The 72,089-nt window shown below is 35.4% G+C and overlaps 1 long non-coding RNA gene across 1 annotated transcript; it reads left to right on the top strand.

Annotated features, from left to right (window-relative positions):
* The first annotated feature begins 51,108 nt into the window (after positions 1 to 51,108).
* LOC141711281 (uncharacterized) lies at positions 51,109 to 71,390 on the top strand. The gene is made up of 3 exons (XR_012571286.1): positions 51,109 to 51,253; positions 61,149 to 61,206; positions 71,347 to 71,390. It is a non-coding gene; the product is annotated as an uncharacterized LOC141711281 (long non-coding RNA).
* Positions 71,391 to 72,089: the final 699 nt, after the last annotated feature.

Genomic DNA, 72,089 nt, shown 5'->3' with positions numbered 1-72,089 from the left:
CACAAAGTACCTTCGCCCGCGGTACCTTTGGTAGCCCATCAAGCACACGTAGTACCAGAGTCTACCCCTCCATTGTCCTTCAACAGAATTCTATGAATCTCGGGAACTTGAACCACATCGAAGTTCCCCAAGCGTTTTGCTTGTTGATAGAGATAGTTTATCTTTTTAAAATATAAGTGTATATATATGTATATACGTACTTCCGAGAATTTCGGAGGAAGTACTAGGGATGTGTGTTGACCGTTGTCAACAGATAATTAATAAGGGGAAAAATTTCTTCTTGAAACTATATTCAATATAATAATAAGTGGGGATAATATTCACCGACGATCTGAAATTATTCGAATGATACTTCTAAATCAAAAGGTATATCAGGATCTATGATCTTTAAATCAATAACAATCCTTAAATACATAATCATTAATTAAATAGTAGTCTATAAATAATTAAATGATAATTGATATTAATCATACCTCGAATGAGTTATTCTTTTAAAAGATTTATTTAAATAGTATTCCTCAACTAGTTTGTGTTTACATAATTAATAATCTATAATGATTAATCGGGTTTGAAATAAATAAACTTTGAAGTATACTACTCCTATAATAAAGGAATACGTATATAATATTTAATATTTGAATCAATAAAATATAGTTGAGGGAATATGCTCATTGGGAAATCGTTTTAAAAGTTCGAGGTGTTTTAATGTTTCGTAAGTGGACAATGAGTCCCTTTAAAACGTACCACTATGGATGTATAACCGTCCTATAATATCTCCGGAATGATTCCCGGGTTTTATCTTAATCCCCGACCGACCCTCGGTCTTATACAATACATCACGCTTAAAGCGAAATAATCATTTCACGATATATACTTATCGTACAACATCGCTATATTATGCGAAAATTCAACAACTACGTATCATCACAAACATGGTATTTATGTGATGATAGTAAAACAATCGTTTCACAACACAACAGTAAAATAGGAGTTGGGTTTGTAAACTTGCCTGGGTATCTCGAGGTGGAGGATTCTCTAGGTTCCGCTCGGAAATCTATAACCATAAACACATTTCATTTCGTTAGGTTCCGTCCTAATTCACGGTAACTCGCACTCATGCGCTACTCATTATACACCCTCTCAACTCATACTACCCTTAACATTTCTTTTAATTCATAAAAACTTTATGGTCACTTCATTTTCCTAAGTATCTTGAGTTCATTCTCATTATCGTTGTCGGCTCCGCTTAAGGATTCTTAGGGTTTCTACTCGCGCGGTCTCGGCTCCGATATTTTTATAAAATTGATAAATCATTATTTTCACTTAAATTTTTATGACAGTTAAGAAACTCCACATGTAACTCTCTGTAAATATTTCATGATTTATGAATACTTTTAAGTCTATCCTTTATATTTTCAAAGTTTGTGATTCGTAGCAGTTTTTTGTCGCGTAAAACACTTTTACTAAAACGATCATAACTTTTGATCCGTAAATCGGAATTAAGCGATTCAAGCGCCTAAACGATCCTTATAACATTTTATATCTTAAAAAAATGTTATTCCTCAAGAATCTAAAGTTTACAACTTCGAGACTTTCTGCAGAAATTTAAAGTTACGGTTTGTTGGTTTTAACGAAGTTACGTTTACGATCGGGGTTTCGTTTACGCCTTAACTATCAACACAACCACCAACAATCATCATATCATCATCAACACACAAACTCCTCTCAAGAACATCATGTTCTTGAGGCAACAACAACCAACCTTAAATCTACTCAACTTAATCATCAAGATTTCATCAATAACACTTAGTAAGCTAGGTTTACTAACACCCACTAAATGAATCTTAAACATGAACCTTAAATAAAGTAAGGCCAAAGATTTTTACCTTTATTGAAAGCTTGAGATGTGTTCTTGAGGATGGTGGAGGCTTGGAAGTGCTTGGTATGATTTTTGGAACCTAAAACCACCATTAAAATCAAGAAACCAAAGAGAGGTTACTATTCACACTATTCACTAGTGAGTTTCTTGAATTTATTCCACCCATCAAACCTTGATAAAAAGAGATGAAATATTTTTCTTACCTTAGTTTAGTTTCTAGGAGGCTTGGGAAATAATTGTGTGATTTTACAAGAACTAGAGCTTGGAGTTTTGAATTGCAATTCCCTTTTTTCTTCAAAATAGCCAAATAGAGCTAAATGGGGGTGGGGGGTTATTTATAGCACTTGGTTGCTTCTCTTGGATGATTTCTAGGTTGCTTCTTGGAAGGTGACTTGATATCTTTGCAAGTTGATCTTTATTCTTCCTAGGATAGCTTAGGTTTATTCCTTGTCCCCAAATCCATGGACAAATCTTTGTAGCTTGCTGGCTTAAAGCTAAACTACAAGGTTAGGTCCTTAGCACACTATTTGCTAGCTAGCTTGGTCATCCTAGGGTTAGCTCGCTATTTGATGAAGTAACCATGGTTACTTCCTTACCATGGTTTAGTTAGTGCGTTACGTTTAATTAATCGTTTACGCGTTCGCTCGGTTACTTAAACGTTCTCTGTAATACTTATTCGTAAATGGTTCGCAATGTAATTCTTTTCGTTTCTAGTCCTTATATTTTTATTTATCCTAATTGAATATAAATCCGTAGGATTTTAATCTCGTAATTATATTGTGATTCCCGTAGTCCTTGATAGGTCGTAATTACGGTCATTTTTCAAAGTTCGTATTCTTCGAAAACTAATAGCGTTTACATACACTTATTTGGTACGTATAGTTGTAATATCGATTCCGAAACTCATTTTCTTAGGCACTATATAGTGTGGGCTCAAAAGTTTTTCCCGTCTGTCACGGTTACTATTCATTAAACGTTTTACAGGGTCTCAAAAATTTGAGTTATTACAGTCTTCCCCTCTAACAAGGATTCCGTCCCGGAATCAACTAGAAAATAAGTGGGGATATCTATTCCTCATGGTGTCTTCAAGTTCCCAAGTTGATTCCTCAACATTTTGATTTCTCCACAAGATCCTAACTAGCTTCACTGTTTTATTCCTCAGCACTTGTTCTTTCTGGTCCATTATCCTAACTGGTTGTTCGATGTAGGTCAGGTCTGGTTGTAAATCTACCTGCTCGTACTCTATTACATGACGGGCATCGGCATGGTACTTTCTCAACATGGATACGTGAAACACGTTGTGTACTTGTTGCAAATTAGGAGGCAAGGAGAACTCGTAAGCTAGAGATCCTATCCTCCCCAAAATTTCTAAGGGTCCTATGAATCTGGGACTCAGCTTCCCTTTCTTCCAAACCTCATCACTCCTTTCCACGGAGATACCTTCAACAACACTGAATCTCCCACTTTATATTCCCTATCCTTCCTGGTCTGATTGGCGTACTTCTTTTGTCTGTCCTGGGCTGCTACCAGTCTCTTCCTGATGAGTTTTACCATTTCTCTGGTCTGCTAGACTAACTCTGGTCCTAATAGCTTGTGTTCTCCAACTTCATCCCAACACAGGGGAGAGCGACATCTTCTCCCGTAAAGAGCTTCATACGGGGGCATTCCTATGCTAGCGTGATAGCTATTGTTGTAAGAAAATTCTATCAGGGGTAAGTGATCATCCCAATTTCCTTTGAAGTCGATGGCACATACTCGCAGCATATCTTCTAGGGTCTGTATAGTCCTTTCGCTTTGTCCATCCGTCTGGGGGTGGTAAGCGGTACTCATGTTTAGTCTGGTGCCTACACATTCCTGGAAGCTTCTCCAAAATTGGGAATTAAACCTAGGGTCTCTATCTGACACTATGGCTACAGGAACGCCGTGTCTTATTATAATTTCCTTCAAGTAAATATCTACCAACTTGTCTACGGTGTACCTTTCGTTGATTGGTAGGAAGTGTGCGGACTTGGTCAGTCTATCAATGATAACCCATATAGCATCGTGATTAGTCTTTGTCCTAGGTAAGCCTGTCACAAAATCCATGGCTATGTGTTCCCATTTCCATTCCGGAATTTCTAGGGGTCGTAACAGTCCACTAGGTCGCTGGTGTTCCGCCTTCACTCTTTGGCATGTCAAGCACTTGCTAACCCACTCCGCTACTTCTCTCTTCATGTTAGGCCACCAATAATATTCCTTAAGGTCACGGTACATTTCCGTACTTCCTGGGTGGATTGAATATCTAGAGTTGTGCCCTTCATGCAACAGCTCATCCTTTAATTCTTGCACATTCGGAATCCAAATCCGGGACGCATACCTCATGATCCCTTCCTCATCCTTCTCGCATCTCACTTCTTCACCGGTCAATGTCCCTTTTTCCTCACTCATCTTCTTTTCCTGACATACTCGTATCTTTGCAGTTAGTTCTGGTACTAGCTTAATCTCAAATAATCCTTCTGTTCCCTTACCGGTCATTCTTACATCAATTTCCATCTTCTCAAATTCCTTAACTAATTCCTCCGATGTCATTATCATTTTGAGTCTTTCCTTCCTACTAAGGGCGTCATCCACCACATTGGCTTTACCCGGGTGATACAAAATATCACAGTTGTAGTCTTTTATCAACTCTAACCATCTCCTCTGTCTCATGTTTAGTTCCTTCTGAGTAAAAATATATTTGAAGCTTTTATGGTCAGTGTAGATCTCATATTTCTCACCGTATAGGTAGTGTCTCCAAATTTTTAGGGCAAATACTATGGCTGCTAATTCTAGGTCATGCGTAGGGTATCGGCTCTCATATTCCTTCAATTGTCGAGAGGCATACGCTATAACCTTGCCGTGCTGCATTAGTACACATCATAATCCTTTAAGTGATGCGTCGCTGTATATCATAAACTATCCTTTTCCATCGGGAAGAGCGAGCACTGGTGCTGACACCAGCCTCTTTTTCAGTTCTTGAAAACTCTCCTCACACTTTTCCGTCCATACGAACTTTTTTGCCTTCCGGGTAAGTCTAGTCAGTGGACCGGCTATCTTAGCGAAGTCTTGCACGAATCTTCGGTAATATCCTGCTAAACCCACGAAACTCCTAACCTCTGTTTGGGTTGCTGTGAAAGGAATATGTCCTAAGTCCAATCATGTATAAGGATTTAGGAATAACTTTTATGTAATCTGTTTTGATTTCATTCATATTAATAAAAGACTTGTTTTGTTTTTATTACGGGCTTTATCTATTTAAGTGTTTAAATAAGATATACCATAGTTTAGAGTAAAGCTTTTTATGGATTATGATGAGATCATAATAGTGAGACCTAAAAAGATGATAACTCTAAACTTAAATAGTTCCTGGTCATAGGATTACTAACTGGTAATTAATAATCCGCAAAGATCGGTACATATTATGCTTGTTTCATTATGAAGGATGTCTATTCTCATAGACATTTGTGTGGTGACACTATAGCTAGTATGTAGGTGCTTATTATAGAATAAGTTCACTGAACATGACTCGCACAGCTGAACAACTGATGGAGTTCACTCACGTGTCAGCAGTTGTTCGCATAGTGATAGTTGTACAAGTATCCTTAGACTTGAGGTCATCATAGTCATCTTGTGTACACTGAACTATGCTTTGGTTTAGTTCTTAGTCTCCAAGGACAATTATTAGGGCTCTTCTGGGTATAGGAATTTGTACACGAAGATAGTGTATGATCAGTAAAGGATCTACCCCTTCCAGTGAAGGAAGCGAATGTTCAAGGCTGATCCACTTATGCTAGTTCAGGAATCTCTGGCCAGAGTGAATGAAATTAGAAAGGAGTTTCTAATTTGCATAGAACTACGCATAGTAAATGGTAAGCAAGTGATTGAATTAGATAGGCTTGACATGAGATCCATGCCTTGTATTTAATCGGAACATTGTAGGGTAGAAGGAGTTTATTGTACGGTAACTATTCACTGAATAGGTTCTTGATATTCTAAGCAGTGAATTCATATTATCCGGATAGTCGCGATATGCTGAGAAGTATCCCTCACGATGTAGAATAAATGTGATTAATTAATTAATCATATTTAATAAATTAGAGAATTTATATAAATAATGATAAAATAATTTTATTATTATTTATTTCTACTACCGGCTTAATATTGAACCTACAGGGTCACACCATAAAAAGAGAATGATTTAATGGTGGAGGAATTAATTAATAATGGCTAAATAATTATTTATTTGTGAAATAAATAATTAATTGGCAAATTTAATAATTGATTAAATGAGATTTAATTGATTATAAATTAATTAAGAAAAGTTCTTAATATTATTAATTAAAGGATTTAATTTTTGGATATTAAATCAAGAGAGAGAATTATTTCTAAAGTGTTTAGAAAAAGGATTAATGTTTAAAAGGTGTTTTAATTATTAATGAGAATAATAAATGGGATAATAATAATAATATTTATGGGAAAATTTCGGCTGAAAATTTTTCCTATAAATACACTATTATAGACCCTAATTTTATTCCAACCTCGAAACCCGAAAACCCAAAAGGTTTGGAAAACTCAATTCTCTCCACCTCCTTCCTCCTCCTTAACATCGTTTTCTTGGTGGATACCGGTGGAGTGCTTCACACTTGAGGAGCAACTGCTATGAATCTCTGATCGTTGTCTCCGAATTATTTTAAAAGGTTAGATTCGATCCCTCGAATTTTATTCACGATTTATATGCTTTTATTTGGATTTTATATGTGTAAAAGTGTTTTACCATGCCCCGATGCGATTAAAATCCAACATTGGTATCAGAGTATAGGTTGTATGCATATAGATCTGCTGGTAAAAATTTCAGAATTTTATATGCTTGTATGAATTAATTATGATTTTTACAAGTTATATCATGGTTTAATTTTGTCTGATGAGAAATCATTTCTCAGAATAATTTTGAATGTTGATCTGGGTTCTACAAGTGTTGTAGATCGTCTGGGTATTTTTTTTTCATAATTTTATGATGTATAGATTTTTTATTATGAATTTTTGAAGTTCTTGTAATTAAAATTCGTAATTAAATAAATCTTAAATAATTCACGGAATGCGTTACACCCTTTAATGACTTAAAGGGGTGTAACGCATCACCGGAATGCGTTACAGGGCTTGTAACGCGTTCCTGTAATGCGTTACAGCCCGTCTGTTGATTTTAAAATTGATTTTCTGGGAGTTTCGTAACTCCGTTTTAGGCGTGCAATATACCGTTGGATTCGTCTTTTCGAGACGGATCTAATGGAGTGATCAATTTTAGTTTATATAAAAGTTTTGAACTGTTTATATTTCCATGAAGTGTTTTAAAGTTGTTTTTGACTGTTTTAATTGCTTTTAAATGCTTCATGTGATACATAGAGATGTATAATGCTTAGACTAATGTGCTGGATGATTTAACATGCCTACCTTGATGTTTATTCATGTTGATATATGTGATATATGCTTAGTTTATCATGCGATGATAGATTTAGGTGAACTTAAATGAACATAAGGCGTTTGTTAGACAACCTAGTATAGTGAAATTATTTCATAACCTTAAGAATAATATTATGAATACAATCATGAGATTCTTGTGTTTGTGAAACACGTAATTGAATATGAATTTTCGATATGAGAGAAAGGATGATTCTGTCAACAACAGATTTCTATCTGTAAGAAAGGGTTATTAAGTGACGCCTCTTGACAATGCTCCACCCGATCTGGGAATCATCTGATTATTGATTATTGATTTGAAATATTTAATTTAAAAGGAAGAATCTCTTTATAATATGATTATGATTGTAACGTAATATAATCCCTCTAAAATTAAATAATATCAAGTAGTAATTGGCCAATGATACAACGGGCTTGTGTCGGTCATAGCCTTCCAACATGATAGAAAAGTAGTTCTTATTTTTGAATCATTATCGGTTCGTGCTACAGCCGAGGGCTTTGATTTCGAAATAAGAAATACTTGTCTATTACATAGAGATGTGTACTTTGAATAAGAATCTAAAGGTCGGTACGTGCTACAGCCGTGGGCCTTTGGGGACTGATTCAACTTTACGGAATGTGGGGTTAGACTTGACTTAGAATATTGAGTTTGTCGTGCTACAGCTGAGACTCAATTATTCAAGAGGCTAAAGTTTGATTAAGGAATAACATGAGATGTAATTGATAAGAGTTGTCTGCCTATTGAACATTACATGGCGGTTCGTGCTATAGCCGGGGTCGTGTAATGGAATGTAAGATCCCTATTCCCACTAGCATTATGAATGCTTAATTTTTCACGTAGGGGGTTGAATAAATTAGATAAACTAGTGGGAGCCACTTATGAATAAAGACCCGATTCATATAGTGTTTTAAAATGAAATCGAATATTTGCTAAGTGTTGTTATGTGTTTATCATTTACAGATTTACAATATACATTATGTCTTCTGCACTATCACTCAGGAGCATACTAGATGCTCACAAATTGACTGGTCCTAATTATGCTGACTGGCTTCGAAACTTGAGAATTGTTCTCAGGATTGAGAAGCTGGAATACGTGATTGACTCACCTAAGCCTAATGAACCTGCTAGTGATGCACATAATGATGAACATGTTGTGTATCGTAAGTGGATAGATGATGCAAATGTTGCTCAATGCATCATGCTAGCTTCCATGAACATTGAGCTACAGAAGCAACATGAGCATATGGATGCTCACAGTATCCTCATGCATCTACAAGAGTTGTATGATGTGGCGGGGAGGACAGCTCGATATGAGATATCGAAGGAGTTGTTCGGTTGTAGGATATCTGAGGGATCATCTGTGAATGACCATGTACTTAAGAAGATCAATTTGATTGAACGTCTTGGACAACTTGGTTTTGCCATGGATGGGGAGCTGAGCCAAGACTTGGTCTTGCAATCGCTTCCGAGTTCGTTCTCGCAGTTTGTTGTGAACTTTCACATGAATAAGTTGGATGTCAGCCTGCCTGAACTCCACAACATGTTGAAGACTGCGGAATCAAATTTTCCCCCTAAGAAGAGTTCTGTTCTTCTAATTGGTGAAGGTTCCAATCCTAAGAAAAGGAAGAGGAACTCTTCCAAGAAGAAGAAAGTAGGTGAGAAAAAGCCGGTTCCACCAAAAGCTGAAGACCCCAAGAGCAAAGTTGTTTGCTTTCACTGAAACAAGGTGGGGCACTGGAAGAGGAACTGCAAGGTTTCCTTGCAGAATTGAAGAAGAAGAAGGGTAGTGAGACTACCGCTTCTGATTCAGGTATGTTCATGATAGAAGTGAATATATCATTAAATCAAATTTCTACTTGGGTATTAGATACCGCCTGTGGTTCTCATATCTGCAATTGTTGCAGGGACCAAGGAGAAGTAGGACTCTTGAAGAAGCGGAGGTGATTCTACTGATGGGAAATGGAGCAAGAGTTGCTGCTGAAGATGTAGAATCATTTCATTTACATATGCCTACGGGCAAGACAATTGTTTGAAATAATTATTATTTTGTTCCCTCGATTGTGAGGAATATTATTCCCATGTTAGATTTGGCTGGATTTTCATTTATTATTGAGAATAATGAATGTTCTATTCTTAGAGATAATATTCTTTATGGACGTGGTACTTTAAATAATGGTCTGTATAAATGTGACATAATTTACTTCAGATTGAAAAAACTAATAAAAGAAAAGGGATGATGAAAATCTCACTTTATAGTGGCATTGCAGTCTCCATTTAGTAGACATGGAGAGAGGACTGCAAATTTGCTAGGAATGGTACACACAGATGTATGTGGACCAATGTCTAAGCAAGCCATGGGTGGATTTTCATACTTCATTACTTTCATAGATGATAGATCTAGATTCGGATATGTGTTTGATGAAACACAAGTCTGAGGCCTTTGAAAAGTTCAAAGAGTATAAGTATGAAGTGGATAAACAAACCAAACATAGTATTATAATTCTTGGATTAGATCGAGGTGGTGAATACTTTAATGGAGTATTTCTAGATTATCTCAAAGTAAATGGTATAGTCTCTCAGTGGACGCCTCCAGATTGATATCTGAAAGGAGAAATCGAACTTTGTTAGACATAGTTCGGTCCATGATGAGCTATGCAAATCTTCCAGTATTTCTATGGGGTTATGCATTGGAAACCTCAGCATATTTACTGAATATGGTGCCTTCCAAAATCTGTTCCTCAAACTTCGTATGAGATATGGAAAGAAAGGAAACCAAGTCTTAAACACGTTAAGATTTGGGGATGTCCAGCTTATGTCAAGTAAGTTGACCCAAATAAGCTGGAATATCGATCCGTAAAATATAGTTTTGTGGGATATCCTAAAGAGACTTTAGGGTATTATTTTTACACCGATCATCGGGTGTTTGTATCCAGACATGCTACCTTCTTGGAAAAGGAGTTTATCCTTGAAGGAAACTGTGGGAGCAAAATTGAACTTGATGAAGTTCAAGAAGCACAAACTACTACGGATCAAGTGGAAACACCTGTTCTGACTGAACAACCTTTTGTGGAACAGCCCATTCATAGATCAGGGAGAGTGTCTCACCAACCTGAGAGGTATTATGGCCTTGTCATTGAGAATGACAATGAGTTGTCGATCATTGATGATGACGACCCTGTGACCTATAATGAGGCTATGAGTAGTGTTGACTCAGGGAAATGGCATAGTGCCATGAAATCCAGAATGGAATCTATGTATACGGTATACAAATGATAGATTATAGCAGATGGCCAGGTGGAGACCTTTAAGGCCAGGCTTTTGGGAAAAGGATTCAAACAAAGGCAATGGATTGACTTTGATGAAACCTTTTACCTGTAGCCCTGTTAAAATCAGTTCGGATTTTGCTTGCGATTGCTGCTTACTACGACTATGTGATCTAGCATATAGCCAGATGGTTTTCTTTCCAAGGGAAATGAAAACCTAGTGTGTAAGCTACTGCGAACCATATGTGGTTTAAAGCAAGCTTCTCGAAGATGGAACATTCGTTTTGATGAGACAATCAAAGAGTTTGATTTTATCAAAAACGCAGATGAACCATGCGTCTACAAAAGGGTTAGTGGGAGCGCGGTAACATTTCTTGTATTATATTGAATTAGAGTTGACACACATAACAACATAGCAGACCCACTCACAAAGCTACTTAATGAAAGTCACTTTGATCGTCATAAAGACAAGATGGGTATTAGATACCAGAGTGATTGGCTTTAGTACAAGTGGGAGATTGAAAGGAATATGTCCTAAGTCCAATCATGTATAAGGATTTACGAATAACTTTTATGTAATCTGTTTTGATTTCATTGATATTAATAAAAGACTTGTTTTGTTTTTATTATGGGCTTTATCTATTTAAGTGTTTAAATAAGATATACCATAGTTTAAAGTAAAGCTTTTTATGGATTATGATGAGATCATAATAGTGAGACCTAAAAAGATGATAACTCTAAACTTAAATAGTTCCTGGTCATAGGATTACTAACTGGTAATTAATAATCCGCAAAGATCGGTACATACTATGCTTGCTTCATTATGAAGGATGTCTGTTCTCATAGACATTTGTGTGGTGACACTATAGCTAGTATATAGGTGCTTATTATAGAATAAGTTCACTAAACATGACTCGCACAGCTGAACAACTGATGGAGTTCACTCACGTATCAGCAGTTGTTCGCATAGTGATAGTTGTACAAGTATCCTTAGACTTGAGGTCATCATAGTCATCTTGTGTACACTGAACTATGCTTTGGTTTAGTTCTTAGTCTCCAGGGACAATTATTAGGGCTCTTCTGGGTATAGGAATTTGTACACGAAGATAGTGTATGATCAATAAAGGATCTACCCCTTCCAGTGAAGGAAGCGAATGTTCAAGGCTGATCCACTTATGCTAGTTCAGGAATCTCTGGCCAGAGTGAATGAAATTAGAAAGGAGTTTCTAATTTGCATAGAACTACGCATAGTAAATGGTAAGCAAGTGATTGAATTAGATAGGCTTGACACGAGATCCATGCCTTGTATTTAATCGGAACATTGTAGGGTAGAAGGAGTTTATTGTACGGTAACTATTCACTGAATAGGTTCTTGATATTCTAAGCAGTGAATTCATATTATCCGGATAGTCGCGATATGCTGAGAAGTATCCCTCACGATGTAGAATAAATGTGATTAATTAATTAATCATATTTAATAAATTAGAGAATTTATATAAATAATGATAAAATAGTTTTATTATTATTTATTTCTACTACCGGCTTAATATTGAACCTACAGGGTCACACCATAAAAAGAGAATGATTTAATGGTGGATGAATTAATTAATAATGGCTAAATAATTATTCATTTGTGAAATAAATAATTAATTCGCAAATTTAATAATTGATTAAATGAGATTTAATTGATTATAAATTAATTAAGAAAAGTTCTTAATATTATTAATTAAAGGATTTAATTTTTGGAAATTAAATCAAGAGAGAGAATTATTTCTAAAGTGTTTAGAAAAAGGATTAATGATTAAAAGGTGTTTTAATTATTAATGAGAATAATAAATGGGATAATAATAATAATAATATTTATGGGAAAATTTCAGCTGAAAATTTTGCCTATAAATACACTATTATAGACCCTAATTTTATTCCAACCTCGAAACCCGAAAACCCAAAAAGTTTGGAAAACCCAATTCTCTCCACCTCCTTCCTCCTCCTTAATATCGTTTTCTTGGTGGATACCCGTGGAATGCTTCACACTTGAGGAACAACTGCTATGGATCTCTGATCGTTGTCTCCGAATTATTTTAAAAGGTTAGATTCGTTCCCTCAAATTTTTATTCACGATTTATATGCTTTTATTTAGATTTTATATGTGTAAAAGTATTTTACCATGCCCCGCTGCGATTAAAATCCAACATGCTGGTCTTTCCCAATTGGATACCGCCTCTATCTTGGCAGGGTCAACTAAAACTCCTTTGCTACTCACCACATGTCCTAAAAATTGAACTTCTCTCAACCAAAATTCGCACTTCGAAAATTTGGCCTACAACAATTTCTCATTCCTTGAGATTTTTAAGACTATCCTCAAATGTTCTGCATGTTCTTGCTCTGTCTTTGAGTAGATCAGAATATCATCTATAAAAACTATCACACATATGTCCAGGTACTTTTTGAACACTCTGTTCATCAAATCCATAAAGGCTGCGGGTGCATTGGTTAATCCAAACGACATGACTAAGAACTCATAGTGTCCATACCTAGTGCGAAAAGCAGTCTTTGGTATATCCTCCGGTTTGATTTTCAACTGGTGGTATCCTGTTCTTAAATCTATTTTGGAAAAATGTACAGCTTCTTTGAGTTGGTCAAATAGGTCGTCAATTCTGGGAAGAGGGTACCTATTCTTTATAGTCAGCTTATTCAGCTCTCGATAGTCTATACATAATCTCATGCTGCCGTCCTTTTTCTTTACGAATAGTACTGGTGCTCCCCATGGTGACACACTGGGCCTTATCATTCCGTTATCTAATAATTCTTGTAGTTGAGAAGCTAGTTCTTTCATCTCAACTGGGGCTAACCTATATGGGGCCTTGGATACTGGTGCCGTCCCTGGTGCTAACTCTATAGCGAACTCTATTTCTCTGTCAGGTGGCAATCCTGGTAAGTTTTCTGGAAATACATCCTCGAATTCGTTTACTATGGGTATGTTCTGTATATTGGGGAGCCTCCTTCTGGGTATCTATCACATAAGCCAAATAGGCCTCGTTACCTTTCCTCAACAATCTTTTTGCGTGAAGCATGGTCAAAAATTTCTGGTTTTGTCGTTGACCTTTAAACACTACATCTTTATCATTCTGCACTCTTATCTTAACTTTTTTCTGTTCACAATCTATTTGCGCTCCGTTACTGGATAACCAATCCATTCCTAAGATCACATCAAATTCTCCTAGCGCGAATGGTAGTAAGTCGACCTCGAAGATCTTCTCTTCTAATTTCAGCTTGCACTTAGGATATATTTGATTTACAAGGATTATTTCTTTGTTTGCTATTTCCACTCGTAATACCTCACGTAAGGGTATGGCATTAAGTTTTAACTTGCTAGCAAAATCTTGAGATATAAAAGACTTGGTTGCTCCAGAATCAAATAGGACATTTGCATGTTCGGAATTTAACAAAAGGGTACCTGCTATCACTTCAGTGTTTCGAACAACATCCTGAACAGTCATGTTGAAGGTCCTAGCGGCTAGAGGTCGGTTAGATGCAGCTCTACTCATTCCTGAGGCTGGGGGCTTCAACGTTGGGCAATCCCACTTCATGTGTCCTACCTTCCCACATTGGAAACACGTTACTTTGGGCCGGGTGCAACTGTTAGCAAGGTGCCCGATTTGGTCACACATGTAACATCTCAGAGGGGCTCTTGTCTGGTTACACACTCCAAGGTGCCTCTTCTTACAGGTTTGACATTCCGGTATTGGGGCATGTGGTTGGCTATGAAATGTTGCCCTAGATTGTCCGCCGCCCTGGCCAACGCTCTCACTTGGGGCCTTTCTGAATCCGGGGCCCCTTGCAGGTTGGGACACCGCTCCCCTGACGAACCTACTTGGAAGGCTCCTGCTTCCGGTTCCTATTCTTTGGCTTCCTATCTTCCTCTTCCTATTCTCCTTTTCTTTCACAGTCTGCTCACTACCAGCTTCAACAATCGAGGCTTTCTGTACTAAGGTGGTATAGTCTGTCAGCTCTAACACTGCTACTCGGTTCTGTATCCATTATTTCAGACCAAGCTGGAACCTTCGCGCTTTCTTTTCTTCGGTATTCACAAACTCAGGCACAAATCTAGACAACTCAGTAAATTTGGCCTCATATTCTGCCACGGTCATCTTATCCTGTTTTAACTCCAGAAACCTAATCTCCATCTGGGTTTCCATAAACCTAGGGAAGTACTTGTCTAAGAACAGTCGGGTAAATCTATCCCATGGGATCACAGCATCAGTTTCTAGATTTCGTTTGGACTCCCACCAATAGTTAGCTTCTCCTTTCAGCATGTAAGAAACGAAAATGGTCTTATGGCGTTCCTCAACTCCTAGTATCTCGAAGGACTTTTGTATCTCTTTGAGCCAGGACCGTGCTTCAACGGGGTCAGCAGATCCTAGAAACTCTGGGGGTTTGAGGGACTTGAAGGCTCTAAAGACAGTAGCTGGAGTCTGTTGGGCAGCAGGGGGCTTTGGTGGAATAGGCTGTTGGTTCAGATTTGCTCTCAGCAGTTCCATAAATTCATTTACGGGGTTCCCTCCCTGATGGGTATCCTCAGCCTCTTCTTCTACATATTCTTCCTCATCATATTCATTATAGTCTATGTCTTCTTCACTTTCCTCATTTACTACTGGGTCACCTCGTTGTTGGTTAACAGACTCTGCGGGCTGTGCCCTGGTTCCTCTTCTACTGGGTGGCATTATTCTGATAAGGAAAATTGGTCACATGATTATAACAGTTAGGCTATTTTATTCATATATAAGCATGTCATTTATTACTTAACAGGTTTTATAAAGTGCATTAATATAGACATCAGTTCTTTAATAACTGCTTAGATATATATTCATAAGATCTCCCAGTTATATCCTGGGGATAGAACAACTAGCCGAGTTCATACATGCCTGGTTACAATCTATCACTGCTAGTTCTAAATACTGAAATGAAAATACATAAGCCGTGTACCCCGAAAGGCTAGAAACACTATCTACTACTAGCAATCCTATCAAAATTGGTGACAAGTCACTCAGCCTTCTTCAAGGTCTACATCTAGTCACTGATCTCTCAGTCACTATCACTGCGAGTGAGGTCACGCACCCTCCTCATCGCTCCTGCAATCATCATCTCTGCATCGACTACCGGGATGTATCCTCCCACTGATGTCATCCTCATCTGAAACCTGGTACGGAGCTCGATCCCATCGATCTCTCTACGGGCTATGGCTGGGGAAGCAGCTCTGAAATCTCCGGGGTATCCTAGTCAGGGTGGCTCTCTCAGCTGTTAGTGCCTGGCGTAACTCAGCAATGTGGGCAGATGCCGCTGTGATCTCAGCGTTAAGCTGACTCACTACCTAGTCGTGTACGGCTACATGCATGGTCGCCGGTGGTGGTAGAGGTGAGTCTGGGTCGCTAGAGGATATGTCATGGACCTCATGGAACTGTGCGCGTATCGCCTCCTCATCATCGTCATCAATATAGGACATAGGGCTCTGGATCCCTGGGGGTGGTGTAGAAGAGCGAATAGCCTGGTGTGGGTACATCTCTACATCTCTCCATACTACGCCATTACCTACGGGGATATGAAGCTCAGTCTCCTCCTCTAGGACATCCTCAGTAGGGTCATCGTCTGAATCATCAATGGGTGGGCTCTCTGGCTCGGGTAATAGGGTTATGCTCAGGAATCATGACATCATCAACAGGGTCAACCTCCCTCCTAGGCTCCACTGGTACCTGACACAATAGGCAAGGTGTTACTAACTTAGAGTTGGAATTCCCTTGAGGGTAAAACAGTCAAGACTACCCGTGTAGCCCGACGACGAACTCGACTTGAGCTCTAATTGATCGTTTTATTATTCTTAGGTCTACATATTTTATATCCTATCGTTTCCAAGATTTGATAACCTAAGGCTCTGATACCATTTATGTGGCGCCCAAAACCCGGGGTCAGGAGTCTCGGAAGCCACGCTATCTAAACTTACACAACTCACACTACGATATGTAAATACTCACGCTTCACGACCCCACACTTAAAACACACACACTACAGGTTATTATCTTGGAAACAAACCATCATTACTAGAGAAATTTTATTACAACCCAAATGTAATTAGTCTTACCGGGGGTGACCTTTAAGTAAGGTTAATCCGTCGGCCGAATATACGTTTCTTATTTCTTATTTTACATAAACCATACTTAGCCGAACTATAAACAACTGAAAACTAATCCAGCTTATTCCGACTACCTGAGGTACTGCACCAAATAATCTACGGAATAGCTGGCCATTTTCTACCCGTTTCCTGGCTGTGGTTCTCATGGCAGGCATCTTGATTCACTGTTGTGTTGTGTCAATTTAAGAAAACAAGTGTGAGCTAAGATGCTCAGCATAATATTGTACAGTATGAAAATGACTGTATAATAACATCATATATTATATATATGTTTTATTTAAAAGTAGATTTCTTGGTGTCCCACACCTTCTTATGAAAACAATTCTTTTAAGGGGGTTTTATAACCTGCGAATACCTTAATAGTAATCCCAGCACCTAGACTTGGGTTACGGTATTGCATATCAATTCCAATTGGAAGATTTTGGACATCTCACAGGAGCCACCGCATACGATGATCAGTCGTCCTACGAAAAGTAACCTTCTTTACTAGTAAAAGGACGAATACCGTCATCTCTCGGGTATCACCCTGGCCGCATTCGGGCTACGTGTCCCATTTTCGGGCATACACATACTTCACAAGTTCCTGAGTACACAAAGTACCTTCGCCTGCGGTACCTTTGGTAGCCCATCTAGCACACATAGTACCAGAGTCTACCCCTCCATTGTCCTTCAACAGAATTCTATCAATCTCGGGAACTTGAACCACATCGAAGTTCCCCAAGCGTTTTGCTTGTTGATAGAGATAGTTTATCTTTTTAAAATATAAGTGTATATATATGTGTATACGTACTTCCGAGAATTTCGGAGGAAGTACTAGGGATGTGTGTTGACCGTTGTTAACAGATAATTAATAAGGGGAAAAATTTCTTCTTGAAACTATATTTAATATAATAATAAGTCGGGATAATATTCACCGACGATCTGAAATTATTCGAATGATACTTCTAAATCAAAAGGTATATCAGGATCTATGATCTTTAAATCAATAACAATCTTTAAATAAATAATCATTAATTAAATAGTAGTCTATAAATAATTAAATGATAATTGATATTAATCATACCTCGAATGAGTTATTGTTTCAAAAGATTAATTTAAATAGTATTCCTCAACTAGTTTGTGTTTACATAATTAATAATCTATAATGATTAATCGGGTTTGAAATAAATAAACGTTGAAGTATACTACTCCTATAATAAAGGAATACGTATATAATATTTAATATCTGAATCAATAAAATATATTTGAGGGAATATGCTCATTGGGAAATCATTTTAAAAGTTCTAGGTGTTTTAATGTTTCGTAAGTGGACGATGAGTCCCTTTAAAATGTACCACTATGGACGTATAACCGTCCTATAATATCTCCGGAACGATTCCCGGGTTTTATCTTAATCCTCGACCGACCCTCGGTCTTATACAATACATCACGCTTAAAGCGAAATAATCATTTCACGATATATACTTATCGTACAACATCGCTATATTATGCGAAAATTCAACAACTACGTATCATGGCAAACATGGTATTTATGCGATGATAGTAAAACAATCCTTTCACAACACAACAGTAAAATGGAGTTGGGTTTGTAAACTTGCCTAGGTATCTCGAGGTGGAGGATGCTCTAGATTCCGCTCGGAAATCTATAACCATAAACTCATTTCATTTCGTTAGGTTTCTTCCTAATTCACGGTAACTCGCACTCATGCGCTACTCATTATACACCCTCTCAACTCATACTACCCTTAACATTTCTTTTAAGTCATAAACACTTCATGGTCACTTCATTTTCCTAAGTATCTTGAGTTCATTCTCATTATCGTTGTCGGCTCCGCTTAAGGATTCTTTACGGTTTCTACTCGCGCGGTCTCGGCTCCGACATTTTTATAAAATTGAGAAATCTTTATTTTCACTTGAAATTTTAATGACAGTTAGGAAACTCCACATGTTAATCTCTGTAAAAATTTCATGATTTATGAATACTTTAGGTCTATCCTTTATATTTTCAAAGTTCGTGATTCGTAGTAGTTTTTTTTCGCGTAAAACACTTTTACTAAAACGATCATAACTTTTGATCCGTAAATCGGAATTAAGCGATTCAAGTGCCTAAAAGATCCTTATAACATTGTATATCTTAAACAAAGGTTATTTCTCAAGAATATACAGATTACAACTTCGAGACTTTCTGCAGAAACTTAAAGTTACGGTTTGTTGGTTTTAACGAAGTTACGTTTACGATCGGGGTTTCGTTTACGCCTTAACTATTAACACAACCACCAACAATCATCATATCATCATCAACACACAAACTCCTCTCAAGAAAATCATGTTCTTGAGGCAACAACTGAAAGAGATATGTTCTAAGTCCAATCAAGTATGAGGATTTAGGAATAACTTTTATGTAATCTGTTTTGATTTCATTGATATTAATAAAAGACTTGTTTTGTTTTTATTACGGGCTCTATCTATTTAAGTGTTTAAATAAGATATACCATAGTTTAGAGTAAAGCTTTTTATGGATTATGATGAGATCATAATAGTGAGACCTAAAAGATGATAACTCTAAACTTAAATAGTTCCCGGTCATAGGATTACTAACTGGTAATTAATAATCCGCAAAGATCGGTACATACTATGCTTGCTTCATTATGAAGGATGTCTGTTCTCATAGATATTTGTGTGGTGACACTATAGCTAGTATGTAGGTGCTTATTATAGAATAAGTTCACTGAACATGACTCGCACAGCTGAACAACTGATGGAGTTCACTCACGTGTCAGTAGTTGTTCACATAGTGATAGTTGTACAAGTATCCTTAGACTTGAGGTCATCATAGTCATCTTGTGTACACTGAACTATGCTTTGGTTTAGTTCTTAGTCTCCAGGGACAATTATTAGGGCTCTACTGGGTATAGGAATTTGTACACGAAGATAGCGTATGATCAATAAAGGATCTACCCCTTCCAGTGAAGGAAGAAAATGTTCAAAGCTGATCCACTTATGCTAGTTCAGGAATCTCTGGCTAGAGTGAATGAAATTAGAAAGGAGTTTCTAATTTACATAGAACTGAGCATAGTGAATGGGAAAGCAAATGATTAAATTAGATAGGCTTGACACAAGATCCATGCCTTGTATTTAATCAGGACATTGGAGGGTAGAAGGAATTGATTTTACTGTAACTATTCACTGACAGGTTCTTGGTATTCTAAGCAGTGAATTCATATTATCCGGATAGTCGCGATATGTTGAGAAGCATCACTCACGATGTAGAATAAATATAATTAATCAGTTAATTATATTTAGTGAATTTTAATATTCATATAAATAATTAATAAAAGTTTATTATTATTTATTTCTACTACCGGCATAATATTGAACATACAGGGTCACACCATAAAAGAATATTTTCTTTGATGAAATAATGAGAGAGAATTATTTTTCTAAATAGTTAAGAAAAAGAAATAATGATTAAAATAGTTTTAATTATTATTAAAGCATTTTATAAAGATAAAATGTAGGGGTTAATATATATAAAGATATATTATAAAACCTTAGGAGAGTCCTATAAATAGAATGAGATGGATGGCTCATGACACACAATTTTTGCTTTTGTGAAAACCCTAGCCTCCATCTTCTTCCTCTCTCTCTCCCCCCAAAACTCCATTTTTATAAAAGCTTAGTTTTATAAAAAGGTTCATCGAAGAGGATCGTTCTTGGTGGATACCGGTAGAGTGCTTCATACACTGAGGAGCAACTGCTAGCACTCCAATTTTATAAAGCTTCGATTCACGAGGTATGGTTTCGATTCCTCAGTTTTTCCCTTTTATACGTTTTTCTATATGTGTGGTATATGGTTTTTACGGAATAAATGTTATTTCGCGCTTCAGCTCATCCGTAAATTCCTTCATTGGCATTAGAGTCAGGTTCTGCATATAGAGATTCATATAAAAAATTTCAGATTTTTTAATGCATGTATGGATTTGTTATGATTTTTGCAAGTTTATTTGGATTTAATTATGAATTAATTCGAAATAATTTTTGCATGAGATTTTGACTACTGATCTGGGTTTTAAAAGTGTTGTAGATCATCTAGGTATTTTTTTCATAATTTTGTGATGTGTAGATTATTTGTTATGAATTTTTTAAAAATTATTTTAATTAAAATTCATGAAATAATTATGCATGTGAATAATTATGAAGAAAAACAAAAAAAACAAAAAAAAACAAAAAAAAAACCTGCTGTTGTCAACGGTCGGCCAGGTGCGGGCGCGTGAGACGCACGCGCGGGGTGTGTTGCGCATTCCGTGAATGCGTTACACACTGTTGCACATTTACGGAATGCGTTACACGCGTAAATGGCTCAACAGTGTTGTAACGCATTACGACATGCGTTATAGCCCGTACGTCCACATTAAATTTGATTTTTTGGGAGTTTCGTAACTCCGTTTTGGGGGTGCAATATATCGTTGGATTCATTTTTCCGAGACGGATCTAATGGATTGGTCAAATATTTTTTATATAAAAGTTTTGAACTGTTTATATTCCCGAAAGTGTTTTAAAGCATGTTTTAATTGTTTTAATTGCTTTTAAATGCTATAATAAATTTATACATCATTATATCAATGTGTGATATGATATTACTTGCATGATTACTTGTTTATTTATTTTTATATATGAGATATATGCCTGTGTTTACCATACGGTGATAGATTTAGGTGAACTTAAATCAATATAAGGCGTGCTCTAGAAAATCTAGAATAGGAATCATTTCTTGCCTTAACAATAATATTATGAATACAATCATGAGATTCTTGTGTTTATGAAACACGTAATTAAATATGAATTTTCAATTTTGAGAGAAAGGATGATTCTGTCAACAACAGATTTCTATCTGTAAGAAAGGGTTATTAAGTGACGCCTCTTGACAATGCTCCACCCGATCTGGGAATCATCTGATTATTGATTATTGATTTGAAATATTTAATTTAAAAGGAAGAATCTCTTTATAATATGATTATGATTGTAACGTAATATAATCCCTCTAAAATTAAATAATATCAAGTAGTAATTGGCCAATGATACAACGGGCTTGTGTCGGTCATAGCCTTCCAACATGATAGAAAAGTAGTTCTTATTTTTGAATCATTGTCGGTTCTTGCTACAGCCGAGGGCTTTGATTTCGAAATAAGAAATACTTGTCTATTACATAGAGATGTGTACTTTGAATAAGAATCTAAAGGTAGGTACGTGCTACAGCCGTGGGCCGTTGGAGACTGATTCATTTGTACGGAATGTTGGGTTAGACTTGACTTAGAATATTAAGTTTGTCATGCCACAGCCGTGACTCAAGTATTCAAGAGGCTAAAGTTTGATTAGGGAATAACATAAGATGTAATTGACAAGAGTTGTCTGCCTATTGAACATTACATGGCGGTTCGTGCCACAGCCGAGGTTGTGTGATGAAATGTAGGATCCCTATTCCCACTAGCATTATGAATGCTTATTTTTCACGTAGGGGGTTGAATAAATTAGATAAACTAGTGGGAGCCACTTATGAATAAAGACCCGATTCATATAGTGTTTTGAAATGAAATTGAATATTTGCTAAGTGTTGTTATGTGTTTATCATTTACAGATTTACTATATTCGTTATGTCTTCTACACTATCACTCCGGAGTATACTAGATACTCACAAGTTGACTGGTCCTAATTTTGCTGACTGGCTTCGAAACTTGAGAATTATTCTCAGGGTGGAGAAGCTGGAATATGTGCTTGACTCACCTAAGCCTACTGAACCTGCTAACGATTCACATAATGATGAACATGTTGTGTATCATAAGTGGATAGATGATGCAAATATTGCTCAATGCATCATGCTAGCTTCCATGAACATTGAGCTACAGAAGCAGCATGAGCATATGGATGCTCACACTATCCTTATGCATCTACAAGAGTTGTATGATGTGGCAGGGAGGACAGCTCGATATGAGATATCGAAGGAGCTGTTCGGTTGTACGATGTCTGAGGGATCATCCGTGAATGACCATGTACTTAAGATGATCAATTTGATTGAACGTCTTGGACAACTTGGTTTTGCCATGGATGGGGAGCTGAGCCAAGACTTGGTCTTGCAATCACTTCCGGGTTCGTTTTCGCAGTTTGTTGTGAACTTTCACATGAATAAGTTGGATGTCAGCCTGGCTGAACTCCACAACATGTTGAAGACTGCGGAATCGAATTTCCCCCCTAATAAGGGCTCTGTTCTTCTAATTGGTGAAGGTTCCAATCCTAAGAAAAGGAAGAGGAACCCTTCCAAAAAGAAGAAAGTAGGTGAAGAAAAGTCGGTTCCACCAAAAGCTGAAGACCCCAAGAGCAAAGTTGTTTGCTTTCACTGTAACAAGGTGGGGAACTGGAAGAGGAACTACAAGGTTTACCTTGCAGAGTTGAAGAAGAAGAAGTGGAGTGAGACTACCGCTTCTGATTCAGGTATGTTCATGATAAAAATGAATATGTCATTAAGTCAAATTTCTACTTGGGTATTAGATACCGCCTGTGGTTCTTACATCTGTAATTCGTTGCAGGGACTAAGGAGAATAGGACTCTTGAGGAAGAGGAGGTGATTCTACTGATGGGAAATGGAGCAAGAGTTGCTGCTAAAGATGTAGGATCATTTCATTTACATATGCCTACAGGAAATACTATTGTTTGAAATAATTGTTATTTTGTTTCCTCGATTGTAAAGAATATTGTTTCTATTCCTATGTTAGATTTGGATGGTTTTTCATTTTTTATTAAGAATAATGAATGTTCTATCCTTAGAGATAATATTCTTTATTGACGTGGTATTTTAAATAATGGTCTGTATGTATGTGACATAATTTACTTCAGATTGAACAAACTAATAAAAGGAAAGGGATGATGAAAATCTCAATTTCTTTTGGCACTACATACTTGGTCATATTAGTGAAAATAGACTGCGCACATTGTATAAGGAAGGGTTACTTGACCCCTTTTGATTTTGAATCATATCCTACATGCGAGTCTTGTCTATTGGGTAAAATGACCAAATCTCCATTTAATGGACATGGAGAGAGGGCTGCAGATTTGCTAGGATTGGTACACACAGATGTATGTGGACTAATGTCTACGCAAGCCATGGGTGGATTTTCATACTTCATTACTTTCATAGATGATTGATCTAGATTCGGATATGTATTTGATGAAACACAAGTCTGATGCCTTTGAAAAGTTCAAAGAGTATAAGTATGAAGTGGAGAAACAAACCAAAAATGGTATTATAACTCCTCAATCAGATCGAGGTGGTAAATACTTGAATGGAGAGTTTCTGTATTATCTCAAAGAAAAGGGTATAGTCTCCCAGTGGACTCCTCCAGATTGGTATCTGAAAGGAGAAATCGAACTTTGTTAGACATGGTTCGGTCCATGATGAGCTATGCGAATCTTCCAGTATTCTTATGGGGTTATGCATTGGAAACCTCAGCATATTTACTGAATAAGGTGCCTTCCAAATCTGTTCCTCAAACTCCATATGAGATATGGAAAGAAAGGAAACTGAGTCTTAAACACGTTAACATTTGGGGATGTCCAGCTTATGTCAAGAAAGTTGACCTAGATAAGCTGGAATCTCGATCCGTAAAATGTAGTTTTGTGGGATATCCTAAAGAGACTTTAGGGTATTACTTTTACACCGATCATCGGGTGTTTGTCTCCAGACATGCTACCTTCTTGGAAAAGGAGTTTATCCTTGAAGGAAACAGTGGGAGAAAAATTGAACTTGATTAAGTTCAAGAAGCACAAACTACTACGGTTCAAGTGGAAACACCTGTTCAGACTGAACAACCTTCTGTGGAACAGCCCATTCGTAGGTCAGGGAGAGTGTCTCGCCAACCTGAGAGGTATTATGGCCTTGTCATTGAGAATGACAATGAGTTGTCAATCATTGATGATGACGACCCTATGACCTATAATGAGGCTATGAGTAGTGTTGACTCAGAGAAATGGCAAAGTGCCATGAAATCCGAAATGGAATCTATGTATACGGTATACAAAAGAAAGATTAGAGCAGATGGCCAGGTGGAGACCTTTAAAGCCAGGCTTGTGGGAAAAGGATTCAAACAAAGGCAATGGATTGACTTTAATGAAACCTTTTACCTGTAGCCCTGTTAAAATCAATTCGGATTTTGCTTGCGATTGCTGCTTACTACGACTATGAGATCTGGAAAATGGCCAGATGGTTTTCTTTCCAAGGGAAATGAAAACCTAGTGTGTAAGCTGCTGCGAACCATATGTGGTTTAAAGCAAGCTTCTCATAGATGGAACATCCGTTTTGATGAGACAATCAAAGAGTTTGGTTTTATCAAAAACGTAGATGAACCATGTGTCTACAAAAGGGTTAGTGGGAGCGCGGTAACATTTCTTGTATTATATTGAAAGAGAGTTGACACACATAACAACATAGCAGACCCACTCACAAAGCCACTTTCTGAAAGTCACTTTGATCGTCATAAAGACAAGATGGGTATTAGATACCAGAGTGATTGGCTTTAGTACAAGTGGGAGATTGAAAGAGATATGTCCTAAGTCCAATCAAGTATGAGGATTTAGGAATAACTTTTATGTAATCTGTTTTGATTTCATTGATATTAATAAAAGACTTGTTTTGTTTTTATTACGGGCTCTATCTATTTAAGTGTTTAAATAAGATATATCATAGTTTAGAGTAAAGCTTTTTATGGATTATGATGAGATCATAATAGTGAGACCTAAAAGATGATAACTCTAAACTTAAATAGTTCCTGGTCATAGGATTACTAACTGGTAATTAATAATCCGCAAAGATCGTTACATACTATGCTTGCTTCATTATGAAGGATGTCTGTTCTCATAGATATTTGTGTGGTGAAACTATAGCTAGTATGTAGGTGCTTATTATAGAATAAGTTCACTGAACATGACTCGCACAGCTGAACAACTGATGGAGTTCACTCACGTGTCAGCAATTGTTCACATAGTGATAGTTGTATAAGTATCCTTAGACTTGAGGTCATCATAGTCATCTTGTGTACACTGAACTATGCTTTGGTTTAGTTCTTAGTCTCCAGGGACAATTATTAGGGCTCTACTGGGTATAGGAATTTGTACACGAAGATAGTGTATGATCAATAAAGGATCTACCCCTTCCAGTGAAGGAAGAAAATGTTCAAAGCTGATCCACTTATGCTAGTTCAGGAATCTCTGGCCAGAGTGAATGAAATTAGAAAGGAGTTTCTAATTTACATAGAACTGAGCATAGTGAATGGGAAAGCAAATGATTAAATTAGATAGGCTTGACATAAGATTCATGTCTTGTATTTAATCAGGACATTGGAGGGTAGAAGGAATTGATTGTACGGTAACTATTCACTAAAAGGTTCTTGGTATTCTAAGCAGTGAATACATATTATCCGGATAGTCGTGATATGTTGAGAAGCATCACTCACGATGTAGAATAAATATAATTAATCAGTTAATTATATTTAGTGAATTTTAATATTCATATAAATAATTAATAAAAGTTTATTATTATTTAGTTCTACTACCGGCATAATATTGAACCTACAGGGTCACACCATTAAAGAATATTTTCTTTGATGAAATAATGAGAGAGAGAATTATTTTTCTAAATAGTTAAGAAAAAAAAATAAGGATTAAAATAGTTTTAATTATTATTAAAGCATTTTATGAAGATAAAATGTGGGGGCTAATATATATAAAGATATATTATAAAACCCTAGGAGAGTCCTATAAATAGAATGAGATGGATGACTTATGACACACAATTTTTGGTTTTGTGAAAACCCTAGCCTCCATCTTCTTCCTCTCTCTCTCTCCCCCCAAAACTCCATTTTTATAAAAGCTAAGTTTTATAAAAAGGTTCATCGAAGAGGATCGTTCTTGGTGGATACCGGTAGAGTGCTTCACACACTGAGGAGCAACTACTAGCACTCCAATTTTATAAAGCTTCGATTCACGAGGTATGGTTTCGATTCCTCAGTTTTTCCCTTTTATACAATTTTCTATATGTGTGGTATATGGTTTTTACGGAATGAATGTTATTTCGCGCTTCCGCTCATCCGTAAATTCCTTCAACAACAACTAACCTTAAATCTATTCAACTTAATCATCAAGATTTCATCAACAACACTTAGTAAGCTAGGTTTACTAACACCCACTAAATGGATCTTAAACATGAACCTTAAATAAAGTTAGGCCAGAGATTTTTACCTTTATTGAAAGCTTGAGATGTGTTCTTGAGGATGGTGGAGGCTTGGAAGTGCTTGGTATGATTTTTGGAACCTAAAACCACCATTAAAATCAAGAAACCAAAGAGAGGTTACTATTCACACTATTCACTAGTGAGTGTCTTGAATTTATTCCACCCATCAAACCTTGATAAAAAGAGATGAAAGATTTTTCTTACCTTAGTTTAGTTGCTAGGAGGCTTGGGAAATAATTGTGTGATTTTACAAGAACTAGAGCTTGGAGTTTTGAATTGCAATTCCCTTTTTTCTTCAAAATAGCCGAATGGAGCTAAATGAGGGGGGGTATTTATAGCACTTGGTTGCTTCTCTTGGATGATTTCTAGGTTGCTTCTTGGAAGGTGACTTGATATCTTTGCAAGTTGATCTTTATTCTTCCTAGGATAGCTTAGGTTTATTCCTTGTCTCCAAATTCATGGACAAATCTTTGTAGCTTGCTAGCTTACAAGCTAAACTACAAGGTTAGCTCCTAAGCACACAATTTGCTAGCTAGCTTGGTCATCCTAGGGTTAGCTCACTATTTGATGAAGTAACCATGGTTACTAACCATGGTTTAGTTAGTGCGTTACGTTTAATTAATCGTTTACGCGTTCGCTCGGTTACTTAAATGTTCTCCGCAATACTTATTCGTAAATGGTTCGCAATGTAATTCTTTTCATTTCTAGTCCTTATATTTTTATTTATCCTAATTGAATATAAATCCGTAGGATTTTAATCTCGTAATTATATTGTGATTCTCGTAGTCCTTGATAGGTCGTAATTACGGTCATTTTTCAAAGTTCGTTTTCTTCGAAAACTAATAGCGTTTACATACACTTATTTGGTACGTATAGTTGTAATATTGATTCCGAAACTCATTTTCTTATGCACTATATAGTGTGAGCTGAAAAGTTTTTCTCGTCTGTCAGGGTTACTATTCATTAAACATTTTACAGGGTCTCAAAAATTCGAGTTATTACAATAAACTAAAATCAAGGATAAATAGTTATATATGTTAGTTCAAGTTTAAAAGATTTGCGTAAAGTAAGTTTGTATTTGCAGTAAAACTCTTTTTGTGATTGCTTAAAATGAAACTATATTTTTTTCAAATGTCATAGTATGATTTAATCAAGGTCTAAAATCACAAAATTACATGCAATTGAACTTATTTAAGGCCTACAAAGTTCGATATATATACTTGATAATTCTTTAAATTGGAAAGTTATGCATGGAAAAACTCGTATCACAAGACTAGTTTAAAAGGTATAAGTAAGTAAATGTTTTCTTATAAAAAGAAGTTATATCTTTAAACTGTAATTAACATATTTTAGCAGAGTCTTAAAATCCGAAATTGTGCATGCAACAAGGCCAAATACAACGTGCATAAATGAATTACACTTAACATGTTTTCTTACTATAAGGACTATAAAACTATCATTGTTTGCTTAAGGTAAATTCAGATTGTAAACTATGCCATGATATTTTTCTTATCTAAACAATCTTTTTCTTACACATTGCTTTTGACCATAACAGATATATTCTTAATCAAGCTATGTATACTTAACCAAAAAATTCCCATGCTTAATCAGAAATTAGACTGCATGAATGAAACTGAAAACCAATAAGAAACTACTTGCACTTCTTCACATATTCCATGTCTTAACATGATCATATAGTTTCTAAATTGGGATTCACCTACCTTTTGTTATCTTCCAAATAAAAGGGGAAGAGAATTTAAAGTGTTTTATTGTAAACTAAAGGGAAATAAAAAAAATGGGGAAAAGAGTACTTAAACAAATTTAGACCCCTCAATTTTTCAAATGCCTAATTTTTCTAGATAATCACTATGCTTCAATATTTTTGAAATATCTAACAAGGTTTTGCAGGATTTATCCTAAGAGAGGAATCAAGTTGAGTCCCATAAACTATATGTGCAAAAATATTTTAAAACTCATGCATACACCAAGGGGAAGCACACACTTGAAAATTTTAAATTTTATGTTTGTTTGGCAAATACCAAAAAGGGGAAGATTGAAAGGATATCTTCGATATATTATTTATTTTGGTATTTTTACGATTAAACATAAAATTTAAGTACACTTAGATCCTCTCCATTAGGACATGATTTTAATTGATCCACATCAAAGTCAAATAGTCAAATCAGCTAAATTATTTTCAAGACTATTTATAAAAGAGATATTCCATTATTCTAAAAACATAAAAATTATATTTTATGGAATATATCTCTAAGGCAATTTGATCAAATAAGAAATATCAAGTTATGATATTTTTTAGATCACAGTTGCAACATCAAAAAGGCAACAAGCTCGAATAAGGAATATATCAGAAATATTCTTTAGAGATCTCGTGCTAAATCAAATATGTTTTACTCTTAGCTCCTAAATATATTTTACATCCTTCAAAAGAGTTTTTATTCAAAGTTTATTAATATTCATGGTTGAAGTATTAATATCCATTCTTACACCCATTCTGTGTGTTCGTAAAGTAATTTTCTCTCGTTTCGTAAAATCAGCATTTCTCGGAGAAAATTATTCAAAAATACTCAAAAATATTTCCCACCACTCAAATACATTTTATATATTAGGAAATATATTTTAAGTATCTATAAAAGTCAAAACTTTGGTCAAAATATCCATTTCTTTCATTCCAAGACTAATAGTATTTTTATTCAGAAGTAAAGGCTGACAGAACCGCTTTAAATTTAAATAAATACTTCCACATACTAGAATGACTTGAAATTTGGTATGGATCACTTAAATGGTATTTTATATGTATGGTAAAAATTTCGTAGCGTTTCGAGAATTTTTGTCCGGGCACGAATTTCGAGGCAGTTGATCCCACAGTTGACCTCGTTTGACCTAGCTTCCGTTGACCATTATTGACCAAACTTTTCAGGACATAATTTTATAATATTTAGGTAACTATCATATTTTTTATGATATTTATTTAAGAGTTTTTGGGATGGTCATAATTAATGGTGCTTAATACTTAATTAAAGTAATTAAAGAATGATTAAAAGAAAAGGAAAATATATATTTAATATATATATCAGCTGAGATTTGAATGAATACTAGCTTGTGCTTCCTTCCCACTTTCAAAGAAACACAACCTATTTGCCATGTCATCAATCCATGTGATACACTCCATCCACCATCCATTCCTTCTCAAATCTCAACCATTCATTCCACCCAACTTCCTCTATAAATAAACCATCGCCCCAACCCATTTTTATTAATCTAAAGAGCCAATTACTTTCTGGGAATTTTTCAAGAAGTGCCTCTCTTCATCTCTTTCAAATTCTATACACACACTTCTTCTCAAAAACATTCTCTCTCTTAAATATATACACATATACTTAAGGTTTTTGATATCCAAGCTTAGCTTCACCCAACCAAACTTGTTCCCACCAAGTGAGCTCATCCACCACCACTTTTCGGCCTCCCGAAGGGCTACCCAAGTTCGTCCATAGTGCCAAAATCCGGCCGAACCTCCGGCGAACTTTTCCGACCTTTTTCCAAAAGTGGTGAGTTTTTAACTTCTTCTTTGGTTTTCTTCATTTTGAGCTTTTTACTTAATTTCTCTACTTCATCTCAAGCTCTAATACAATACTCTTATAAAGAAGGTTCTCTAAGAAGAGAGAACGAAGATTTGAACTCGAAATTCGAATAAGTACTTGATCTTCAAACCGAAGCTCTAAACGAAGATGATCTATAATATACAAGTACTTAAATCTCTAAATAACTCCTCACGAGTGGGATTTCATAAATCTCTAAATAACTCCTCATGAGTGAGATTTCATATTTGACATCGCGAGTTGGCCAATTACTTGCATTTTATTTATCTCGACCTTGACCAACATATTTCGTGAATATAGTATAATTACGAAAGGTATCGTTTTATAATCTCGCTTACATCTCTAGTATTCCGAGAGATTATAAATCGATCAATAGTGATCTTTGTAATTTTTTCAAATATAAGAGACGGATTAAATCACACGAGTTGGCCAATTATTCGCACTTCTGTTGTTTGGATCTTGGCCAACGCATAGTTCGCGTATATAGTCCAATTACGAAAGATATCGTATAATCCCCTTCTAGCACCTTAGTGTTTCGTGGGGTTTTTATTTGATATATATAAACTTCGTAATCATCCGTCTAAGCTTCAAAGGTAAATTTAATCACACGAGTTGACCAATTACTTTGCATTTCATTTATCTCGATCTTGGTCAACGCATAGTTCGTGTATATAGTATCATTACGAAAGGTATCACTTATAACCCCTTCTAGCATCTTCAATGTTCCGGGGGATTACAAGTCGATCAATAGTAAACTTCGTAATCATCCACCTAAACTTCAAAAGCACAAATTCAAAGCCAATTACTTTCACTTCTATTATCTGGACCTTGGCTAAGAATCATAGAACCTATAAAGTTTCTTGAAGTTAAAAGTATACTTTGACCACATAATCGCCAAATCATAAGTATACTAAATCCATAAGCCTAAGAGCTTAAAAGGATGGGTACAATTCCGAGATTGTAACCAAAGTATTCTTCGATCCATAAATACATAATCGAAAGAAGAAGAATACAAAAGAAGTCATAAGTCATAGTGCTTATACATATATACAAGACTTCTTATTACTTCGATAAACATATATTTTACAAAGACGGAGTAATCATAAGTATACTTGACATATAAATATATATTCCGAGTTAAGTATACGTATTGAGCTTGAAGATCAAAGAAGTCATAATCCATATTGATTATACATATAAAGGACTTCTTATATTACTCCGATTAACATATAATCCATAGAGACGGAGTAATCAAAAGTATACTTGATATAACATTTTATATCTCAAGTCAAGTATACATATAGAGTATTAATATTCTTATTTGAATATTATACTATCTTTTGGGCTAGTACCGTAACATACTAGTTCAACACATATTTTCTCTATACTTTGTTTTTTGTGGATTGTCTTATTAGTTTCGCAGTGAGGTAAGGTGACGTGAGGTGATCTTCGTTCTAAGACCCAAGTCTCATACGCACTAGCGGGGAGTTAGTCATATTTGCACCGTAAAGAAGAGGAAAGACCCAAGACTGGATATTGAGATCCGAGACCGGTGAAAGCTAAGGAAGCCAAGTCCACACAAGGGATCTACATCAACTTTGAAGAGATAGTGGGGAGTTATTGTCTAAGATAAGTTGTGTAGGAATTGCATTTATTTTGAGGTGGTGAGCCTTGTGTTACGCACCAAGATAAATATTTGTAAGGGTGTAAAGGCTTCTCCGTCTACTAAAGGAACGAGTTTATATTAAGGGAAAATTCCGAGTCCGGGAGAGGAGCTCGGGGACTAGAGTAGGGGTGAGCAGATCTATTAGAGGTTGCGCCATCGCGAACCAGGATAAAATCGCCGTGTGGTATTTTATTTCCTTGCACTTTATTTTCCGCACATATAAACTGCATAACCACTCGGTAAAGTATTAAAAATGGATAAAATTATTTTAAAACGTCATAATAAATTTTAAATTCGTAATTAAGCTATTCAACCCCTTTTAGCTTAACATAACCCTCATACGGGACCTAACACTTCTCAAAGGTCTTTCTCACCATAGAATAACATTCTCATATCTTAAATCTTGTTTTACAGTAGAAAATTTGAACCCCAAATCATGAACTTGACCTCCAGCGGATTTAGTTGATGTATCGTATCACAAAGTTATAGGAACTTGATCTTGCAGTAATCTTGGATGGCTTAGTAAGTGGAGAGACAATATGATCTAAAATGCATGTGATTTTGCCTATTTGTATTCGATTACTATCTTCACTATTCCTAACTATTTTATTAAGAAGTGACAGTGCACCATCTCAGGAATTTCTCCATTTGTAAAAAGTGAGTTTCATATGGGCTCTTTGTGTCTTTGGGTCCTCTACCCCCCACAAAAATGCAGATAACGTTTATAAATGTGCCCAGTGCCCTTATGCCATAAACTGGACCATAACACCATAACACCGGTCCCTGGCTCCATATTTCTACAATTTTAGCCTAAAGTTTACGCCAATGCCAATCTGCTTCAAGTCAATCATGTTGGCTCAAACTTAAAACTCATCTTTATCCATGAAAATGAAGTAGAACAATATATCAATAAAGGTCTCTATCAGTATCTTAGAGTTCTTCTTATTTTTGTTTAATCTATCATACAGAACATCTAAAATTCTTTTTTACTGAGCATATTTACACTATTTACGTTATTGTATAAAATTTAGCTGCATTCACTGACATGTTATTTTTGAATAAGACTTGAAATCTCTTTATAACGCCCATTTGCAGATTTGCATTTTTTAAAATCTGTTGTTGAGGTGTACTGGCAATAATTTAGAACGCGGATCCATTTTTAATCATCATATTCTGTCTAAAAAGCAAGGATACGGGTGCGGGGATGCGGGTGCGTAGTGCGGGATACATGAATTCAGTAAATAAAATAATATGGGGATTCGGGTGCGGGGATACGGCACATATATTTATTATAAATATATATTTGATGTTATGAATAATGAAATCTATTAACAAAATTAATAGTTTTATGCAAATTGTATCAAATACATGATATAAGTATCTATAACACAAGAATTTAAACTAAAATTACTTATATATGTAGTATAAATATTAAAAAATATGTATTTTAGTTGAGAAATTTTGAGAATTTTGAACATCGGAGTGTCCCCGAGAATCCGAGTAGAGTATCTGACACGGGGGTGCGTGTGGATACGGGGGATTCGTTGGGTGACCGAAGAATCCCAATTTGGTTATGCCTATAATAAACGTGATATTGAATTAAGTGATCAACGTTTTGAATTTATGAGATTCTTAAGTCGAATGATAATCTGATTGATAATGTGGTTATTGTACATGATAATGCCTTGTTAAAATTATTAGATTTGACATAAGCTTTGTACTGGATCAGGTTAGCAAGCAAGAAATGGCTGATACATTTGACGTGTCATTTAGGTCGTGTGTGGTTGAAGGCAAAGTTGCGAGCGTAATGTGCTCATACAATCAGGTTAATGGCATTCCTACCTGTGCTAATCCTAAGCTCCTCAAGGACACCATTCCTGGCGATTGGCGCCTCAATGGCTACATTGTCTCTGATTGCGATTCGGTTGGAGTTTTCTACGATAGTCAGCATTATATGTCCATGCCTAAAGAAGCTGCAGCTGATGCTATCAAAGTTGGTCAGTCATTTAACAGTTTGAATTACAAGTTTACAGTGATACCAAGTTGCTTTGTTGTTGCTTTGTGAGCTGCTTTAACTTAAATATAACAAAAGTCGTTGCTTTCTGAGCTGCTTTAACTTAAATATAACAATAGTCGTTGAATAAATAAAACAATTCAATGTAGAGAAATGTAGTTGCTTATGCAGAATTCCGTTGTTTTGGGTTCTGTAGGAAAAATACATATATAAGATGTCACTCTTACAAGCACTAGCAACCATTTATCTATCTTTTGATAAAAAACTCAGTGACTGCATAGATTTTTGATTCCATCATTTTAAATTATTGTAGTTGTCACAAGCCTACTGAAGGAGATTAAAGTCCATGAAGCTAATTTGTTGGTTATTTCTCTACTCACTACGCTACCATTTGTTAAATTTAAAGTTGTGTATATTTGCTTGTGTTTATGGATGTGAGATGGTATTTACATTACTTAGTTGATTGAACTTTAAAGAATACGTTAATGTAGTATATTGTACTGCATAGATGTTAACACGTTAACTTAAATTCTAGACAAAACAGAGTGTCCAACAAGATCAATAATCTGAACATCCATATTATAGGGACAAATCCTTATTAACGGCCATATAGAAGTCCCTAGGAAACATGGGTTGTACATAGTACTGTAGGCTCGAATAGGTAATATATTGTTGGACAAACTTAGTATTTTAGACTAAGTTGTGAATCATTTTGAGACTCTATATGAGTCAGACACATTATGTGTTAGTAGTGTGTATTTATTGGAATGTATTCTCCTCTTCGAGGTGATTCCAACGCATATTTACACGCTCAAAATGAGTAAAAGATGAATGAGAACTGATGTTCCAAAGTTTTATCATTTTAATATGAAAAGTGGTTTTGTACCACGTCGAGAGTAGCACAACTCATTCCTTAGTTTTTCTTATAAATATCATGTACCACATCGAAAAGAAAAACAAATCCTTTCAAGCCTCTCTTTATAAATAAAGTCTTAGGGCATCAGTTTTATTAAGTCGAGAAAATAAGAGTCATCTCTTTCATTCTCGGTCTGTTTAGTCTTAAATTTTTCCAATATTCCGGTGATAGTTCTCGGGCTCAGTTCAAGTTCGTTGAGAGTACATTCGATCTATCGATTATACTAGTATCTCGTTTTATCCTGGGAAGCAGGTCGCTAAACACGGATGGTGCGGGGCGAAACTGCTTTAAGGAGACAGTTTTCTGGACTCGAGATTAAATCCAATCTCTGTTTGTTTTCTCAAACCCTTCTCCTAATTTAATTGTTAATTCTCATATGCTTATGTGATTTAAGAATTAGCAATGTTCTTGTGAAGTAGTTATATATTCAATATATATATATAATAATGTCTTTATCGTACAAGATTGATAACAATCTTAAAGCAGTTTTCTTCAATTTTCATACTTTCTTGTGAATAGACGCAAAAGTCAATTTGATTGGTTAAATTGGATTTATTTATGGGTATATGAGTGGCCATTATTTGCCTCATTAAATAAATTAAATTTAGTGCGTTAATTTCTTTGATCACTTGTTGCCATGTGCTTGAAATTAATATAAATTTGATTTTAAATGGTGCTTTGTTTAAGCATAACAGGTACGAGGCAAAAGTAAGCACAAAGTTGTTGGATAATTGGTTTCTTATAAGGCTATTGATGCTTTAATGGTTATTGATTTATGATCAACTTATATTCAAGTGGACATATTTGGTGACATCTCTCTCGGGTTGATCATTATAAATTGGTAGATTAAACCCAAATTTATAATTCGTCCATGTTTTCGCTATTAATGGATAGCTTATTATGTTTTGTTAACATAGTGATTGATAATATATATGAGCTAGAGTTTCTTAATTATGAATTGATTTCAGAATTATTAGTATATTGATACAAGAATCGTATATGCTATAGTTTACATGCGTGTTTGCAAGTTCATAACATGATATTACTATGCAATTAAATGATATGGCTACATAAATATGACCCTTCATGATGGAACTTGATTATTTGGTGATTAATTTTTTAATCATTGTTGAGTGATCATAAGGCATCAATTATTATTGTTTAATCTTTAATAATGGAGTTATATCACAAACTTGTAATACTGGATAGAATGCAGTAACATGTTTGTTGTTAAATAATGTGACGAGTTGTGTAGCTGAAGTGAACCAGATTTACAATTGCTCAGGATTCTCCACATTAAAAAACCTAATGGGCCTGAAGTATAGGTTATGGGTCGGCACATAAATTATATTTTTTCTGCTTGGATTTTTCCTCCAGTTAAATAGTAATTTCACGTGTTGGTGTCGGTCTACTGCGGCATTGACACACGAGCCTATTATAGTGATCCATATGATACTTAATACGGCGAATATTGATATCAGTAGTTATGATGAACTTCGGAGAGAATCCGAAAAGTTGTTAACCCTAACGCATCAGTTGATCAAGGATAACTGAATGTGGGGTTATTGAAGATTTATGTTCTTCCTTGGGCCTTTTCTGGTTGTACCAGTAGGTGAGCCAGAAATGTAGGTTCGTGTGAACCATGTAAATATTTTAGAGAAATTCGGTAATTGAATTTTTAATGATAAGAACCGCGGGAAGTTCTTTAAACATGATATTAAAATCTTATAGGTTTTAATGAATGACGTAAAACCTGCTCAGATGAGAGGTAGTGACACGATACGTGTTTACTGTCTGGTTTGATAGTAAAACATTTATCACTCGTACTCGTAGTCGAGTCAATATTGAAGCTAAATAGAGAGATGTGTGCTCTATAAACTCAAGGGTAAATCCAACTTAATACAGATAATTAAGATGGTAGTGAATAAATTTGATGATGAATAATCACTGAGCAAATTCTGTTTGCAACGTGAATATTCATGAGGTCGTTGCACCTTACTCGTATTAAATAAATGGAGTAGATGCAGGCTTGAGTTGCGCTCTGAGAGAGATGCAAAACGATTGTGATCAGCTCAGACTATTACTGAATTTGAGGATATTAGTTACGAAGGGCTAATCAGTTCCTTAAACATGATACCATAGAAGGAAATAATTAAATTTCCTATTAGTTTTGGAATGTTTTCTGACATTCTTTAAAATATTAAAATTGTGGGGTATCTAAAATAGAAAATTATTGAATTTTCTATGAATAGTGGAATGTAATGAAACATTCTTGAAAATAATTGAAATGTGGGGGTATCTCGAAACTTGATACCAATACCTCTGTTGGTAGCATGAGATCCAAAATCAATTGAGATATTTTGGATGGATACATAGACAATGGTTGAGTCTAATAATATCCGATATATGAATCTAATTTTTGAGATTCGTAAGAATACTATTACAGAGTTTAGGAATGCTTATGCGATAAGCTAGTAGATCCTAGTAGATCTGTAATTAAAAGTCATCTAAATGAACTTACGAGTTATTGGATGAATGTGAGGATGAACCTGCAGAGAGCAAAAGACATGGATAATTGCTAGTCCCGAATGTCTTGATAATTTGCTTGAAGGTGAACTCATAAATTTAATAGAAGCAATACGCTTCTCGTATAGTTTCTTAATAAGTGAATATATCAAGAGAAAACTTGACTATTACTGAGAGTCAATAAATCAAGATTTTCTAGCACGTGTACTAGAAAATGGATTGTGCATGTTCTCTCTATGTCCTTTGTGGGGGAAAGGATGTTAAGAAATAGAGAGAGTGGTTCTGTTTGACAGAATCTTGTTTAAAAAATATATAGATCTTCTTACGAGATAGAAGCATAAGGACCCAAATGAATTTTCAAATTGGAAAAATATATATGGGTCTGAAGGAAGTATAAGGTCAGACTGATACTAAAATATTACATTCGAAAGTGATGACCTTATATAATTTATGAAATATTCTCGAGTTTTGAGAATAAGGTTCATTAAGATGATACTAAAATTATCGTATTGTGAAATTCAAAAGTGCATCAATGAACATTGAGATGGTCTTTCTAAATTGATATTTGGAGAAATATCTATTTACGTGAACTCGAGGGTTGCTCTAGATAAAGCAAGAGTAGAAAATCTGTATTTTCGGTGATCATATTGAGTGAAACAATATTGACACGAAATAATGGCATATTAAATTTGATATTGCTATGATAAGCAATGGCTTCAAATAAATGACATGATTGCCATTTTAAGGACGCTCAAAATTGGTTGCTATGTGAATAAGGACTGCCAGTTTAAGGACGCTTAAACTCGGTAATGATGCAAACTGAAATTGCTGGTTTTTTGGGACGCTAAAAGCTGGTAATATCAATAACAAGTGAAGCCTTAAGTAATAACTAGTAAAGTTATTTCATAAATGTGAAATATGTCAATATGAGATGTCAAACTGATTCAAAATCAGAGAATTGACAAGTGTGCATGTATTATTTACACATGATATGCAAGTCATAACTGATTGCATGTGAGTGATCTGATCATTACGAGAAGTAATGACAAAAGGATCATCTCTGAAAATCTTGATGAGATTGAAAAGATTTGATTTGAAGATTACAATCTTCGTGACTTTAAAATTTTTAAATGATACATGTCACATGTTGGTGATGTGAATTTTGAAGAGATCAACGAAGCTAAAGTTGTCATAGCTAGAATGGATTTATATTTATCCAAGCGTAGATGAACAAGGATCTCTCAAGAAGGATTGCAAGTCTGTTGTACTTTTTAAAATTGTACAAAATTAGACATAGGCTACACAGTTGGTAAACTGTGTAGATGCACGAGTACAATGGAAACTGGTCACTTGGAAGTGATTGCAATGAGATTTAAGGTGTATGATATGTGCTCGTGAGCTTGGACTGCAATACGAAAGATATCTAATTGTACTATGTGAATATAGTATGTAAATTAGATATTTGACTTTAAGACCTTAAAAGTCATTCGAGAATACATTTCACACTTAGCAGCCGTGTCATGGAAATCCTAAACTTAGCTCGATTCATGATGGAATACGAGTCTGGTGCATAAAATAAATGCAGTTAAAAGGCTGAATAGCCACTTTGTAAGGATATTCCTAAATGACAAGGAAAATGTGTCTTCAATATGCATATATCGTGTAAACAATATGCAAATTGGGAGATCACATTATTGTGTATGAAATGGTATGTCTCACATCTATGATGAGGACATAATACCATTAAACAACTATTCTCAACGAGAATTATCATGATTGACTATGTAAAGTTAAATAATAATGTTTGGATCCACTAACCAGATGGTTAAACTGAGTGAATCTGTTTAAGCCAAGGGAATCTAGTTAGACCGAGAGATAGTTGTCAAATCATCGAGAGGAATGAGCCTTGCCTATTGCTTAACGGCGTCATGGTGGACACCCAACCTTGCTGACTGGAGATCCCAAGAACTTGGTTCAATGGGACAACTAAATCATGATGACCAAATCACTGTGGGGGTTACCCCTGGCCTATTTCTATGATGATGAAACAGTGAGACCCGCAAGGTACGAGGTTAAGCTTTATGCTTTTAATGATCTTTGATGAATACAAGAATTTCAAGTTTGAATACATAATATTCGGTTGAGTAAACGCGGGTTACTCTATAAGATAAAGATCACTTATGTAAGAGAGAAGTATGGCCGCTTCAAAGGAGAATTGCGAGGCACAATTCTTTAGAAACTCTTGCAGAACCAGGACGATGTTCCAGGGCCAAAATGGACATAATCATGAGAACTGAATGAGTCAGGAAAGATATAATGATGAGTATGTCATCGTTTATACAAACGGTCGAACAGTTCAAGGACATCGTGTCATACTGTCTACCAGTAAAGTCGATATACTTATTCGAGCGAAGGTTCAAGGAGCATTCTCTACCTATCGTATGCTATATCTGACCGCCGGAACTATCACCAAGTCAAGCTCCGCGTCTGTCTGTCTATGTGGTGCGTGCTACTGGACCATCAATCTCATTTGTGGGGGATTGTTGGATAAACTTAATATTTTAGACTAAGTTGTGAATCATTTTGAGACTCTATATGAGTGAGACACATTATGTGTTAGTGGTGTGTATTTATTGGAACGTATTCTCCTCTTCGAGGGGATTCCAATGCATATTTACACGCTCAAAATGAGTAAAAGGTGAATGAGAACTGATGTTCCAAAGTTTTACCTTTTAATATGAAAAGTGGTTTTGTACCATATCGAGAGTAGCACAAACCCATTCCTTAGTTTTTCTTATAAATACCATGTACCACATCGAAAAGAAAAACAAGTCCTTTCAAGCCTCTCTTTATAAATAGAGTCTTAGGGCATCAGTTTTATTAAGTCAAGAAAATAAGAGTCATCTCTTTCATTCTCGGTCTCTTTAGTCTTAAATTTTTCCAATATTCCGGTGATAGTTCTCCGGCTCAGTTCAAGTTCGCTGAGAGTATATTCGATCTATCGATTATACTAGTATCTCATTTTATCCTGGGAAGTAGGTCGCTAAACACGGATGGTGCGGGGCGAAACTGCTTCAAGGAGACAGTTTTCTGGACTCGAGATTAAATCCAATCTTTGTTTGTTTTCTCAAACCCTTCTCCTAATTTAATTGTTAATTCTCATATGCTTATGTGATTTAAGAATTAGCAATGTTCTTGTGAAGTAGTTATATATTCAATATATATATATAATAATGTCTTTATCGTACAAGATTGATAACATATATTATCTTTAGTTTATAGGCAAGTAATGTAGTATTTGAAGTGCATTGAGGATAACATCTTAACTTTAATCCTAAAACAGAACAGAGTGCCTACGTGATTAAAGTTGAACCTTAAGTTTTAGGACAGTTGTTGATGCAAGAAAGGAACATAAAAGGCCCATATAAAACATGGAAGAGCAGTACTATAAGATTCATAACCAAATTTATAAAGATAAAGGTGATAAATAATGTATCTAATTTTATCAATATATAGTAAACATGATTTTCAGTACTTGATAGTTAATGGTTAGTGTATGACTCTTAGTCATTGCGTTTTGTTCTCGGTAGATTACTTTTACTTATACTTGTTTAATTTTGTGTTAGATATAATTGATGATATTAACATAAACTATCAGAAGTTCATATCAGGACTTATATCAGTATTTACTAAAGAGTGACGTTATCAATACTTATATCAATACTTGATGATCAGCTAATGATGTCATCAGGATTTGTCACTTCAGTAGATATTCGATATGGAAAAGGAAAGCATGAATTCAAGGCGGTTATGACTTTATCTCAGAAGCAATCATACATGGATAGGTATTCTTATTGCAATAGAATATGATTCCTTATTTAATTGTGTAGTTGTGCCTTATATAAAGCACATATTAGGTTCATGCAATGTGCATTACGAACATTGTTATATCATTCACATAACTTAACAGCTCTCAAGGATATTTGTTCATCCTTTTGAGAGAGTACATTTTTAATCAGTTTTTATCTGTTAAAATTAAAACTGTTAATTCTGTTGAAGCTTTGTCGAATTGATTGCATAAACTGTATTCACCCCCCCTCTCTATAGTTGATTATGGACCTAACAATTGGTATCAGAGCTTGTTGTTGACATACAAATAGTTGAAGATCTGAAAATCAATTCTACAATATCACACAAAGAAGAAGCACCACAAATCCACCACCCCCAGCCACATCACAGATTAGTAGCAACATGAGTAGGTATGAAGCAATCAATGTGCCAATCCTGAAGATACATGAATATCCAATCTGGAAAGTCAGGATGGCCATGTGTTTGGAAGCCACAAATCCTGAATATCTAAACAGAATTTATGATGGTCCTCATAAACCAATGAAGGTAGCTTGTTTCTGTTGCAGGAGAACCATAAAAGATGATTGACAAAGATAAGAAGGACTATTCTCCTTGAAGATTTTTCATCTATTATGAAGGATGCAAAAGTCAGACACATCTTACACAGCAATCTTGATAGTGTTATGTCTAATAGGGTTATTGGATGTAAGACAGCAAAAGAGATTTGAGATTCTTTATAAGTAAAGTTTCAAGGCACAATTGCTATCAAGAAGAATAGGAGGACAGTACTTACTCAAGAATACGAGCACTTTAACTCAAGAGATAATGAGTCCTTAATTGAGATCTATGACAGATTTCAGAAGCTTCTGAATGACTTGTCTCTTGTCGACAAGGAGTATGATTTTGGAGGAATCAAACTTGAAGTTCCTACTTGCTCTCCCTGAAAAGTGGGACTTTAAGGTCACGTGAATAAGGGATAACTATGAACTTAATGACACACCTCTAGATGAGATCTATGGAATACTGAAAACTCATGAACTAGAGATGGAGTAAAGAAGCAAGAGGAAATGATCTAAGTCTAGACCAATTGCACTTAGAATTGAAGAGAAGCCAAAGGAGAAAGCTAAGAGAAAAAGCTACTCCAAAGAAAAATCTATGATTGCAAAGTCAGATACTGAAATATCAAACTCTGATGATGACTCAAATACTGATATTGAATCAGATACTGACAGTGATCATGACAACAATGAAGACATGGAGCAAATGCCAGCTCTATTGGTTAAAGGCTTCAAGAAGATGGTCTACAAGAACTTCAAGAAAGGGAGAAGATTTTCCATAAAAGGTTCTAGTTCCTCAAACTCTGATAAGGGGAACAACAGAATAAATACTGATTGGAAGGAATCAAGATCTGAAAAACTTGACAAGTCAAATGAGAGATGCTACAACTGTGATGGAATTGAACACTTTGCAGCTGACTGCAGAAAACCCAGAGCTGAGAAGAATTAAACTTTGATCTCAAAGTAGAAAAACTGGGATGATTCATCTGAATCAGATGATGAGGTCAATTATGCTCTTATGGCAAATGTTAATACCGAGGTTGAAAATGTTGAATTAAAGGTACCTTAGACTATTCTTGCTTTTGATACTGATGATATCTATGAATTAAGATTTTTTCTTAAATCTCTGCATGTTAATTATAGGGATCAAACCTTAGAGAACAATGGAATCAAAAGTGAAAACTATGTGTTAAAGAAAATGAATGATAATCTAGAAATTGAGTTGCTTTCCATGCTTGAAATTCAAAAAGAAAGGGATTATGTTGTTTATGTTAAAGAAAAATTGTTAGAAAAGCATGCTTATCTAGAAAAGGAGTTAGCTAAAGAAAGAGAGGTTATTAAACTTTGGACCAACTCAGGAAACTTTAGAGAATGGCTGTTGGGGATCATGATTAGGATATAATGATAGATCTAATTCAGATAAGAAAATTGAAAAAAAAATTGAGAAAAATAAATCGGTAAGTACTGATACTAAGGTCAAGCTGAACAAGGTTCAGTTGAAGACCATTAAGTTTAATCCAAGTGTTGATGCTGTTAGATCAGTTAATGAGGTAGGTTTAACCTCAGCACCTAGATCAAACTTATATTGATAAGAGTGAACAGGTTCATATAAAATCAGTAAATATTGGTTTAATGACTCAAGAAACAGCTTTAGAAAAAGCTGAAGGATCTACACATGAAAGGCAAGAAGAAAAGGCCTAGGAAGAATAGGAATGGCAAGGTAGGTGTTAATAAGAATGGAAATTATATAACTCCTCTCAATGCACCTAGAAATGCCTATTTGAACTGTGAGTACTAATCATCTTGCAAATTCTTGCAAGAAGAATAAAGAGATAAATAATGTTCCTTCCAAATCAGAGTTTAGGAATAGAACAGTTAGATATAATGATGTGGATCTCTCCACAAAGAAAGAAAAGAAGAAGAAGAAAAGGGATAAGAGAAGAAAAGCATATTTCAAAAGAACACGATCAATCCAGAAACTGTGAACTTTGAATCTCAAATTGCTTAGATCAATCCAGAAACTAAGTAATTCGAATATAACCTTCAAAACAATCCAGTAATTGAAGTTTAGAGAAAAGAAAAACTACTCATAGTTTATCTCAAAACACAAGTTTTATATCATCCATTGTCTCCCTTAAAAGATTACATGAGAAGGGTATTTATAGGCTTAGACAATAACCCAAACCCAATAGGATTCCAAGAGAAATTCAATATCAGCTTGAATTAGCCAATATCTGAATCCTTCCAGGAAACAAATTTAAAAACCAAATCCGAATAGAAAAAAGACAAAAATCAAATACAAATAGGAAAATAAAATCCTAAGTGCTTAAAACAAGAAAAACCCTTTCAAGTGAAAGGTAAAAACTTGCAAGCAAAATTCGAATTAATAATTATATAATAATCAGCTACTTGTCCAACTTCATGCATCGCTCCTTTATTCCTTGTTGTCCAAGTAAGCTGCATAACCCATGTTTGCGTCCTCTCCAATTGAACATCACCACGAGCACACATAACCAAATCCAAATTAATATATTCATTCCTTGATCCTCATCATTCTCCTCTCCTTTGAAGAAAACTCGCCCTCGAGTTCTAAAGTATTTAAGAATAAGCATACAATGAGGTGATTTCTTGTAGAACTTGAAAGCCTTAAATTTCAATTCCATCAGCAATAGCTTTGGAAGTAAACTCGAAAGAATAAGATAGTTTGATGAGATAGGTGCATTCAACAAGTTCTCCACCCCCATAAAATCATTGTGTTCCACTAGGATGATGTTGTTTTCCTTGTACACAACCTCTTTAGTTTCGAACTTCTCCTTTAGTATCTCTTCTCCTTCAACAATGTCGTCACACACAAATTTAGGAGATGCATCTATCTGATTTTTTTCAACAACCAAAATTTTCTCAACAAGTGACTTTCTTTCTTCATGCTTCTCTATCATAGCTTCTTTTGTAACTGGTTCATCCTTTTTATCCAAATTTGATGTAGTCGCCACATGTAACACCTGGTAATCAACAACAAGATCCTCGACATTCTCCACACTGACAAAGTCTTCTTCTTTAGTTTCTTTTGAAAGAGTAAACTCGTGAAGGGAAGACTTCAATTTCTCGTCTTGTTGAAAAGATTCAAATTCCAAAGCAAGATTGCATACATCATTAAACGAGATATATGGACTTGATTTAACCTTTCGATAAATAGGCAAATTCAATCCATGAATAAATCTTCCAATTTTAATTGTTTCTTGTCTCCTCCAAGTCACAAATAAGGCGCAATCTATAAAATTCAGAAGTATACTCAGAAACACTCATAGTACCTTGAGAGAGGGATGTCATCTTCATTATACATTCGAATTTATAATGCAAAGGAATAAATTTTGCACGAAGTTTCTTCTTCAGAGATATCCAAGTCATAATCTTTCCTTTTCCAGATCTAACTCTTTTTGTGTTTAGATTATCAAACCACAAGCCTGCTTTCTTTGTAAGTTTAAGCGCTGCAATCTTGAATATTCTCATCTCAGTCCAACCTGTATAAGCAGAAATCTTGTCGACTTGTGTAACCCATTCAACAAAATCATCTATGCTACCCTAAACCTGTAAAATAACCAAGATCTATACCAGGATCATAGACTTCATCACTATCTTTCACCTTAACTAAAATTTTATCCAATTCATCAAACCTCGATTCCGTTGAATTAGCAAGCTTTTGAGTACGTTTATCAATCTCATCCAATTTTCCAAGTATTTTCTGAACAATTCATCCGTAGCCATAAGAAAAATCTGAATTGTTTTTATGAATAGTACCCGGGAACAGTGCCAATGAACAGTTCCCGTGAACAGTACTCGTGAACAGTGTCTATGAACAGTATTCGTGAACAGTAACCCCCTGAACAGTAACTCGTGAATAGTAATTTTTTTTTAAACCTAGATTTCCCAACAATTAAGAAATTGGAGAAAAAACCTTGGCTCTTGATACCAAATTGATATGGATCTCTCCACAAAGAAAGAAAAGAAGAAGAAGAAAAGGGATAAGAGAAGAAGAGGATATTTCAAAAGAACACGATCAATCCAGAAACGTGAACTTTGAATCTCAAATTGCTTAGATCAATCCAGAAACTAAGTAATTCGAATATAACCTTCAAAACAATCCAGTAATTAAAGTTTAGAGAAAAGAAAAACTACTCATAGTTTATCTCAAAACACAAGTTTTATATCATCCATTGTCTCCCTTAAAAGATTACATGAGAAGGGTATTTATAGGCGTAGACAATAACCCAAACCCAATAGGATTCCAAGAGAAATTCAATATCAGCTTGAATTAGCCAATATCTGAATCCTTCCAGGAAACAAATTTAAAAACCAAATCCGAATAGAAAAAAGACAAAAATCAAATACAAATAGGAAAATAAAATCCTAAGTGCTTAAAACAAGAAAAACCCTTTCAAGTGAAAGGTAAAAACTTGCAAGCAAATGTGACGCCCTCAATCTCGGGGTTAGGAAATGAGGACTCACACACCTCTAATCTAATAATTAAATATGCATAAACCCCGATTATCTACTAATAGGATCAACAGGATAAAGTATGAGACAAGATCACAACTACCAATCACAAAATATAACTTACAAACCCAAAATATTATTAAATAAACAATATCAATTCCTGTTGGGAACCGACATATAACCCATTGTATCTTTATACTCTTCTTTCTACGCGCGGGCTCACTCATTATTACCACTACCTGCTCTGGCAACCGGAAGCCCTCAACACGGTAGGGTCCACCAGGTACGCTCTTACGAGCAGTGCGCCTAAGCCTGGCCATCTTCTTGCTTAACTGCCATGGTTAGATTAAGACAAACAAATGAGTATAAAACTCAGCAAGTAACTATATAGCAGTTCTACAATATCAAATCACAATATGCTTTAACAAACTAGGGCATTCTACTTTATTTAATCTAGGTGGCAGATTTCCATCTTTTTGGGTTAAGGAAAGGTATCTGAAGAATAATATGGGGCTTTCATGGAACAAGGCTCGAAACAGGACGAAAGCCGACATTCATCACAAATCATTATAGGATCAAAATAGATCTTTTGATAGAGGAAAACAACAGTATTTCAAGATATAGAATCAATCAGATAATCAACAATTTCAGGAATCAGGGTTCTCGAGCTTTAAGCTCCACAATGACATAATCAACTTTCTCTTCTTTTTTTCAAAGCAATATAAACCATTTTCAATTTCAAAATCAATTTACTGAACAAAAGTTTCAGTTCCCTTTTTAAATAATCACTTAGAACCCTTTATTGGATCACTTTATCTTTCCATATCATTATATACGGTGATCAACCCGTACCGACCTCCATTCTGGTCTTTAAGGTACCAATCGGCATAATTTCAGCCTTAAACTGGACTAGTCCCGCTAGCCTCTTACCATGACTGGACTAGTCCCACTAGCCTCTTACGTCCCAATCCAATCCATCAGGAATTCATTTGGAAAACCTTGAGTTGGAAAAACAAATAGGTTTTCTAAAATTCATTTTATCATTACCAAGCATTTGAAATCATTCGGACTCTTTCAAGTCGAAACTCATTCTTAAATCAGATTTTAAAGAAACAAAGTTCAGGGAGTGATTCAAAGGTACGCAAGGAACAATTCACAAGAATTCTGTATCAAGGATAACTAGGCACTAAAATTTAGAAGGATTAACATTGGTTTGGGGATTAATAGGGTGATCAAAAGAAACAGGATATCATTAAACAGGGTTAACAAAGATATTAAAAAGGTTCAATACAATTCATGGCTCAATAGGTAACTTGAACAGAAAAGAGAGATTATCAAAGGGTGATATCAATAGGCTTATCAATAACAGGTTATCAAGAACAAGGGTACTTCAAATCAATAACAGGGATTCATAAAACAAGGGTTTCATACGTAAACAGTTCAATACTCTACATGGTATGAACAACATTCTCTTTATAATCATTTACGCAAGTAATTAGAGTTACTTGCCTGGATTTGCTTTCATGAAAGTTGAACTACTGCCACCTAGTAAATTCTTTCCTTTCCTAGCCTGAATGCCCTCACGCTCCGAATCTACAATAAAACCAAAATCTTAATCAGATTCTCAACTCTCGTTCCTGGAACGATCACTCTATACGATAACTCGACTATATCTTTGACTCGAGCATACGAATATAGCTTATACATATAAGCATATAGCACATAGCATATAGCATATCCCTTTTTCATAACTTTATATCCTAACAATCGAAGCACACTTGTTTATCCTTAGCTATTTCTCAAATCATACTATTATAACTCATACGAGTACAAGATTTATTCACAACCAAACATTTACGTCTGTAACTATCACTTATATCTTTTAAAATCAATCAACTTAGTTCCCTTTTTCTTTTGTTCCTTAATTCGAACCACATATTACAATCAAGCAAACAAATTTATAGATATTCACTATACATCTTCAATCATCCTTTTGATCATAAAAACCAAGTTTTTGACTTTTAATCCCTATGGCCTATTCGGCCTTATCACACAAAATTAACCAAATACTCACTTTAATTCACACACACACACAACTCATTCAAAACTATTAAAGAATCATTCTCCTTTCTTTTAATCATAAAAATTCGAACCATAATTATATGTATACAATCAAAACTCTCAAAATTACACCATGCATCCTTAATCATAGCATAATCTAACATCTCTTATATCAACAATAATTCGAACCAAATCATACATACATGCTCGCATGCAAACACTTCATTTTCATCAAGTAAGCCAACTAAGTTTCTCAACACAATCGAATTTCACCTAAATCACAACATGCATCCATTTATCCATCAAATTAGTCCCTTTTAACTCAATTCCTATCGGCAAAAACTCAAATTTACATCTCAAGGACAAATCAATGACATGCATATCTTGATCATCTTTAAAACTAGCATGCAATCACTTTTAGGCCATACAAACTTAGTGTTTACCAAGATTATCTCACAAAAAAATCAATTTCCTTTCTTATTAACACAAAATCCAAACCTATATTTAGCATGCAACAACAATTTCATTCCTTTTTAATTCATTAACCAATCCAAATTATTTTAAACAAGTTAACTCAATCAACAACTTTAAAGATCAAGACCATTCGGGTTTTTCAAAAACAAAACATGCAAATTGATATCCTTAGTCTTTAAATCACAAATCAACCTATATTTCAACATCAAATCAATAACTCATGCATTTCAATACAATCAACTTGATTTCTTAAAATAGTAAGGGCCATTCAGCCTTTTAATCAAAACACCACATACAAACACAAATATTTGATTTTAAGGTTCTAGAGCTCAGTTTTTAACATTATAGCTCACCACCGGTTCACCGGAGTTCATCACCGGTGGCGGTGGCATCTCGGTGGTGCCCCCATTCGGGGGTTTCCAACCATCAACCACCCATTTACACAAGTAAGACACACATGCAAACACACATCCTTATTCAAAACACAAACCCCTTTTTGTTTTCATGAAAGCCGAACTCAAAAACCACCAAACTCAACTTTGATCTCTCCCAAAAACTTAAAAATAGTTACATGCATGAATACAAGTGGATATCTCTATTCCTCACACAATCAGGGTTTTATACCCGAAAATGAGTGAAGAACAAGTGAGAGAGAGTGAAGAGAGAGAAAGTACCGAGAGGGAGAGAGAAATCCGAGAGAGAGAGAGAGAGAGAAAGAAATGAGAGAAAAGAGAGAAAGAAAAGAGAGAAGGAAGAGAAGGGCTCGGGAAGAAAAAGAAAAGAGAAGAAGGTGGGGTGATTTTATATTAGCAAGGGAGGGTAATATGGTAATTAAGTTATTGTTTAATTTGATTCTCTTTTTATCCTTAAAAGAAAATAGAGTTAATCTGCAAATGCTTCTCTCAGAAAGATGAAATTGCCTTGAATAAAAATCTTTAACACGTAGATCTCGAAATTAGCTTTCCAATCATTACTCATAATGAATTTTTGAGCGAACGGTTGATTTTATATGAATTTCGCAAACTTGCTTTAACAAATACATTTTCCACATAAAATCAATTTAAAAATGCAAAGACCAACAATTAAATTCACTCATCATTTTTAAAAAGTCTCTAGGACCATTACGAAGATAACAGAACAAATCCCATGTTTTTATTTTACTCGAATTGTAATAACCCCAATTTTTGGAAATTTTTGAAACCCTTATGAATAGTGATTTTGCAGATGATGCTGAATGAGAAAACTTTTCATGCCACACTATGTAGGGGTTCTGTTATTGATCTTCTGGGATATTATTAGTACTCCATGTGGTATATAAGTGTATGTAAAGATCGTCAAAATCCAATTCCGAACACTTTGATTTTTCCCGGAAATTCACTAGATACGGAAAGAATTGAGTATAAGGTAACAGGATAAAAAGGATTTAAATTAAAGGATATTAAGAGAGGATCATAAAAGGAATATAATATATTGAGAAAGGTTAAGGGAACCTAAGTAATAAGATCCCGGGTATGATCCCTCAAACGATAAACGAAAACGAAAGTTAAGCGAACCGTATAACAGATCAGCGGTCATTAGGCAAACAATTAGGAAGTTAATCAAAGGGATTAGAGAGGACGATGTCACCCAACCAATGAGAAGAGGACAAAGAGGGAAAGATGACATCATAGCATGACATAAGCATGACAAGGGGTTTTGTTTTGTTGGTTGATTTTGGACCATGTAAAATTTATCATGGTAAAAAGCTAAAACATTTTCCAAGGAAAAAAGGAGAAGCAACCAAGCAAATATCATAAAACACAAAAATTAGAAGTTGACTTTCCCATTTCAAGAAGAAAGCTCTCGGCTAAAACAAACCCAGCAACTTCAAACTGCCATATCTCCTTCAATACTCACTCAAATGTTGTGTTCTATAGCTCGTTGGAAAGGTATTGAGATGTCCTACAACTCTTGTTCACAAGTCTCTTCCAAATAAGCATGGTAAGATCCTCATTTTTACAGTTCTTTAAATCGGACTTTTAGAAACTTCAAAGCCTAACTTTGTGTTCTTGATTTCTTTGGAAAGATCAAGCTTGTAGGAGGCTCTCTAAGGCTTCCTAGCAACTTAACACCTCCCAAGGAAGGTATAAATCTTCACACCCTTTAGTAATAATTTTGAATGTTGAAGTTTTGAGATGGTTTGGATGGATGAGTAGTAATTTGAATGATAAGCATGATTCGAGCTTAATTGTTAAGTAGTTTAGTTGAATTTGGAGATGTTATAATATATGATTGGATTGAGATCCTTGAGCTTATTATGACTGAAATCAGTAGCATTGATGTGTATCTTGAGTTGTTGTTGATTGGTAGTTGGATTGATATGATTTGGAATGGTAAAAATTTGGGAAATCGCGTAAATATAGCCGTCGTAATGTCCGATTTACTTTAGACTGCTTTTGTTCATAACATTAGGACCCCAGAACTCCCTGCTAGGTTTTGACCATTGCCATGTTTAGATAGTTCATGTTACGAGCTTCATTTTGATATGTGGTTCGTTTGATTCCGATGTATGGTTTAGGAGAAACGGCCGTTTTAAGTAACGACGTTTCGCGAACGAACCATTACCCCTCGCCTTACTTTGAAACCTTGGTTAAAGACCTTAAAGGACTAATTGGAGTAGGAATCAATTATGTAAAGTGTATTAGACAGTTGGTAATATACTCGCAAAAGAATCGCCTTAAAACCCTTAATGGTTAATTTATTAAAAATGATGGAGCCGAGTATACTCGAGCGACTTAAGTAAACCGTTAAGCACGAAAGCGAACGTTAGGACTCTAAATGGTTAAAGTCTAGTTTCTTAAGCGACCGGGGTTTAATTTCGACTTATGTTGTTGTTCATAGGTTATCGGACCCACTCTAAGCTTAAGTCTATCCGGGAGCACTCAGGCAAGTTTTCTACCCGTTATACTGTTGTTGTGATGTATATATGTATATGCATTATCTTGTGATAGATGCATGTTGGTTAATTAGCAAATTTTGCGATATATTGAAGCATGCTGATATGGTATATATATGCATGCCTGTTTCATATTCTTGCCATATATATATCTGTTGGTTCAGTTGATAATACCTATGCTAGAGAATAGCGGTAATTTGCATATACCCTTAGTATAGGGACCCAAAGGTGAAAACATTTTCTAAAACCGGGAGTCGAGGATCCCGAGTAGATTTTATATATATATATATGGTTATAGTTTTCAAAACTATTAATCGAATAAGGTTTATTCGATAACTTTATTTTATTATTGAATATTATTTCGAATATTCATCCGAGGACTTATGACTCCTTTATTTTATTATTGAATATTATTTCGAATATTCATCTGAGGACTTATGACTCCTTTATTTTATTATTGAATATTATTTCGAATATTCATTCGAGGGCTTATGACTCAGCTTATTTTATTTATTGAATATTATTTGAATATTCATTTGAGGATCTATGACTCTGATTATTTGCTGAGATATATTCTTTATTTTATTAAAGAATAAGGTGTCGATAATGAAACTCACTTTTGATTATTCAAATAAAGATAGTACTTTCGTATAGGTATATCTTTGGTTATTTAATATTCATTTCAAGTATAAGTTTTAAAACTTCTACTTCAATTATTTTTATAAAGATTATTCTTTATGGGAATATTATTTAAATAATAATATTCAGATATTTTCTAATATATTGGGACTGATTTATTTTGTTAAATCAGCATCACTCCAAACATTCTTAAAAATGTTTTGCGAGTCTTCAAAATGATTTTTAAAAGTTAGAGCGGATCCCAAAACTCATTTTTATATTTAAGATCCTCCTTTCGAAGGGGATTTAAATACTCGCTCAAAACCTGAGGGATCCGGCTCTGTGGTCTGTTTTATATTCGCAACAAGGTTGCTGTTTTGATAAATGAAATGATTACTTACCCAACACTCGGGAAGTAAAATTCTTGGAACAAGTTAATCCATTAACAGGCATCGCCTGGGAAATATCGGTGAGTTTTCCTTTCCAACTAGATACGACTTCTTGGTGGAGCCGTATCAACAAGTTTCTACTTGGGGAAAGGGGGAACGAGCTTTACGTTTGAGAGTCATGGATTTCATCTGAACTAGGAGTGGCGTAAGTGGTCGAGTAGCGCCGGCCCAGCCTTATTATATTGGCCCAAATGGCCTGGAAGTTCCGCTAAGGCGGTCCATTCCTTAGGAGTTCAGTGTTCGGTTGACAAGTAAATCCGACAGGTTCTCCTCTACATGTAGAAAATGGTGGGGTTGCACTACTACGACTGATCATCGTAAGTGGTCTTCCTGGCGCGGAAAACTCCCGTAATGAGTTCATCATCCAATTGGATATTTCTGCAACACTACCCAGAGCACTTCGATAGAAAGGCTACGGTTGGGCGATTGTTGAGTGTTGGCAGAGTCAAGTTTTCAAAATGATGTTTGCATCAAATGGAGTATCTCGTAACTTCATTTTATTTTGATGATATTTTAAACATTTAATCTATTCAAATCTGGTCTTGTAGTCTCATCTATGTGATGAACTTTTGAAACTAATTATAACTTGAACGGTGGTAGTTCAAGTAGTATTTGGAAAAGATATAAGTATATTGGAGTATCTTGTAACTTCATCTTTTAAACTTGTATCTAGTAAATGATTTTCTTATGCATGACAAAGATTTTCAGAAAAATGTTGAGACAAGGTTAGATATATGAGATCACCTTGCAACGATATTTTTATACAGTTATACACTGGAACTCTGTGTGTATTATGCATGGAAGAGGACTTCCAATATTTTGAAAAGTATATATGTATATATATACTAAATATTTTGCGACTTCATCGCATTAAGATATCAACTTGGTTCATTTCTTTTGACCAAGACTTTCATGAGTACTATGAGAAGGCTCATATATTGTTAATCATTATACATATTATTTTGGTGGGCTTGCTGCTCACCCTTGCTTTCTTCTTTTCATCACACGACAACAGATAGAAAAGATGAACAGGACCAAGCTCTCGATTGGCGAGCGGATAGGAAACGTTACGCAGTTTCCTATAGGCGTTGATGTCGCTGTAGGTGAGGTAGGAACTACCAATAGGCTAGGCTTTCAACTTTCAATGTACCAGATTTATGTATATTTATGAATTGTAATAATGGCAAAGAAAATGTAAATTTATTCAGAAAACCTTTTAAGGTGTATTGGCAGATAATTGTGGAATAAAATGACTTGTGATTATTTTTGGATGTTCATCTCTGAGACTATAACTTGTGGTGTGTGTGTTTATTGTGGGGTCACAGTACAGAGTAGTTGATTAATTATTAAGATTGGGTGTTATTAAGGGAAATGGAACTCGTGACAACCCGGATCCCCGACCCCGGATTTGGGGGTGATACAGAAGTGGTATCAGAGCTAAGCGTTATAAACCTCAGAGATGATGTGACGTTAAGATAATAACTAAGATAATAAGAACTCTTGCCAAGTTCATAGTCGGACTACCTAACGTAGTACTGACAGTTAAAACCCTTACGGGAATCCTTATAAATATCGTGATAGAAGCGTAGTTCGTTATCGTATATGGTAGCGGGACTCCGAACCCTGAGGTTGAGGAGCAACAACGCGATGATGTTTTATTACTTATTGGAGATCAGATTATGGATCTGATAGAGCGTCCTAACGCAGGACCAGATGATGTTCATATTGAGGATGTAGCGGTTGAGGATGCTGTCCTAGAAGGGATTGTTGCTGAGGAGGATCACGTGGAGGATCCTGACAAGAATGAATAAAGGACCACTGTGGAATTGATAACCATGGTTAGAGCGACTACCAGAAGTAGGATTGGTCGATCACTACCGGAGGTTCGTTCAAGTTTGTAAAGATAGTAGCCCCTTTAACGCGGCTTACTCGTAAGACTGAGAAGTTTGAATGGACAGAGAAATGCGAGAACAGCTTTTAAGAACTGAAGCAAAGATTGGTGACAGCCCCTATGATGGCATTGCCGGATGGAAAAGAAGATTTTGTGATTTGTAAGTGACGCTTCGCATAAGGAATTAGGGTGCTTCTTATACAGCACAGCAAGATAATCGCGTCCGCGTCAAGACAATTAAGGGAATATAAAATTCGATACCCTCACCCATGAGCTTGGGCTCGTGGCAATAGTTTTGCCCTAAATATTGGAGGTACTACTGGTATGGATAGAAGTGCGAGATTTACACAAACCATAGGAGCTCTAGTACATTTTTTTTGCGTAGAAAGAGCTCAACATGCGCCAGAGAAGGTGGTTAGAGCTAATCAAGGATTACAATTATGAGATTCTTTATCATTCGGGGAAAGCCAATGTGGTGGCTGATGCCCTTAGTAAAAAGGAGAGACTCAAGATGATAATGTCTTTGGGAGAGTTTATAAGAGATTTTGAGAAAATGGAAATAGAAGTGAAGGTAACCGGAGCCGGTACCGAAAAGCTGTTTGAGATTGCAATACAGCCCGAATTATTGGAAAAGAACATATTGTGCCGAAAAAAAAAGTGATGAATGAAGGCAGAGAGCCAACAATTAGATACAAGATTAATACCGAGAAAGATGATAAAGGAATAATGAGGTATTCCTACAGAATTTGGGTTCCAAATGTTCAAGAGCTTAAAGATGAGATCTTAGATGAAAGTCATAGTTCAAGGAATAAGATTTAGGGCAAACCCTGAATGTGATAGTCAGGGAGGTTGCCATTAAGAAAGAAGGAGCCCATCACATAATGAAGTGGAAAACAAGGATTTTTAACGTATAAGATAGCCCCAAGTATGGGAGAAGGATGAAACATTTCATACTAAGGAAACAGAAAGTCGAGTAAGGAAAGGAGACCCGTTACGGTACTCCTATACGGAAATTCATGGACCTGTCTAAACAGAACTTATACTTTATTCCCAACCACCACCTTGAGGGAAACAATGTAGTGGGAAATTCTTTCAGGACCTTTAAGTCGCTAAGCTCTCAGAGTTCCAAGGAACGAGCTGACCCAGCCGAGGCAAGAGCCTGGATAAAGGAAATAGAGGAATCATTTGAGATTCTGAATGATTGACGAATCACAAAAGACTGTTTTTGTCACTTACCCTCCTAAGAGAGAGATCACCCGCTGGTGAAAGGCCAAGGAAGGCACGAAGCAAGAGATTATAATAAACTGATTTAAGTTCAGTCAATTGTTTTCGGGAAAGTAATCCCAAGGTTATGGAGATAGTGTAAAAGCTTTAGAGTCAGAACAAAGGCAGACGAGTATGATGAATTGTGAATTTAAGTTGTAAAAGTTGTCAAGATTCGTTCTAAGGACACGAATCCAGAATGACGGGATGTTTGAAATCAATGCTTATGTTGTGTTGGTTCAAGAAATAATGATAAGAGAAAGGAAAATAAAAAGAAACTGAAGTGGAAAGGAATATAAAGGCAATAGAGTTTGAGGTATGATAAGGGAGTTGGGTATGAGGAAACCCTAAAGACTCGTAGCAATAGAAATAGAAAAGTATGCATTCGTCAGGATGAGGGTGATTCACCATGAGTTAAAATTGATGGTTGAGGGCATAAGAGATACATATATTTTATCCCTTGTGAGTTGGGAGGATTCGAGGAAACCTTGAGATAATTCGAAGGATAAATAATGAGACGCGGATAGACTGAGGAGACAAGGAAGTAAGAAATTAGGAAAATTAAGATCGGTGGCTTGATACCCAGAAAGGGAGACGCCAGGTATGAAAGATATCCCAACATTGAGGCGACTGTTGAGATAAACAACAAAAGTATATAAGGAATTATTAAGAAGAGGTTCACGTTGAACACGACCAATATCTTCCAGAACATCCTTGTTATCGTTACCAAATTAGGCAAGAAAACCGGATAACCGTTGTTATCTTTTGGAGGCCATATTGATTGACCTCATTTTGAATACAGATGTTATTGTAAAATTAGGCATATACTATCGAGGTGGGAATGATTGAATAAGACACCCTCATCAGGGATATATGACTTGATTTATCCATGGAAGGATGTATGTACCTTTTTAAAGGTGGAATTAAGGATAGAACATCGGTAACTTAAAATGAATCCTAGGGGAATGCCTAAAGGTTGGCATTTCACCCTTAATAGGGATAGTATGAGTTTTGACAGTATGAATTGGAAAGGATTAAGGTAATAACAACCTTTAAGAATCAGTGGAGAATTTTTTTTTTTCCAGAAGTATATAGACAATGATTCTGGTATTAATAAATGGTATCTTGATATGCCCTGTATCTAGGGAATACAGGAGGAACGATTCAAGGATAACCTTAGAGGTTTTACAAGGAGAAAGGTAATATTCAAAATTCTCAAGAATAGAAATGTTGTTAAAGGAAATATGATGTAATTATAATGATGCCAAGTGGGGCACGTGTTAAACCACGAGAAAGTATGGATCGAACCAGTAATGGTCGAAATTATTCAGGGCAATTAGGATTTAAGATAAAAAGATGTTCTAAGTATGATTAAAAGTCAGTCATGACAGTGATTAACCTCTAAAGGCTGAGGCAATAACTTATGGAAAAATGGTGATAATTTTTTTATTTTACTCATCAGACTTTAAGGAAAACATCTTCACATAAGCTGTGATTGAAATGAGGTGGAAAATTATTTAGAGGTGGTTAAAATGACATTGACTGTAAGGAAATTTTACTATCAGGAAAGGCCAAAGAGGTGACCGACACTTTAAAGGTAAGAGGATAATTATAGGCGCTTGTGCCAAAAGTATACTGTGATAATGGTTAAAGCTATGAAGGTTGTATTATGGTTTGGAAGATTGACATTCCTTCTGATGACTGTGCAATACCCAACCGTAATAGTAGTTGGTAAAGGTTTAATTCGTGTAATCGCCATGAGCGGGCTATCTATCTCAGAAGATACTATCTTGAGATAAGCCAGGACCATGTTTCAAAAAGGACTAGACGAACCCTTGAGTTAAGTCTTCTATTTAAGGCATACGATTAAGAATGGTATTAACCTGCTATCGTTGCTTTGATTGAAACTCTTCTGCAATTTTATCTGCTTCATGTCATGTATGTATGTCAGGATCAGGAGTGTTCTTCATGAATCTTGAATGGTGATTATGTTACCTCCTTAGAAGAATTTTATACGACATGTATGGACTCCGTATGATTAGATATTAAGATTTCATGGAAAATGAATGACGACAGTAGGTCAGTAGTGGACCATAGTAGTGCAGCAATGATTCTGCGAGTAATGAGCTGATTACAACCGTGAGAGTTGTATTGGAATGGATGTTGAGATTGAGTACCACTAATCGGGTCGTGGTAGTGTATAAGTTATCATTGATGGACTAATTAGTAGAGTATCTACCTATTGAATATTTATTCCCTCTTATGAAAAGAGAGTCGTATTACTATATGAGGAAGGTTGCGGTGCAAGCATAGAATTCTAGTAACGATGATGTCTAGAATGAGATCCTAGATTCGAGTTTCGATATCGAGGGAGTTTCAAAGGTGATTGTGTATAAGCTCGAGGAAGAGCATGGGTCCATAGAATGATGGACGGAATGGCGAAAATATTTAGGCATGTGAAATACGATGCTATAATACTCGATGTTGATATAAATACATATATGTTTTGTTCTCCTATGACAGACCTCTATAGTTCAGAGGTAGATTCCAAGCCAGATATTTTATGGCAATTTTTTTTTTCTTCGTATATATAATTCTCTTCAGTTCGTTCTTTTCTCTTCTTTTCATTTCATATAAACTGAGAAGAACAACCCTTCTAGAAGGGGAGGTATTGCCGAATGACTATCTATCTGTGTGATAGAAGCCGAGTAGGATACCAGCTATTGTTTAATTGCTTGTCAAGTACTAAAGGCTGGCCACCTTCTGTACTAACTATGCGATATAACAAGTGTTCATGATCATAGTGATCTCTCAATAAATTTTTTTACTTCTATATGAAGGATTAAGCTTTCGAAGATAGAAGCAGCTGAAAAAGGAGTAGTAAAGTTATGGTGGTATTCGGAATGGAAACACATTCGTGATACTAAGGTTGACGTGGTTATTAAAAGGTTTAGAACGCTAACTAGCAAAAGTATAACCAGTATAATATTAGGAACGGAAGGTAGTAGCGATTACGAACTGGAAAAGAATGGGTATTGAGAAGCAAAAGCTATAATGCTAGAAGCTATGATGAGAGCCGGTGCAATAGACTTGAAAGAATTTGGAATGATCAATTAACGCGGATTAAGTTATCTTACCACAATAGATCATATGTCGTTATTGAGATGTCGCCTTATGAGATCCTTGAGGGAAGACAATGTCGATCTCCCCTATGTTAGGATGAAGTTGCAGAGCGCAAGATGCTCAGACCAGTAGTGGCCCAAAGGACCAAGGATATGATAGATCTAATCGGAGGACGGCTGGTAGTAGCCCAAGATGGACATGATAAATATGTCGATTTGACACGAAAGGACAAAGAATAGGAAACAGGGGACCTAGTGTTGTTATAGGTATTTCCTTGGAAAGGAAAGATGAGGTTCGGAAAGAAATGAAAGCTAAGTCCACGAATTGTTGGACCCTTGGATATATTAAGACGTATTGGGAGGATAACATATGAGCTAGCCCTAACCCCGAACATGTAGCAGGTCGTAACGTGTTTCACGTATCAATGTTAAGGAAGTGTAATTCAGATGCCAGAAAAATAGGGGCATATGAGCGCATAGACATGCAACCCGACGTAACCTATATGGAGCAACCAGGAAGGGTTATAGAGTGAAAAGGAACAAGTGCTTAGGAGAAGGGTTATCAAACTATTCAGAGTTTGATGGAAGAACCACAATGTGGGAAAATTTACTCGAGAGTTAGAAAGTGCAATGCTAAGAGAGTATCCCTATTCATTTTCTATCTGATTCCGGGACGGAATCCTTTTAAGGAGGGGAGACTGTAATAACCCCAATTTTTGGAAATTTTTGAAACCCTTATGAATAGTGATTTTGCAGATGATGCTGAATGAGAAAACTTTTCATGCCACACTATGTAGGGGTTCTGTTATTGATCTTCTGGGATATTATTAGTACTCTATGTGGTATATAAGTGTATGTAAAGATCGTCAGAATCCAATTCCGAACACTTTGATTTTTCCCGGAAATCCACTAGATACGGAAAGAATTGAGTATAAGGTAACAGGATAAAAAGGATTTAAATTAAAGGATATTAAGAGAGGATCATAAAAGGAATATAATATATTGAGAAAGGTTAAGGGAACCTAAGTAATAAGATCCCGGGTATGATCCCTCAAACGATAAATGAAAACGAAAGTTAAGCGAACCGTATAACAGATCAGCGGTCATTAGGCAAACAATTAGGAAGTTAATCAAAGGGATTAGAGAGGATGATGTCACCCAACCAATGAGAAGAGGACAAAGAGGAAAAGATGACATCATAGCATGACATAAGCATGACAAGGGGTTTTGTTTTGTTGGTTGATTTTGGGCCATGTAAAATTTACCATGGTAAAAAGCTAAAACATTTTCCAAGGCAAAAAGGAGAAGCAACCAAGCAAATATCATAAAACACAAAAATTAGAAGTTGACTTTCCCAATTCAAGAAGAAAGCTCTCGGCTAAAACAAACCCAGCAAATTCAAACTACCATATCTCCTTCAATACTCACTCAAATATTGTGTTCTATAGCTAGTTGGAAAGGTATTGAGATGTCCTACAACTCTTGTTCACAAGTCTCTTCCAAATAAGCATGGTAAGACCCTCATTTTTACAGTTTTTTAAATCGGACTTTTAGAAACTTCAAAGCCTAACTTTGTGTTCTTGATTTCTTTGGAAAGATCAAGTTTGTAGGAGGCTCCCTAAGGCTTCCTAGCAACTTAACACCTCCCAAGGAAGGTGTAAATCTTCACACCCTTTAGTAATAAGTTTGAATGTTGAAGTTTTGAGATGGTTTGGATGGATGAGTAGTAATTTGAATGATAAGCATGATTCGAGCTTAATTGTTAAGTAGGTTAGTTGAATTTGGAGATGTTATAATATATGATTGGATTGAGATCCTTGAGCTTATTATGACTGAAATCAGTAGCATTAATTTGTATCTTGAGTTGTTTTTGATTGGTAGTTGGATTGATATGATTTGGAATGGTAAAAATTTGGGAAATCGCGTAAACATAGCCGTCGTAATGTCCGATTTACTTTAGACTGCTTTTGTTCATAACATTAGGACCCGAGAACTCCCTGCTAGGTTTTGACCATTGCCATTTTTAGATAGTTCATGTTACGAGCTTCGTTTTGATATGTGGTTCGTTTGATTCCGATGTACGGTTTAGGAGAAACGGCCGTTTTAAATAACGACGTTTCGCGAACGAACCATTACCCCTCGCCTTACTTTGAAACCTTGGTTAAAGACCTTAAAGGACTAATTGGAGTAGGAATCAATTATGTAAAGTGTATTAGTCAGTTGGTAATACATTCGCGAAAGAATTGCCTTAAAACCCTTAATGGTTAATTTATTAAAAATGGTGGAACCGAGGATACTCGAGCGACTTAAGTAAACCGTTAAGCGCGAAAGCGAACGTTAGGACTCTAAATGGTTAAAGTCTAGTTTCTTAAGCGACCGGGGTTTAATTTCGACTTATGTTGTTGTTCATAGGTTATCGGACCCACTCTAAGCTTAAGTCTATCCGGGAGCACTCAGGCAAGTTTTCTACCCGTTATACTGTTGTTGTGATGTATATATGTATATGCATTATCTTGTGATAGATGCATGTTGGTTAATTAGCAAATTTTGCGATATATTGAAGCATGCTGATATGGTATATATATGCATGCCTGTTTCGTATTCTTGCCATATATATATCTGTTGGTTCAGTTGATAATACATATGCTAAAGAATAGCGGTAATTTGCATATACCCTTAGTATAGGGACCCAAAGGTGAAAACATTTTCTAAAACCGGGAGTCGAGGATCCCGAGTAGATTTTATATATATATATATATGGTTATAGTTTTCAAAACTATTAATCGAATAAGGTTTATTCGATAACTTTATTTTATTATTGAATATTATTTCGAATATTCATCCGAGGACTTATGACTCCTTTATTTTATTATTGAATATTATTTCGAATATTCATCCGAGGACTTATGACTCCTTTATTTTATTATTGAATATTATTTCGAATATTCATTCGAGGGCTTATGACTCAGCTTATTTTATTTATTGAATATTATTTGAATATTCATTTGAGGATCTATGACTCCGATTATTTGCTGAGATATATTCTTTATTTTATTAAAGAATAAGGTGTCGATAATCAAACTCACTTTTGATTATTCAAATAAAGATAGTACTTTCGTATAGGTATATCTTTGGTTATTTAATATTCATTTCAAGTATAAGTTTTAAAACTTCTACTTCAATTATTTTTATAAAGATTATTCTTTATGGGAATATTATTTAAATAATAATATTAAGATATTTTCTAATATATTGGGACTGATTTATTTTGTTAAATCAGCATCACTCCAAACATTCTTAAAAATGTTTTGCGAGTCTTCAAAATGATTTTTAAAAGTTAGAGCGGATCCCAAAACTCATTTTTATATTTAAGATCCTCCTTTCGAAGGGGATTTAAATACTCGCTCAAAACCTGAGGGATCTGGCTCTGTGGTCTGTTTTATATTCGCAACAAGGTTGCTGTTTTGATAAATGAATTGATTACTTACCCAACACTCGGGAAGTAAAATTCTTGGAACAAGTTAATCCATTAACAGGCATCGCCTGGGAAATATCGGTGAGTTTTCCTTTCCAACTAGATACGACTTCTTGGTGGAGCCGTATCAACAAGTTTCTACTTGGGGAAAGGGGGAACGAGCTTTACGTTTCAGAGTCATGGATTTCATCTGAACTAGGAGTGGCGTAAGTGGTCAAGTGGCGTCGGCCCAGCCTTATTATATTGGCCCAAATGGCCTGGAAGTTCCGCTAAGGCGGTCCATTCCTTAGGAGTTCAGTGTTCGGTTGACAAGTAAATCCGACAGGTTCTCCTCTACATGTAGAAAATGGTGGGGTTGCACTACTAAGACTGATCATCGTAAGTGGTCTTCCTGGCGCGGCAAACTCCCGTAATGAGTTCATCATCCAATTGGATATTTCTGCAACACTACACAGAGCACTTCGATAGAAAGGCTACGGTTGGGCGATTGTTGAGTGTTGGCAGAGTCAAGTTTTCAAAATGATGTTTGCATCAAATGGAGTATCTCGTAACTTCATTTTATTTTGATGATATTTTAAAGATTTAATCTATTCAAATCTGGTCTTGTAGTCTCATCTATATGATGAACTTTTGAAACTAATTATAACTTGAACGGTGGTAGTTCAAGTAGTATTTGGAAAAGATATAAGTATATTGGAGTATCTTGTAACTTCATCTTTTAAACTTATATCTAGTAAATGATTATCTTATGCATGACAAAGATTTTCAGAAAAACGTTGAGACAAGGTTAGATATATGAGATCACCTTGCAACGATATTTTTATACAGTTATACACTGGAACTCTGTGTGTATTATGCATGGAAGAGGACTTCCAATATTTTGAAAAGTATATATGTATATATATACTGAATATTTTGCGACTTCATCGCATTAAGATATCAACTTGGTTCATTTCTTTTGACCAAGACTTTCATGAGTACTATGAGAAGGCTCATATATTGTTAATCATTATACATATTATTTTGGTGGGCTTGCTGCTCACCCTTCCTTTCTTCTTTCATCACACAACAACAGATAGAAAAGATGAACATGACCAAGCTCCCGATTGGCGAGCGGATAGGAAACGTTCCGCAGTTTCCTATAGGCGTTGATGTCGCTGTAGCTGAGGTAGGAACTACCAATAGGCTAGGCTTTCAACTTTCGATGTACCAGATTTATGTATATTTATGAATTATAATAATGGCAAAGAAAATGTAAATTTATTCAGAAAACCTTTTAAGGTGTATTGGCAGATAATTGTGGAATAAAATGACTTGTGATTATTTTTGGATGTTCATCTCTGAGACTATAACTTGTGGTGTGTGTGTTTATTGTGGGGTCACAGTACAGAGTAGTTGATTAATTATTAAGATTGGGTGTTATTAAGAGAAATGGAACTCATGACAACCCGGATCCCCGACCCCGGATTTGGGGGTGTTACACGAATGATTTTATAAAAATGCGCGAAGGTAAATTAAACCTTTATTTAAATCACGTAATTCCTTTAAAATTCACAAAATTGACACAGATCACACAGTCATGCATACAGTCAAGCAATCACATATATACAGTCACATAACAACTCAGGTCTGATCATATAATTTATCCCTCTTTAATCTTTATCCAATTACGCTTCTCAATATCTTTACCAATCAACACATCACTTAGGACGAAATACTTTATTTACTTATTCATTTCATTCGATCACATAATTAACATTTTATATTCTTTGACTCCATATTAGGACGGGTTCCGTTCTACCTGACGGCCCGACACCACAACTTATCTTTTAAGCTGACTCTTTAAATTGGAACGTTTTTATCCACGCTCCTAAATTCTAGTATACAGATAAGACAAATATTCATCACTTAGTCACATAATTATAATCACATCACATCACATAATTAAATCCTGATCCTGAGATAGTAAATCCTGATATCACTCAAAGATCTGATGATCCACATCGCAGTGGACATTCTTCTGAGCCTATGTTGAGGGGGAGTAACATGATTCAAATCCAGAGACTTCTACAAGTGATTTAACTCAAGAGAGATCAGTACATAGATCATCATACTCTCATTCTTTAAACTCTGATGAGTCAAATACTGATAACAACGGTAACACTGATTCAGGGAGAGCATCAAGAAATGATAATGGTACTAGTCAAAGAAATAACAGAGAGTTCATGGATCAAGGGGGAGGTTCTTCTTCAAGGAGTCAACTTCCATCTGCATAAAAATTTTCTAAATCACACACACCTGACTTAATCATTGGAAACCCTGACAGTGGTGTAAGAACTAGAAAAGCCACTCAAAATGAATTCTCTACCATTCTTTTCTATCTCAAACTGAACCCAAGAAGGTGGAAGAAGCTCTTCAAGATGCTGACTGGGTTACAACAATGCAAGAAGAGCTTAATGAATTTGAAAGGAACAAAGTCTGGACTCTTATGCCAAGACCAAAGAACAGATTTGGAGTTGGCACAAAGTGGGTGTTAAGAAACAAAACTGACAGTGAGGGCATTGTTACAAGAAACAAAGTTAGACTGGTTGCAAAGGGCTATTCACAGCAAGAAGGCATTGATTATGATGAAACTTTTGCTGCAGTTGCAAGACTTGAGGCAATAAGAATTTTTCTAGCCTTTGTTGCTCACAAGAAGTTTAAAGTGTTTCAAATGGATGTAAAGAGTGTATTTTTAAATGGAGAACTTGAAGAGGAAGTTTATATTGAACAGCCTCCAGGGTTCATTGATCAAGAGTATCCAGATCATGTCTAGTTACTGGATAAAGCACTCTATGGATAGAAGCAAACTCCAAGGGCCTCGTATGAAACACTTGCTCTATTTTTGTTAGAAAGTGGGTTCACAAGAGGTACAATTGACAAAACCCTATTTTATAAATACCATGGTAAGGACTTGTTATTAGTACATATATATGTTGATGATATCATTTTTGGATCTACTAATGATAAACTTTGTGAGAGATTTGCAAAGCTAATACAGTCTAAGTATCAAATCAGTATGATGGGAGAATTGAGTTACTTTCTGGGGTTACAAGTTAAACAGAATGATGAAGGGATCTTTATAAATCAATAAAAAATATACCAGAAATTTGCTCAAAAGATTTGGAAAGCAAGACTGCTCAACTGCATCAACTCCCATGGTCACTGCAACCAAGTTAGATTTAAATACTAGTTTTTAGTATATATAACTAACTACAGAGGTATGATTGGCTCACTCCTATATTTAAATGCTAGTAGACATGATATCATGAATGCTACCTGTCTCTGTGCAAGGTTCCAAGCTTATCCAAGAGAAACTCATCTATTAGTTGTGAAAAGAATTTTTAAGTATCTCAAAGGCACCATGAATCTGGGATTATGGTATCCTAGAGATTCATATTTTAAGCTAATTGGATATTCAGATGCTGATTTTGCAGGATGCAAAATAGCCAGGAAAAGCACTTCTGGAAGCTGCCAATTTCTTGGTGGCAGATTGTTTTCTTGGTATATCAAGAAACAAAAGTCAATTTCCACATCAACTGCAGAAGCTGAATATATTGTTGTAGGAAGCTATTGTGCTCAGATTCTATGGATGAAGAATCAGCTAATGGATAATGAGTTAGATAATTATGCTACTCCTGTATATTGTGATAACCAAAGTGCAGAAGCTGAATATATTGCTGTAGGAATATATTACTGTAAGAATCAACTGCAGAAGCTGAATATATTGATGTAGGAAGCTATTGTGCTCAGATTCTATGGATGAAGAATCAGCTAATGGATAATGAGTTAGATAATTATGCTACTCCTGTATATTGTGATAACCAAAGTGCTATTGCAATGACAGGAAACCTAGTGTAGCATTCAATGACTAAACACATCAGCATCAGGTACCATTTCATAAGGGAACATATGGAAGCAAATACAGTGGAATTGGTCTTTGTTCCAACAGATCAGCATATAGCAGATATATTCACCAAGCCTCTCTGTGAAGCTACTTTCACAATATTGGTGAATGAATTGGGAATGATATCAAGACATTTCTCAAACTCTGATAATTAAGAAATAACTGTTGATATTTGAATCCTGGTATCTTATTATGTGTCACTAATTGTTAGATACTGATCATTGTGTTAAATTCTGATGCCATGATAACATGCATAACTTATATGACTCCTAGCTGAAAGCTGCATGTTAGAACTACTGATTATGCGTATATGCTCTGTTATTAGTTAAACTTGCTTTGACTAATAGATCCTGACAATAGTTGTTAAATTCTGATATTGGTCAAACAAGTGTTGACTGATAAATCCTGATACTAGTGATTAAAATACTGATAATGGTCAAACCATGATTGACTATTATATTTTATTGATTATTTTGAATTTATTCGAAATTAATAGTTGGCATTGCAAGAGAATATAATTTCTCTTGCAAGTTCCATGTCACACATCTTCCATCGTAAGGTGATGAAGAAGCTAGAGGATGACAAGAAGAAGTCCGAGTAGTTAGATTGTTTTAGGGTTTTATGTTTAAAATTCTATTAATCTTGTACTTTTCTTCTAAAATATTAATGAAAATATCTTTTGCCTTCTTTGATTCCTTAAAGTGAATGAATGTTTACTGTCTTGTTTGTGCTTGAATACTTGTGACTGTTAATATTCAAATTAGTACGACATGCTTAATTTCAGACATTTTTCAATAGTGCATGTGAGAAACTAATCTCTGTTTGAGTTCGTATGTTCACTACAGTATAGATTGCGCACATTACAGGATGAAACTAATGTAACAAAAGAAATTTATGAAAGATTTAATTCTAATCTCATGAGAATTACAATCTTTGAGTGTTATGTGCTATCAAAATTCTTTGAAACTTTCTTTTTCTCACCAAGAAAGTTGTCCACACTCAATCTCAAAATCATAAATCTTATATCTCGAATTTCTTCTTACAACTGAAACACTTATATCCATTTCTCAAATATTGCCAAAATCAAGTGACATAGTTCTTGAAATTATGCTCACCACTCAGAAACAACATTAAGTTGGTTAGAGACTACATGTTGAGGTAGATCTTAATGATACTAACAGAGACACAGGGGTTTCATCATTTTTTATTAAAGACCTTGTGAAAGCTTTCAATAAACACATTTAAGTGTTCGTTCTTGGAAAAAGGAACAAGGTTTGAGATCATGGTACATGACAGTAACCTGATCAAATCCTCTTCAATTCAAATGGAGGTTCCCATGATTGGTGAACAACAATTATCATAATGTAACACCCTCCAAATCTGGGGTATAGGTCTGGGGTATTACTACCACTAATTACATTATTAAACCTGTACAATAATTATACAAATATATAATTACCCCTTGATATTACTACTCAGGATTTTTTAAGGTCAAGGTGTGAAATCAAGAACAACTTACTATCTTTATTACAAACACCCAAAAAATCAGTCTTACAAGTCTTCTTTATTACAAACCAGTTATCTACACAAATTTTAAACTAAGTTTCATTTATTCAAACAACATCTACGTCTGTTCCTGCTACACCTGCTCGGGCATCTCAAAACTCTCTTCTGGAATTGGAATTAGCACCCTTGGTGCCAAAGGGTCCCGCCGTCTGATCTGCTTCTTAACTACTTGAGTAGAGATGGGTTTCATTCTCGGCCTTAACTGAAAAACAATGTGAATAACAATAATAGGGGTGAGCCATAATTGCTCAACAAGCCTGTAACATATATATATATAGTGTAAAGATAGAACGTTAAATGAACCGGTAATCTGATTTCTCGTGTAATCACATTTTTCTGCAGGGAATAATGAAGGCCACTATCGGCGAGTACCAAATGAATTAGACTGGACACAAAAACCAACATATGCATTATAACCTGCTAATCAGTCATGATATAACACGGATTTATACCCAACTACATAGACCCACCAACATATAAGGTACCCATGCACTATGGGCTAATAATCAAGGGTCCGGTTCATACCCGGTCCGCATCGTAACCATCTAGTCCATAGATCAGCATCCGAAATAATCAGTATGGTTTTGATGTATCCCAACATCGGAATATCTCAGAGTATATGTATATGTGTTTATAACTATTGGAATATGAATAGAGGATTCAATGAATTAGGAGAAATCAGGAATCGAAATGAAATATGAATAAAGGAACAATAATTGTGTATCAGTGTTTGTGAACAAGAGTTATCAGGGTATAGCTGCCATGGAAATTTGAAAGCAATTCACTATTCTGAACTTAGAATAGGGGAAAAACTTGCCTGGTACACGCTCTGCTCCGGGTAGCTCACAGTTCTCTATCTCTGGCTTGATCCGCCTTGTTGATGTTGAATCTATTAAAGAAAGATACTCGTTTAGTTGACTTACATCATAAGCGTATCTCACACTGAGACCACGTAGCCCTTATCATCTACCCGTACGATTCTATCTGACTCGTATATAAAATATCTAACAAATAGAACTCAAGTAATCACGTAAATCACATAGCACGTAAGTTGTAATAACCCCAATTTTTTTGAGAAATTTTGAAACCCTTATGAATAGTGTTTTTGCTGAACGAGAAAACTTTTCATGCCACGCTATGTAGGGGTTCTGATATTGATCTTATGGGATATTATTAGTACTCTATGAAGTATATAAGTGTATGTAAAGATCGTCAGAATCCAATTCCGAACACTTTGGTTTTTCCCGGAAATCCACAAGATACGGAGAGAATTAAGTATAAGGTAACAGGATAAAAAGGATTTAAATAAAAGGATTATAGGAGAGGATCATAAAAGGGATATAATATATTGAGAAAGGTTAAGGGAACCTAAGTAATAAGATCCCGGGTATGATCCCTCAAACGATAAACGAAAACGAAAGTTAAGCGAACCGTATAACAGATCAGCGGTCATTAGGCAAACGATTAGGAAGTTAATCAAAGGGATTAGTGGGAATGATGTCATCCAACCAATAGAAAGAGGACAAGGAAGGGAGAATGACATCATGAGGATGACATAGGCATGACAAGGAAGGAAGGAGATGTGGTGACTTTTTAACCACACAAAAACCAAGGGCAACTAGGTAATTCACTAAAGCAAACAACAAAAATCAACCAACCAAGCAAATCATTTCATTTCACCAAGCAAAACACAAAAATATCTCTTCTTCTTCTTCAAGCTCTCGGGTTTTTTCTTAAAAAATGGAAGTCCAAGCTCCTCCACTTACTATTTAGCAAGGTAATTATCTAAGCTTCCCCATGGATAGTTACATACTTCCTATAAGTTTAAGCTCCTAATTCCAAGCCAATCTTTTTCTATAAATCATGAAAGAAGATGGTGAATAGTGTTTTCAAGAACTAAAATTTGTGTTCTTGAAGTTTTGTTTAGATTAAGCTTGGATAAGGGCTTTAAAGGTGATTCCAAGCCATTCTCTTGACTCTCCACTCTCCAAGGAAGGTATAAACTACAAACCCTAGCTTTAGTCTTGAGTAATTAGTATTGAATGTGTTTGATATAGCATATGTGAAGCATGATGCTTGATTGGTTGAAGTTTGGTTGAGTTTGTAGAGATTAGTTGGTTTTGTTGCATTGTTGGAGTTGTAAATCTTGGTAATTAGTTAAAGAACCTAAGTAAAGCTTTTAGTTCATGTGAGGAATAGGTATAAATGGTTAATGTGGATTTGTTGGGGCTGTTATTATGTGGTTTGGAGGGATATTGGTTGTATGATTGATTTGGGGTTGATTTGTGGTTGGTATTGAATGGTTTAAAATTGGGAAAACGCGTAAACATAGCCGTCGTAACGTCCGATTTTCTTTAGACTGTTTTTGTGCATAACATTAGGACCCGAGAACCCCCTGCTAGATTATGACCACTGCCATGATTAGATAGCTCATGTTACGAGCTTCGTTTTGATATGTAGTTCGTTCGATTCCGATGCACGGTTTAGGAGAAACGACCGTTTCAAGTAACGGCGTTTCGCGAACGAAACTTTTTCCCTCGCCTTACTTTGAAACATAGATTAAAGACCAAAAAGGGTTAATTAATGTATGAAACATTTATGGTAAGTGTGTTAGGCAGTTGGTAAGACACTCGCGAAGGAATCGCTTTAAAACTCGTAAAGGTTAAATTATTAAAAATGGTGGAGCCGAGGGTACCCGAGTGGCTTAAGCGAATCAGTGAGCGCAAAACAAGCGTTAGAGTCTAAGTTAGTTAAAGTATAGATTTACAAGTGATTTTGGTTTAATTCCAACTTACTTGTTGTTTATAGGTTACCAGACTCGTCCCGAGCCATTCGTAACCCCAGTCGCTCAGGCAAGTTTTCTACCCGTTATACTGTTGTTGTGATGTAAATATATGTATATGCATTATCTTGTGATATTGCATGATTGTTATTAGCAAATTTTGCGATATATTGGAGCATGCTAATATGGTATATATGCATGTCTGTTTCGTAATCTGGTTATCTATCTGTTGATTTCAATGCTTATAGTTGCATAATACCTATGCTAGAAATAAGCAAGTAGTTGCGTATACCCTTAGTATAGGGGATAAAAGGTGAACATATTTCTGAACCGGGAGTCGATGTTCCCGAGTATATATATATATATATATATATATTTATTTATATATATATATATGGATATAGTTTTTAAAACTATTAATCGAATAAGGTTTATTCGATAACTTTAACTTTATTTTATTATTGAATATTATTTCAAATATTATTCGAAGGCGTATGACTCCTTTACATTATTTATTGAATATTATTTGAATATTCATTTGAGGATGTATGACTCCTTTATTTTATTTAATGAATATTATTTATAATATTCATTCGAGGTATTATGACTCAGCTTATTTTATTTATTGAATATTATTTGAATATTCATTTGAGGATCTATGACTCCGATTATTTGCTGAGATATATTCTTTAATTTATTAAAGAATAAGGTGTCGATAATCAAACTTATTTTTGATTATTCAAATAAAGATATTACTTTCGTATAAGTA

The sequence above is a fragment of the Apium graveolens genome, chromosome 3 (assembly GCF_009905375.1).
Source record: "Apium graveolens cultivar Ventura chromosome 3, ASM990537v1, whole genome shotgun sequence".
Lineage (NCBI taxonomy): Eukaryota > Viridiplantae > Streptophyta > Magnoliopsida > Apiales > Apiaceae > Apium > Apium graveolens.
The sequence above is the reverse complement of the archived record's forward strand: the minus strand, read 5'-3'. Positions and strand labels throughout refer to the sequence as shown.